General features: G+C 50.1%; 2 protein-coding genes across 5 annotated transcripts; both read left to right on the forward strand.

Moving 5' to 3' along the window:
• The first annotated feature begins 30,556 nt into the window (after nt 1–30,556).
• AEN (apoptosis enhancing nuclease) lies at nt 30,557–41,313 on the forward strand. Of its 4 annotated transcripts, XM_046655182.1 has the most exons (5): nt 30,670–30,808; nt 35,212–35,815; nt 38,472–38,672; nt 38,780–38,863; nt 38,969–39,278. In XM_046655182.1, exons 2-5 carry the CDS (start codon nt 35,276–35,278, stop codon nt 39,110–39,112), a joined length of 969 nt encoding a protein of 322 aa, XP_046511138.1. In that variant the 5' UTR covers nt 30,670–30,808; nt 35,212–35,275; the 3' UTR covers nt 39,113–39,278. The 4 variants fall into 4 exon arrangements, with proteins under 4 accessions (XP_046511137.1, XP_046511138.1, XP_046511136.1 ...); XM_046655181.1 differs by lacking the exons at nt 30,670–30,808; nt 38,780–38,863; nt 38,969–39,278 and adding exons at nt 30,557–30,663; nt 39,289–41,313; XM_046655180.1 differs by lacking the exons at nt 38,780–38,863; nt 38,969–39,278 and adding an exon at nt 39,289–41,313.
• A 3,805-nt stretch (nt 41,314–45,118) lies between these two features.
• ISG20 (interferon stimulated exonuclease gene 20) lies at nt 45,119–59,194 on the forward strand. The gene is made up of 4 exons (XM_046651413.1): nt 45,119–45,539; nt 45,929–46,180; nt 55,252–55,452; nt 58,967–59,194. The coding sequence occupies exons 2-4, from the start codon at nt 45,953–45,955 to the stop codon at nt 59,051–59,053; spliced, it is 516 nt and encodes a 171-aa protein (XP_046507369.1). The 5' UTR covers nt 45,119–45,539; nt 45,929–45,952; the 3' UTR covers nt 59,054–59,194.
• Nucleotides 59,195–70,324: the final 11,130 nt, after the last annotated feature.

Genomic DNA, 70,324 nt, shown 5'->3' on the forward strand with positions numbered 1-70,324 from the left:
AAATGGTACAGCCACTTTGGAAGATGGTTTGGCAGTTTCTTACAAAAATAACCATCTCTTACTATGAGATCAAGCAATCATGCTCTTTGGTATTTACTCAAATGAGCTGAAAACTTACATCCACGCAAAAATCTACACACATATGTTTATAGCAGCTTTATTAATAATTGCCAAAACTTTGAAGCAACCAAGATGTCCTTCACTTTATCCAGTGAATGGATAAAGCAGCTGTGATCCATCCAGACAATTGAACATTATTCAGCACTAAAAAGAAGTGAGTTATCAAGCCATGAAAAAGATAAGGAGGAATCTTAAATGCATATTACTAAGGAAAAGAAGCCAATCTGAAAGTTCTATATACTGTATGATTCCAACTATATGACATTCTGGAAAAGTCAAAGCTATGGAGACAGTGAAAAGATCAGTGGCTGCTAAGGGTTAGGGGGAAGGAAGGGGGGGTGGACCACAGAGGACTTTTCGGGCAGTGAAACTAATCTGTATGATACTGTAATGATGGACCCACATCATTATACATTTGTCAAAACTCATAGAATGTACAACACCAAGGGTGAACCCTAATGTAAATTATGGAGTTTGGGTGATTATAATGTGTCAGTGTATGTTCATCAATTGTAAGAAATGTCCCACTCTGGTGGGGGATGCTGATGGTGGGGAGGCTGTGCATATCCATGGGCAGGGGGGATGTGGGAACTCTCTGTACTTTCTGCTCAAGTTTGCTATGAACCTAAAATTTCTGTAAAATATAAAATCTATTTAAAAATAAAAAAGATTTATATTTAATACTAACCCTGACTGTTTGGGTGGAGGCACTGTCTTGATAGTCACAGCAGGAGTCCTCACTTCATCTTGTAGGCCAACCAAGAGATAAGTGTGTATGCGTGTGTGTGTGTGTGTGTGTGTGTGTGTGTGTGTATTTGACATAAATTGCAAACCTCCAGTTCACCCCTGGGTCTCTTGAAGTGAAAACCTCATGAAGGTCATTGAGCCCCAGAGCCTGCAGCAACAAGACATTTTTTACCAAGAGGAAATGTTATATTAGAATGAAATCCTAGTCAAGGCTGCCAGGGGCTGTGGAACACAAACCCATAAAGTCAAGGTCCTCGGAGCGCTTAACAAGATTTCCACCTGGTGATAGGAAAACAATGATCTTATTGAGATTTCCCCAGGAAACTGGTTTCTCCCAATCTAGGTGAAAGGCTGAGATCATTTTAGTAATAATCGCGAGGATCAGAAGCAGTCGGTCAGCCAGTGCTGCATCTCATGTGCATATTAATTAGCTCATCAATTTCCTTCCCAAAGGTAGGAGAAGATAAGCTGCTCAGAGGCAAGTCTTGCAGCCTTTCTTGTGCCAGGAATGCCAAGAACTCACCTGTATCCTCTCTCAAAAGACTTGCCTCCGTGAAAAAACCATCACTTCTACAAGCTGCCTTTGGTTGCATCTCTGGCATTTTCCACTAAAAGGCCCCTCTGATGGATAGTCCAGCAGATTGCCAAAGGAGTGATTGATGCCCGCAGTTAAGCCCAGGACCTTCTCACCCACCTCCCTGAGCAAGCGGCCTTTATCTGCACTGCTTAGAACACCCTGGGGAAACATGAAGGGAAATTGAGTACCTTCTCTTTATCTGTAACCTAATTCAAAATTAGCATGCACTCTAGTTATAAATCTCAGACTGAGCCACTCTTAGCTCATTATGTTTTTGCCATTTCATTTTATGTGATAACAATAGTATCGGCAATAAGCAGAATTTATAGTTTTCAAAGTGCTCTCTTGTGTGTGAGCGTATCTGATGCTCACCAAAACCCTATCAGAAAAAGGAAGGGTCACCATCCCCATTGAGTAAGGAGAACCTGGGGCACAGAGGTTGAAGGGCTCCCCAAGGTCAAACGTCAATTTCTACCATCAAACAACCTTGTGCAGGGATTGTGTCTACTTCTAAAAATAAATTATTAAGTATTTCAAGGATATGTGAAATACAGAAAATGTAAAAGGTAGCCACATATCTATCTTCCAGTTTTGACAACTATTAACATATTTGCTTCTTGCTTTTTCAACAAGAAATGAAATGATCCAGATACAGTTATTACCACCCCATTTCCTCTCTTCCTTGCCAGAGATGATTGCCAGCCTAAAGTTGATATATGTAGCCTTCTGTTTGTGCTTTTAAACACTTACTACATCTGTATTTACTCATAACAATCTACATTAGTATTGTGTGTACTTTACATTCCGTGTGTGTGTGTATGAGGAAGATTCACCCTGAGCTAACATCCATTGCCAATCTTCTTCTTTTTTTGCTTTGAGGAAGATTACCCCTGAGCTAACATCTGTGCCAATCTTCCTCTACTTTGTACGTGGGATGCCTCCACAGCATGGCTGATGAGCAGAGTATGTCAGCACCAGGGATCCAAACCTGCGAACCTGGGCCACCGAAGCAGAGGGCACAGAACTTTAACCACTCGGCCACAGGGCCGGGCCTGTACTTTACTTTTTATATTCACATTATAGCTTGTGAATCTTTTGGTGACTTGTTTTTCTCATTGAATGTGTTTTCTGGATGTCCAAGTTGATAAATGCAGAGCTACAAGTTAATTGGTCTATGTATTTTTTTCACCAAACCATAGTATTTCATTGCATAAATAGACGAGAGTTTATTCATCCATTCTCCTACCAATGGGTATTTAAGCTGTTTCCATGTCTTACTATTTTCAAACAGTGCTGCAGTGAACATTTTTGCTCATGTTTCCTGGTGACAACGTATGAGAACTTCCGTAGCAGAGGTACCTAGAAGGAAAGTTGCTGGGTTGAAGGATATACACACCTCCAAATTGATTAGATATTGTCAAATTATTCTCCAAAGTGACTACAGCAATTTATACTTCCAACAAAATGTCTAAGAATTCCTGTTTCCCCATATCTTCACCAACACTTAGGATTATTAGCCTTGTTAATTTGTCCATCTTGATGGGTGTGATTGGTTGTTATAATTGTTTTAATTGGTGTTGCCCTCATGACTAGTCAAGTTGGATATCTTTCATAAATTTATTGGCCATTTGAGTGCCCTTTTCTGTGAATTGCCAGGTCATATCCTTTACTTGATTTTCAATACTTTTTATCTTTTTCTTATTGATTTATATACATTATTTAGGTATTCTACATACTAATTCCTTATTGATGATATGCTTTGCAAATATCTTTTCCCAATTTTAAGCTTGATTTTAACTTATGTATTTTGCTTCCACTAAAATTTTTAAGTATAATATTGTTGAGTCTATCTTTTTATTTGTGTTTTTTGTGGCTTGTTTAAGAAATCACTCACCCATCTCGAGGTCATAAAGACATTCTCCTATATATTTTCCTGTCTAGTTTTTCTAAAAGTTTTTCACATTTTTGTTTTTAATCCTGCGTGTAAACTATTTTTGGATATTGTATGAGGTTAGAAACTAATTTTATTTTATTTTCCTTATAAATGTTTTCATATAAATGTTCCAGTTACCAAACACCCATAGACCAGTTTCACGAATATCCATGGGTGTGTGTCTGGACTCTCTATTCTATCCTGTTGGCCTATTTTAACATCTCTACAGCTGTTCCACACAGTACTAACTACTCCAGCTTAATGATAAATCTTGCTATTTCATAGGGAAGTCTCCCTCCTTAATTCTCATAATTTTCTTGGCTATTCTTGGCTTTTTGTCTTCAAATAAAGTTTAAGATCAGTTTGTGAAGTTCACAAAGAAAGTCTCCTGGCTTTTTATTAGAATTGCAGTAAAATTTATAAATTAACTTAGGAAAATTAACATTGTAACATCACTGACATAATCCACAAATATGCCATGTCTCTCCATTTATCTAGGTCTTCTTTTGTGACCCTCAATAAAATTTTAAAATCTCCTCAACGTGCAGCATATCATTATTAGATTTGTTCCTAGGTACCTAAGAGTTTTTCTTGTTATTCTGAAAAACTTCATTTATTAAATTATCTTTTTAAACCAGGTATTGCTCAGGAACGCTATTGTTTTTTTTTAAATTGACAAATAATTCACATACCCTAAAGCCCAACCTTAAAAGTATACAATTCTGTGGTTTTTAGTATCTTCACAAAGTTGTTCAACCATCACCACTATCTAGATCCAGAAAATTTTCATCACCCCACAAAGAAAGCCTGTACCCATTGGCAGTTACTCCCTATTTCCCCCTCTCTCTAGTCCCTGACAACCACGAATCTGTTTTGTCTCTACGGATTTGCCTATTCTGGAAATAATTTCATATAAATGGAATCATACATTATGTGGCCTTTTGCATCTGGCTTCTCTCACTTAGCCTAATGTTTTCAAGGTCTATCCATGTCGTAGCATGTGTCAGCACTTTAGTCCCTTTTTATGCCTGAATAATATTCCATTATGTGGATATACCACAGTTGTTTATTCATTTATCAGTTGATGGACATTTGAGTTGTTTCCACTTTTTGGCTCTTATGAATAACACTGATACAAACATTTGTGCACAAGTTTTTGTGTGAACATATGTTTTCAACTATCTTGGGTACACACCTAAGTGTGAATTTGTTGGGTCGTATGGTAACTCTAGTTACCATTTTGAGAAACTGACGAACTTTTCCAAAGCATCTGCACCATTGTACATCCCCATCAGCAGTATAAGAGTGTTCCAATCTCCCTACATCCTCGTCCACGCTTGTTATTGTACACTGTTACAATTATAGCCATCCTAGTGGGTATATCTCATTGTGCCTTTGATTTGCATTTCTGTAATGACTAACGAAGTTGAACAACTTTTCATGTGCTTCTTGGCCATTTGCATATCTTTGGAGAAATGTCTATTCAAATCTTCTGCCCATTTTTTAATTGGGTTATTTGTCTTTGTATTATTGAGTTGTAAAAGTTTTTTAAGGATCCTAGACCCTTATCAGATATATGATTTGCAAGTCCTTTCTCACACGCTGTGAGTTGTCTTTTTATTTTCTTTGTAGTTCCTTTGAAATACAAAAGTTTTTAATTTTGATTAAGTCCAATTTATCTATTTTTTTTCTTTGATTGCTTGTGTTTTAAGTGTCATATTTCAGAAAGCTTTGCCTAACCTAAGTTCACAAAGATTTACCTGAGTTTTCTTCTAAGAGTTTTGTAGTTTTAGGTCTTACATTTAGGTCTTTGATCCATTTTGAGTAAATTTTTGTATATGGTGTAAAGAACAGGTCCAAATTCATATCCAGTTGTCCTAACACCATTTATTAAAGAGACTCTTCTTTCCCAATAGAATTGTCTTGGCACTCTTGTTGAAAATCAATTGACCATAGATACACAGATTTATTTCTAAACCCTCAGTTTTGTTCCATTGACCCATATGTTCATCTGTATGCTAGTACCACATAGTCCTGATTATGGCAGTTTTGCAGTAAGTTTTGAAATTTTGAAGTGTGACTCTTCCAACTTTGTTCTTCTTTTTCAAGAGTGTTTTGGCTATTCTGGAGCCCTTGCATTTCCACGTAAACTTGAGGATCAGCTTGTCAATTTCTGCATAAACAAAAACAAAGGCAGTTGGAATTTTAATAAGGATTGTCTTGCCTCTGTAGATCAATTTGGGTAGTATTGCCGTTTTAACAACATTAAGTATTCTAATATATGAACGTAGGATGACTTTCCATTTATTTAGGTCTGTTAATTTCCTTCAGCAATGATTTGTAGTTTTCAATGCATGTCTTTCATTAAATTTATTCCTAATTTTATTTTGTTTTATTCTTTTTGATGCTATTGCAAGTGGAATTGTTTTCTTAATTTGACTTTTGGATTGTCCATTGTTAGAAGGGATGTTGTATATTAATATCCTGCAAGCTTGCTGAGTTTATTAGCTCTAATAACTTTTTTGTGGATTCCTTAGAATTTTCCATCAAAAGACCACATCATCTGCAAATAGAGAAGTTTTGCTTCTCCCTTTCCAATCCTTTTATTTCTTTGTCTTGCTGACTAGCCCTGGATAGAACCTCCAGCACAAAATTGAACATAAGCAGTGAGAGTGTACACCCTTGTCTTGCTCCTGATTCAAGGAGGAAAACTTTCAGTCCTTCACTATTAAGTGTGATGTTAGTTGTAATTTTTTGCAGATGCCTTTTTTCAGGTTGAGGAAGTTCCTTTCTGTTCCCAGTTTGTTGAGAGTTTTTATCAAGAAAGTGTGTTGAATTTTGTCAAAACTTTTTCTTGTCTATTGAGTTGATCTTGTGGGATTTGTACAGTGTTCTACTAATATGGAGGGTTACATTGATTGATTTCTAGATTTTAAATCAATCTTGCTTTCCTGGAATAAATCCTTTTTGATCATGGTGTGTAATCCTTTTAATATGCTGCTGGATTTGGTTTTCTAGTATTTTGTGGAGGATTTTCGCATCTATATCGATCAGGGCCATTGATCTGTAGTTTGCTTATGAAATCTCTTTCTGGTTTTGATATTAGGGTATTACTGGCCTCAGAGAATGAGGTTGGAAATGTTCCCTCCTCTTCTATTTTTTTTTTTTTTGGAAGAGTTTGTGAAGGATTGGTGGTGTTAATCCTTCTGGAAACATTTGATAGAATTCACCAGTGAACCCATCCGGTCTTGGGCTTTTCTTTGTGAGAAGTTTTTTGATTACTGAGTTGATCTCTTAACTCATTACAGTCTGTTCAGATTTTCTGTTTGAGTCAGTTTTAGTCATTTGTATGTTTCTAGGAATTTGTCCATTTTATCTAGTTTATCTAACTTGTCAGCATACAATTGTTCACAGTATTCTCTTACAACATCTTTTATTTCTGTAAAGTTAATAGTAGTGTTCCTCTTTCACTTCTGATTTTAGTAATTTGAAATTGTCTCTCTTTTCTTTGGTCAGCCTAGCTAGAGAGTTGTTAATTTTGATGATCTTTTCAAAAAACCAACTTTTAGTTTCATTGATTTTTTCCCCAATTGTTCTATTGATTTTCAAACAATGATGTTACATCAAACAACCTTATTGGTTTACAGCATTTGTCTGTAGATTCTCTGACATAGTCTGCATAGATGATCCCATATTCTGAAATGAGGACAATTTGGTATCTTCATGGTCCAACCCAACAACATGTTGATTACAAGCAGTCACATTCCTGACTTCAGAGAGAATGTTTCTCATATTTCAATGCTAAGTGTGATGCTGGCTGTGAGTAGACCCTTTATTAAACAGTGGAGATTTCCTTTCATTGCAGGTTAGCTAAAAGGCTTTATCTTAAATCAATATTAAACTTTATAAAATGCCTCTAGATTTATTCTGTTGCTCATAAGATTTTTTCCTTTAATCTATTAAAGTTGAATGAATTTACATAAATAGATTTTCCAGATGTTAAACATTCTTACATTCCTAGAATAAATTTTACTTGCTTACTACATGAATTTGGTTTACTAAAAATTTATTTAGATTTTTTTTGCATCTATGTTTATAAATTAAATTGGCCTATACATTTTCCCCCATGTTTCTTGTGATCTGTTATTATTGTTTCTTTTCTTTTCTTTTCTTTTCTGGTCAGAGTGGTTCCGTAATATAGCAATAGTCTATTCCTTAAAGTTATGGCAGAATTTGCATGTAAAACCATCTGAACCTGATGGTGTGTTTTGGGGCAGAACATGGTAGATTTTTGTTAAAGATTCACTTACGTCTTCCTGGCCAATTACTCTGTTTATCGTTAAAATCATTGTCATACCCCATTTAATGGTTTTTTTTCTTTAAATTCTACAGTAGTTGTTATACCAGGTTTGTTTTGGTTAGTATTTCCTATTGTACTTTTTCTCAACTCTTGATGTTTAAAGTTTCTATATCCATAAGATTACATATGTATTTTATAATTGAGTAATAGCCAGATTTTTTTAAACTATCTGAAAATCTCCGTCTTTTAACTGGAAGATGTAGTACACAAATTTATTGTGATTAGTAATATTAAAATTATTTATACCATCTTATTTATTGTTTTCTATTTACCTTGGTTTTCTTTATTTTTTCCAGTCTTCCACTTGATGGAGCTAGTTTTCTTCATTCCTCCTTTTCCCTCTACTGGTTCAGAAGTTAAACCGATACTTTATCATTTTAGCCATTTTCTTAATATATTAACATATTCACCTAATTTAGCACAATATAAGGTTAATAATTGCAAAAAGCACTGGAATAAAATGAGAAATTTAGAACTCTTAAACTCTATAACCACTGTCTCATTTTTTTGTGTGGTCTGTATGATATTCATTCTTCAGAATTCGTTGAGTTATTCTCATATTTTGGCTCCACCTTCCAAATTAGCCATTATTATTCTTGCACTTTATAATCAGCACCCTTTAAATTTATGAATGTATTTTCTTTTTTGTTTTTATTTTTATTATTTTTTTTTCAATTTGTGTACAATAAAAGTCCCCTTTTGGTGTACAGTTCTATGGGTTTTAATTCATGTGTAGGGTCATGTGACCATCACCACACTCAAGGTACAGAATAGTCCCGTCATCTCAAATAGTTCCCAAATGTTGCCCCTTTGTCGTGAAACCCTTTCTCCACACCTAACCCCTGGCAAGAGCTGATCTATCCCTATAACTTTGTCTTTTCCAGAATACTATATAAATGCAAGTATACAGTGTGTAATCTTTTGAGGATAACTTTTTATTTTTTTTAAAGATTTTATTTTTCCTTTTTCTTCCCAAAGCCCCCAGTACATAGTTGTATATATTTTAGTTGTGGTTCCTTCTAGTTGTGGCATGTGGGACGCCGCCTCAGTGTGGCTTGATGAGTGGTGCCATGTCTGCACCCAGGATTCTAACCAGTGAAACCCTGGGCTGTCAAAGAGGAGCACGTGAACTTAACCACTCGGCCACGGGGCCGGCCCCTGAGGACAACTTTTTAAACGCAGTATAAGGCCTTTGAGATCCATCCAATTTGTTGTATCAGTAGTTCATACATTTTTATTGCTGAAATAGTATTCCATTGTATCGATGCAAATATTTTCTCCCAGTCTGTAGCTTATCTTTTCATCTTTAAAGTGTCTTTCACAGTATCAACATATTTTCTAATTTGTATTGTCATTATTGCTTTTTTAATCTCATTCCTTCCCTTTGAGTTCTATTTTTTTAATTATCACAGCCCATTTGTTTGTGGCTCTTGCAATGAAAAAGACTGGTAAACTCTCTGTGGTCTTAGGTTCTTTAAAATGGTCCTCATTTCAAATTTACTCTTAAATAATAGTTTAATTGGGTATAGAATTCTGGGTTGATTTTTTCTCCCTGAAGCACTTTGAAAATGTCATTTTGACCTTAATTGTAGCCAGTTAAAAATAATAACAATTCATCTATTGTTTATTATTAATGTGTCCTTTATCTTTAGTTATGCTTATAATTTTCATTTTGCGTTTGATGTTCTACAGGTTCACTATTAAGTGTCTAGGTGTGAATTTACTTTTATTTATCCTTTTCAGAACTTATGGATTTCTCTAACCTGAAGAGTCATTTTTTTGTTTTTGTTTTTTAATCAATTCTAGAACATTCTTCGTCGTTGTCTTTTCTAATATTGCCTCTCCCCAATCTCTCTATTTTCTCCGTCTGGAATAACTAATAGAAATCCCTTAGGCCTTCTCATTTAGTCATTATTGCCTCTTAATTTATATTTCCTATTTTCTATCAATTTATCTCTCTGCTAAGTTCAGGATAACTTCTCAGTGCTTTCAACTAGTTCACTAACTCTCTCTTCAGCTGGGAGTAATCTGCTGTTTAACCTATCCATTAAGTTTCATTTCTTTAAGTTCTTTGTTTCTTCCTAATCTACCTGTTCTTTTAAAAAGTGATCACCTACTCTTTCATTGTGGTTTCTATTCCTGCTTTTTGAGACCTTAAAAAGTCTTAGGTAGGGGCTGGCCTGGTGGCACAGCAGTTAAGTTTTCACGTTCTGCTTCGGTGGCCTGGGGTTCGCTGGTTGGGATCCTGGGTGTGGACATGGCACCGCTTGGCAAGCCATGCTGTGGTAGGCATCCCACATAGAAAGTAGAAGAAGATGGGCATGGATGTTAGCTCAGGGCCAGTCTTCCTCAGCAAAAAGAGGAGGATTGGCAGTAGTTAGCTCAGGGCTAATCTTCCTCAAAAAACAAAAATCTTAAGTACATTTATTTTTAGAGTTTACTGATTGTCCCACTATCTTGAGTTCTTTGGGAATCCTTTATACAGTGTCTGCTGATTCTCTTTCATGACTAATCATTCCTTTTTTTAAAAAAAAAAAATTGTGAGCACATCTTCAGTCGAGATTTTCATTTCCCTCTGCTAGGATCCAGGGGTTTCCTGTCCTCACTGTAGACCTAGGCTAATATCTTAGTTGGGGATTTCAGTACCATGACATGGTACAAATTCAGATCCCCAACAGAGCTCAGGCTTGAAGTTTAATTTCTCATGGGGAGACTTTTTAAATAATTTACATACAGAGCCTGAGTACTCAGTGGGCTTCCTTGCTGTTTCTGTGGGTCCTAGATGGAGCTATTCTTGCTTCATTTTCACTAAGGGAGCAGCTATTCCAATATCCCAGCTTGATACTGGCACCTTAGTTCTATCTTTTTACCTTCTTTGAGCCTTGACCACCTACCCTGTCCCAAAGCTAGAATTTTAAGGCCCTAGTTCCCATAGCTTATCTCCAGGTTTATTATCCCTCTGAACTACCATGACATCAACTCCTGTGCTCGCCATTTCAACCAGGGGTTCCTTCTTTATTTCTACCTCTTAGCGATTTCCTGTATTTCTCGTGAGCTTAACTAAACATTTTTGTTTATTTTCACATTTTATCCACTATTTGTAATCCATGTTTGTTGCAGGAAAAAGGGGTCTGAACCAGCTTACTTTACTATGATGCCTGAAGTTGACCTTCTCCTTGTCAAATTCATCTTTGCCTTGAGGTCCCAGTGCAGTGTCTGGCACGTACCATGCACTCAACAAATATTTGTTGAACAAATTATTGAAAAGAAATAATGATTGACACCTGCCCTTCTGAGTCCTCATTATGTTTGCCTCCAAACAGAACAACTCAAAGTTGGCTGGACGTTATAATTATAACCACCTCCTTTAAATTTTTTTAATTGTGATGAAATACGTATAACATAAAATTTACTATCTTAACCACTTTTAAGTGTACAGTTCAGCGACCTGAAGTATATTCACATCGTTGTGCTACCATCACCATCATTCATCCACAGAACACTTGTCATCTTGCAAAACTCAAAGTCTGTACCCATTAAACAATAACTTTCCATTCTCTCCTCCCCTCAGCCCTTGGCAACCACCATTCTACTTTCTGTCTCTGTAAATTTGACCACTCTAGGTACCTCATATAAGTAGAAGCGTACAGTATTTGTCTTTTTGTGACTCGCTTATTTCACTTAGTATAATGTCCTCAAGTTTTATCCGTGTTGTAGCATGTGTCAGCATTTTCTTCCTTTTTAAGGCTGAATAATAGTCCATTGTATGTATACATCACATCATCTTTATCCATTCATCCACTGATGGGCACTTAGGTTGCTTCCACCTCTTGGCTATTGTGAATAATGCTGCTATGAACATGGGTGTAAAAATATAAAATCGCCTCCTTTTTAACTTTAAAAGATCTCCCGATCACGCAGTTTTCCACATTTGGGAAAAATGATGAATTTTCCATTCCTGACAATGATTATATTATCTAAAAGGGTGTCACATTTAGAATTGCCCAGATTAGGTGAACCATCAAAATTACCTCAGAAACCAAGGAAACAAATATATTTATAACTCTCCATGACTGAATTTTAACTTTCCAAAGATAAGTATAGTCCAAATTTTAGAAGAACTGATTTCCAAAGAACTAGTGTTCATGGCCAATATTATATTTTCTTTTCAAAGAACAGTCTTCTGTCATCTTCAGATGTGATGACTTCCCACCAGGCATTGGGTTAATCCTTGAAATTAGATTTTAAAACTCTTTTGGTAATCTGGCAAGGGTTGAGAAATACTTGCTACTCAGTTGTGGTGAAAGCCGAGAGATGGTTAGTTCCCTGTGATGCCCGCCATGTATGTGAAGTGGGTGAGGTGACTGCATGTGCTGTGCTTGTTCTCTGATCCCACATTTGGGATGAGTGGTTGTTCTCATGGGACCGGTGCCTTCTTAGTCACCCACAGCAAGCGAGTCTCTCAGCACCTGTGATCTAATCTCCATTCCAGTGAAGCTTCATCCTGAAACATCAACCCCCCTGGAAACTCAGTAACACCTTCAGAATGCCTGACCCTCACATCTCTTTTGACATCTGGTCCAAGGTTTGCAAATTCCAAGAAATAAATGGATGAGAATATTGAGGAAACTGGCAGTGCCCAGGGTCATCTCTATTTGGCTAATGGTGATGGAAGTCAGGTCAGCTGAGCTGCCAATGTGGCCAACAATTAAATTCTAATCTGAAAAAGAACTGAAATCCATAATGAAGATGTCTATTTCCTGTGAAGAGGGAGGGTCTAGAAGTCAAACTACAGATGGAACTATCGCTTTTCAGCTGTGTGGTTTCTGTGGTTTAACAGAGGTTAAACAAAACTAGAAAAAATAGCACTCAACCTCACAGGGTTGTCGTGATAATTAAATGATGCAACATTTAAGTGTTTGGTTTTTCGTGAGTAGCTGTTATAAAGTTATGTAAAACATTACATGTGAGAGCACTGAAAAATGCGAATACTGTTAAAAATGTAAGGGAAGTGTAATCATCATCATTCCTTCAGGTTTGGGAGGAAGCATGGTCAGGAAGTAGACACCAGGAGCAGAGGGCAGCTTATTGGAGAAGAGGACAAGGCGAGCTGGGCTGATGACGTATCTGAGTCTACTAATGACCAGATGTCCCTCATCAGCCCTCTGCTGATAAAGTCAAGCCATCTCGTGGTCACTGAACACCCCAGGCAAGATCTGAAGTAACCCACATAGGGCCTGAGACCCAGTATCTACACCTGTCCCAATTCCACCCATCTGGAACAGTGCTAGACAAGTAATAGACGCCTAATAAATACCACCTCCTCCCATATTTGTATCATATTACATTTTACTCATAGGAACTACACAACCACATTTCAGAAAATTTGGAAAACATGATAAAAAGAAAAAATTTAAAAGCCACCTGCAGTCTCTTCACTTTAGCAGAAACTTTATCACACTTTCATGTATCTCTGTCTTATTTTTTCTAGATGGATGCTTTTTATTTTTTAATATGCATGCTTTTTAAAGCCATAACTTTCATCGTAACTATAAAGTTAATTCTACCTTCTTCTCGCTTCCCTCCTTAAAATTATATCGCGAGCATTTTTTTTGCTCCTGTGTCAGCATAAACATAGATTTTAGAGTTGGTAGAAAATTTCATCCATTCAGTAGATGATGTAACTTTGCTCTTGTTGGATATCTATGTTGCTTCCATTTTTAAAAAAATTAAGAAATGACACCATGGACTTAAATGCAACTAGATTTTCCTGTAGTTAAGATCATTTTACTAGAATAGATCCCTAGAGAAAGAATTCATCGGCCAAAGGACGTGACTATGTTTATGGCTCTTGAAACAACTTGCAATTTTGCTTTCCAAAGAATTTAACCAACTTACAACCTCCACAAGTTACTGAGTGCCCATTTCATCATACCCTCTCCAGCACTGGGAAGGAGACATTTTTTTTTGGTATAGAGTTAATGATAGGTTACAATCTTGTGAAATTTCAGTTGTACATTAATGTTTGTCATTCGTGTTGTAGGTGCACCACTTCACCCTTTGTGCCCACACCCCACCCCCCCTTTTCCCCTGGTAGCCACTAATCTGTTCTCTTAGTCCACATTTTTAAATTCCTCATATGAGTGGAGTCATACAGAGATTATCCTTCTCTAACTGGCTTATTTCACTTAACATAATTCCCTCAAGGTCCATCCATGTTATTGCAAATGGAATGATTTTGTTCTGTTTTGCAGCTGAGTAGTATTCCATTGTATATATATATACCACATCTTCTTTATCCATTCGTCTGTTGATGGGCACTTAGGTTGCTTCCATGTCTTGGCTATTGTAAATAATGCTGCAATGAACATTGGGGTGCATAGGACTTTTGGAACTGCTGACTTCAAGCTCTTTGGATAGATACCCAGTAGTGGAATGGCTGGATCGTATGGTAGCTCTATTTTTAATTTTTTGAGGAATCTCCATACTGTTTTCCATAGTGGCTGCACCAATTTGCATTCCCACCAGCAGTGTATGAGGGTTCCTTTTTCTCCACAACCTCTCCAACATTTGTTACTATTAGTTTTAGATATTTTTGTCATTCTAATGGGTGTAAGGTGATATCTTAGTGTAGTTTTGATTTGCATTTCCCTGATGATCAGCGATGATGAGCATCTTTTCACGTGCCTATTAGCCATCCATATATCTTCTTTGGAGAAATGTCTGTTCATGTCTCGGGAAGGAGACATTTTTAAGTTTTGTTAATTCCATATGCGGAAAATGGTACTCCATATTGTCATAATTTCTATTTCTATTTTAAATAAAGCAGAAAAAAATTCCAAATGTTGGAATATCAGTTGTTTTTCTACTTTACTTATTTATTTGTTTATTTTTTTGAGGAAGATTGGCCCTGAGCTGGCATCTGCCTCCAATCCTCCTCTTTTTGCTGAGGAAGATTGGCCCTGAGCTAACCTCTGTGCCAATCTTCCTCTATTTTATATGTAGGACACCTGCCACAGCAGGGCTGATGAGTGGTGTGTAGGTCCACACCTGGGATCCAAACCAGTGAACCCCGGGCCTGCCCAAGCAGAGCTCGTGGACTTAACCACTACGCCGCCAGCTGGTACCATGTTTTTCCACTTTTGTAAATTGCCTGTTTAATCCTCTTAACAGTTTAACGAATAATTTTGATGATTCCTGTAAGGGAGACAATTAAGTCTTTCCAGCAGAAAGAGCATTGATACCTCAAGGTGAATTAAACAATGTGAGCACTACTGCTGCTTCTGTAAAGTGGGCAACTGCTAGAATCAAGTGAGATACACCATGTGAAATGGTAAGCACTTGATAAAGGTAATGAATGCAGCCTTAATACTCGTACTCGCATTTCATCTACAGCCCAGAGCTCTGACTCACAATAGAATGGCTCCAAGAAAAATATGCTGGGGGAAGGGGCAAAATCAGCCCACAGGAAGAGACATTGGAGCACTCCACATACTAGAAACCCAACAAGTTCCCACCAACAGATAGATATAGAATCTTCTCCCTGCCCTAATTTTCCTGAATAAGCTAAAGGTGATCCACATCACGCAAGACTTGGAGTTGACCTAGTACAAAGTTGCCTTTGCTTTCAACCACAATTATCCAGACACTTGGCTGGGACAGCTAGTGCATATAAATAAAAACCTCTTCTCCTTACCGTGACCCCTATGCTAAGGGGGAAGCAAGATGACCCCCTCCCCAATGGCTGTATATATTCAAAATGCACCTTGAATGACTGTCACAGAAAGTGTGACTGTGTGAAAGAGAATGTGTGAGAGGCAACTCTATGGCTCTCCTGTTGATAGCGTTTTTTCGTTTTTCATTTGTATGTTGGTTGGTTGGTTGTGTTCACAAGAATATTTTTTACAGCTATATTTAAACAGCCAGTCAGAAAATGTAAAACATTGTTATATTTAGGTGATGAGTGAATAAAATTTTTTTCTTCTCTCTATTTTTCTATATATTCATTAATGAGATATTATTCGATAGATTTAAAAATGTAAAGAATGTTCTCTATGACCAAGCATCTGAGTGATCAATGAAAAATATGATTTTTAAAATGTTTCCAAATACCTACATATTTTGAAATGTGAAAATGGAAGGAAAAAAACCCCAGCTTTACCAGCAGGAACTCTCCGGCTCTCTGTGTCGTCAGGATGCGGGCAACACAGAGGTCTGCCAGTCAGTCCAAGGTCGGACCTTCGGTGCACCTGCCATCCAGTAGAGAAGCAAGAATTTCAGCCTGAGTGAAGCCATTGCCAGTTCCTGCCAGGACACAGGGGGCAGGAAACTCACATGCTTACAGGACCTGACGGGTGACATTAACGAAGTAAGCAGGTGAGGGGGGGACAACAATATTTCACTTTCCTCTCTACTATTAAAAAAAAGATAACGTTGATGATAAATGGCCTTGGTGACTCTGACAAAGAGGAGAGGAGAGACAGGATGGACAAGACCCCAGTCTTTCCTGCAGGGGTGAGTGCTTCTCCACCCCAAGCAGAACGGCAGCCCCATGTCCAAGAGACATAAAAAGCCCAGATTTTTATGTGAACGCTTTCAAATTTGTTGACAAGTACTCCAAATTTTTAAAATACTGTGGGAGACCACTAAACATGTCTGTACCCATTTGGCCCCTTGGCCACACAGTTTGCAAACTCTAGATTCACCCTAGATCCGTGGTTTGCTATTTTCTCTTTCATTTGGCAGTTTTCCAAAGCAACAGGGTAGGTTTGGAGCCTCAGTTTACTTGCGTGTATGTGCCAGGATTCGGGCAGGTGGTTCTGCGTGAGCACCCCCTGGGTGTGCTCGCTCAGGCACGTGAGGTGGTGAAGAGTGGGTGAGAACGGTGAATATTCACCTCCTTGAGTTCAGGGAGAACAAGCACGTGTGTGGTCAGGTAACCAGGGTGGACCAGCCAAGGTGGGGTGTTGGGGGGCAAAGGGAACTATCAGAAATGTCCCTGCATCATCTCCCTCCAGGAGTCTCCCTGGGGTCAGGCAGTCCCTCTCCTGCCCAGCTCAGCCAGGGCTGCAGGACAAGGACAGAGCGGTGGACCCGGGTCTAGCTGTAGTGCCTCGCTGGCACAGGTAAGGCCAGCTTCAGCACCCAACGCCGATTCCCCAGCATTCACCCCAGGGAGGTTCGACATCCCGGAGCCCGAGCAGACCACGCCGCAGGAGAGAGAAAAGCGGCCAGCTGCTGGCCTGCGGATCTCCCAGAGCTGTTGCCATGGCCACAGGGACTTTTGATGTGAAGCGTCGTGACACCGCCCTCCCCCCCCTTCCCGTCTCCACTCTCCTTCTGGATGACGTCATGGACGTCCGCGGCCCTGACAGGCCACCTTGGCTTGGTCTAGGCTTTAAAGCAGCTGGTCGCCCCTGGACCCCGCAGCTGCGGCGACTGTGTCTACACCGGGACGACCGTGCCCGGACTCTGGACCCACCTCCAGCCCTGGCAGCGCGGCCACCGCTCCGGACAGAACAGATTGCCTGAAAGAGGTAAGTTTTCAAGGCGTGCTTCACGAATATCTTCCTCAAACTCCAACCACCCCCCACCCTCCCCCCACCCCACCTCCTCGCTCTACAGCTCTTGGGGGAGAAGCGACGAGCTGGCGGCCGGGTAGTGAGGGGGTTTTCTTCTAGAAAGAAGTGGAAAGCAGCAGTCTTCCTTCCTGGCCGTGGCGACCCATACCAGGTAAAATCCCGACCAGGGTCCCGGTCCGGTCCTCCTCCGCTCAGGTCAAGGGCTCGTGAATAGACCGGCAGCTGACCGGAGCTAAGATTCACGAGCCTGAGCCTGGGGCTGCTTCGGAGGGCAGGAGGAGGGGGCAGTCGGGCTTGGCATCTGCCAAAGGTACCGTGCGCGCCGCCAAATTCACGCAAAGGAGGGAGGGCGGTGGGGGCCCTGGGAAGAGGGAGGCGGCTCCTCAGCCCGGCAGCCGGGCGTTCCTACGGGGTGCTCCGCCAGCTCGAGTTGTGGGGGCGTCTAATCCTCGTACCCACCTGCGGGGCGATGCCAAAACCCGGCTTGCCGTTTGCCTGGCTCGGTCCGGCGCCCCCTCGGAGATGCGCGCTCTCCAGACCCAGACCCCCAAGGCCACTACTGCCGCTCGCTCGTCTCCCGCGCTGCTCGCCCTTCCGATTCCAGACGCAGCAGACCTGTTGCATGCCGAAAAGCGGCGGGGTTTAGTGTTCCAAGGCCTCTCCTCCCTGCCTTGCCCGACGCGACCCGCCACAAGATTTGAGCGCCAGGAGTCCCAGGACTCTGCCTGCAGATGCCCACAGAGCCCGGTGCCGAAGGAGAAAATGTGGGAAGTGCCAGGAGGAAACTGGGTAATCACCCTAGTGCAAAGGGGTCTTCCTATGGATTGTGGCAAATAATTCCACTAATCCGGGGAGGGAAAGGAGCGGCGCGGGCGATTGCGCCCCGGAGGGAGCCAAGTCTGCTGAAAAAGCGCATCTGGTGCCGACACGTCCTTGTCGCCCCTTTTCCCCCAGCGGACAGAGCGGCTGCCCTTCGGGTCCCTAGCTCGGCGGTCAGATCGGGCTTTGGGAGATCCCCAGAGCCCCTCCACCGCGAATCCGAGCTCCTGCTTCAGCACCAGAGGCCGGACAGCGCCACGGCCCGCGAGCGCCGGGGGTGGGTTCCGGCGGCTGGGCTCCCAGCCCCACTCCGCGCGCTCGTGGTCCTCAGTCGCCACGCCGAGGAGGCCAGGAGGCGAGGTAGGGCTTGCCGAGGAAGAGGGGATTCATCTTCCTCATTTCTCCGGGGGTTTAGGTGTCGGATTCTAGGAGGGCAGTCCATCATCTCTTGGCTAAGACCGGGTGGAATAACTTGGTGCCAAGCGCCGGTAGGGTACAGAAGAGCAAAAAGGCGCGCGTGTAAGTGGTCAGCGTAGGGGCAAGCGGGACAGTGATCCAGGGGGAGCCCCATTCGCTGGTGTGCTGTGAAAGACCGCCGCATCCAAGTCCTGTACTCTCTCAACCCCTCTCCCGCCCCCCACTTCCTCCTTCTCTCCCTCTCTCTCTCTCCCCACAATCTCCATACGCCTGAACCGTGGGCGAATGAAGGGAAAAGCGTGGGATGGAGAAGATACTGAGAAATTTGAGGCTGAGGTAAGAAGTATATTTTATCTGGGTCGCAATATCTGGGTGAAGATGAAATCTGTCCAAAAGGGACATCAAGGTTGGCATTTTTAGCGAAAGGAGCCCAAAGTGCCCTTTGTATAAGAAGCAGAGATGACTGTTTTGCCAGCGAGGGAAAAAAGCCTCGGAAGGGCTTTCACAAAAGGGCAAGCGGAGATGGGGGAGGAGGGAGGGGACAGGACCCGGGCACTAGAGGTGGTTACCAGGCAACCAGTCGCAGCCCCTGCCTCCTGTTGCCTTGGTTACAGTGCATGGAGGGCCTTTGACCACTGATTATCCGTGGGCACCTTGATTCTTTAAAATATCTGCCTTCCCCGGGCTGGGCGGGGGTCACAACCGCTCCCCCCAAATCCCCGCGAGTTAAAAGGAAATCCTAGAAGGTGAATTTTTCCTTTTAAGTCAAGGTGCATAGCGAAGCAGCTACCTTTCCACCCTGGCAATCCTTCCCACTGCCCCCTCCCCCCCTTCAGAGAAGTCATCCTATCCTACCTGCCGTTTCTCTCTCTGAGATTTACAATTAGGGCTTTTTTTTTTTTTTTTCATTTAGTCCTTCAGACGGAGAGGTTGATCCGCCTCCCCCTTTAAATGAGAAAAACACATTTACTCTTCGTGGATGCACAGAAGGGACTTGGGGAAACCGTCCAAAGGGGTCTCTGGCAGAGAGAAGCTTTCTCCTTGGTTCACAGTGGTTCCCCCACCCCCAAACACTGCCTTCATGGGGGGCAGGGCTGGATTCTAGATCACCCCCTTCTCACTCTCCCCACAAACCACACAAGAGAACACAGGCAGGTAGAAACAGGGCTCCCTTAGCAAATAGCCACTGGCATCACCCACATCTAATTCCTCAAGATTCTCTTCTATTTTCTTCCTCTCCAGCACTGCCTTCATATTTAGCAAAGTCAGCACTTAAAGCTTCCAACCCTCTCATCTTTTCCGTTTCCCTTGATTGGCAAATATTGCCTCCATTTTTCACCTGTCAGCCGTGTCCGTCTGTGCTCATTCGTAATATCTGGGTGGGGAATAATTTTAATTTTCCAAAGGCAGCTGTAACATTCTCAGAATGATTTAAGGGGAAATTGCTAGTAAGTTAATAAAGCAACCTGTGTTCTGTGCATTATTTCACCTAGAATACTTCTTAAGAGCCATGAACTTTTTCTTTCCAAAACAATACCTTGTTTTAAACCTGGCTATCACTTGACAACACAAGAATGCGGGAAATCTATTTCAGGCGGTAACAATCATATCTTCATCTACGAGGCCCTGCATCGTTAAACACATATGTAGTTCCCTTTCTCTTCTGCATCTTTTCCTTCACTCATTGTTAATATAAAAAGATTTAAATCGTTACAATTTAATCCAAGAAGAAGGCCAAAATTACCCTCTGTGGACCGGCTAGATATAGTTTTGGGGACATTTACATCAAAATGCTTTTCCCTCATACGTTTCTATAGAAACTTCTTTTTAGTCCAGACCAGCAGCTGGTCTGCTTTTTGTACTTTTCTCCCCAAAGAAGTGCCTTCCTTTATGAATTCTCTGGGGCTGCTATCACTGATCACATCAATAATGTCCCATAGCAACAGTGGTGTGTGTTTTTTAAAAATTATTATTCCTTTTCTGCTCATTTTGTTTACGGACAAAGAGTCTACTTTCCTTTCAAGAAGAGAACTGAGATCTTATTGGCCAGAAAGGGAGAAGCATTCTTTCATTGGTTGGTGAGTATTGCCTCGTCAGCCAATCAGAGGATGCCATTTATCCTTTTCTGACTAGCTGAGTGAGGAGAGTACCCAGAATGGTTGAATCTGCCTTAGTGCCATTAAGTAGCAAAGGATGGAACACAGAGTTCTGGGACCCAGGATCTGGGATTTGCTTTGGCTAATGCAGATTGCATTCGGTTTGCAAGGATGAACTTCGCTACTTAGTTGTTTGTAGTTTTCTTGAACACACCTGCATAATACACTGTTCTATGGACTTTTTCTTTTTCATTTTAAAATATATCATGATAATCTTTCCAGGTCAGTGCAGGTTATCGGCATCAACACACCAAGGGGCCAGGGCCCACTTCCCCTAGAAGTACAAAATTGGTTCCCACCCTTGGGGATTTGGTGAAAACTTTTGGGGATGAGGATGGGAAGCTAGAAGAGGAGAGAGTTGTGTTACCTATGATGAATCGACATATCAGCTTTTGGATTCATTCTGTCCAACTTTGGTGTCCCCGGTAGTTTTGTTTGCTTGGTTTTCCACTTTAATTCTTCACAGATGCCCTTCTGGCCTGCATTTTCAGTGACAAGTAGAAAAGCTGGATGGATGATGGAGATGATGGCCTCCTATTTGGTGTAAGAGCAGACCCCTCACTTTCAAGGAAGGTTTGTGGCGCGGAGGTGGCGGTGACCCATGGGAACTGGAGATTGTCCGAGTCCCTCGTGGCCCTGGACTTGGGTAGGTCTTTTAATTTTTCTTTCTCCCTGCACCAAATACTGCTATTTAGGGATGCTGGCATTAGTCTCCACTTCTTTAAAAGGCAGAGCTGTCAAGTTCCCTCCCTTCCAAGACGGAAGCTCTCTGACAACACCCTGGGAGAACCTTTAACCTGACAAAGCCTTAACATGAGTACAGACCCCTGTGGTCAGTCTTGTCTTGGTTCTTGGCTGGAGAGGATGCTGGGAGTGCAAAGATGCTTGACCATAATGGTGCTCTCAAGAGCCACCTCCTTTAGCGGCCCCATCTGTGCAAGGGTTTCCATGGGACCATGAGCCCCAGTGCTAGACTAGAAGCCCTTCAATATCAGGGGCTATGTATTGCACCCCTTTGACTCCTTGGAGCTTAGTTATGTTTAAGGTAGGGGCTCAACAAATGTTTGAACTGAATCCTACAGGCTAGTATTAGGACTCGTCTCTTCACTTCCTCTTTATGACAATGGCGGCTCTAACCCTAGACCCTCCCCCACCAGTCCCTTCCAAAAGCTTCATATTCTCTAGCTCTCTTCACAAAAGATAAATGAAGGCTCAGTTAATTGTTGCCATGGTTACGTTGAGTGGCCACACTGAGGATCCCTATCACCCATTACTGTGAGGAGGAAAAAGAAAGGAGGGGTTCGGGGATCATTGTCAGGGAGGAAACCATGGAAACAGGCATTGCTAAGGGGATGTCTTCAAATTCAGAGGAAAGAAACCAGAAGTGGGGAGAGGGAGTTGGCGGGCTCAAGGGCAGGTCATTTTTTTCCAGGTATGTTTCTCTGAGACTATAGCAGCCTCTTTTGCTACTTACATCTTCCCCGAATCCGGACAGAGCCCAGAGTTACAGAATTTGAGAAAACAGGGGCCACTGTGAGGCTCCAGTCCATCTTCATTGGTCCTGGAAGGAAAAAGCCAATGAAAATGGATCTCTTGTATTCACATCATGATCACACTTTATCCCTGATCTCTGCCTTTTTGCCAACCAGTTTCACATACTATGAGCCAGGCTCGGAGCTAGGCACTGGGCTATAAGGATGAGCAAAGGAGCCCCTGCTCGCACGCTGAGCTTACATCAGGACAGCCACTTGGTGGCTTTGGGGCCAGGGTGGCTCCCATGGGCTGGACTGGACAGTCCCATAAGGTGGTGTCCAGAGGGCTGCCAGGATTCTCTCCAAATTCTCTGTGTAATACCTTTTAGCTTATTTATTACTGCCTGAAGTTTACTGAGAGCTCCCTGAGGACCGCCTGCTTCTCCTGGGAATATCTGGGTTCTGACTCCTCTGGGGAACCCCTGGCATCTCAGTGAGACTTCTTCTCCAACATCAGCACTCAGGTCTTTTTCTCTGAACCAATACACCGAGGAGAATGTCTTGGCCCTCTCTCCACACTGCCAAAGAGACACGATGTTTGTTGTTGTTGCTTTAAAGGGAAATACGAGACAACAAATACTCTCCTCCTTGAGGGGTTTACATGGGGGGGTGGGGGGGGGTGCTCAGCCCCCTGCAGCCTGGAGCAGCATTGCTAGCCCCTCACTGGGACTGGGGAGAGGGAGTCTGGGCCTCCTGGGCGCACCTTCCTTCACATCCTCCACAGCAGATCTCTGCATTTTCCCAGGCCCACCTGCCTAGAGCTGACAGCTGGAAGGGGCTAGGCCCCAGAGCTGGGCCCTGCCAGCTTTCTCCATGGCCTTCACTGCCCCTCAGTTGCTCCTTCTCCAGGCAAGCCGGTCCCCACTCTGGGTGGAGAGAACACAGCGAAGCAAGGAGGGGTGGACGACAGAGGACGAGTACTCAATTAAAAAGGGAAAGAATTAAAAGCAGCACCAATAAGGAAGGGTAATTATCCTCCGGCTGCTGCAGAAATACAATTAGGGCCGTGCCCTCGGAGCCGCCAGGATATTGCGGCTTTTGCTAATTAACAAGCGGATATGCCCTGCCAGTGCAATTAGCGGCTGGCAAGGCAGCGGGTGCCTGGCCTCGCCTGCGTCAGGGGCCAGCGGGGAAATGCACCGGGGAGCCCAGCGCCAGGCCTGGGGGGAAGGCGAGGGGGCCAGGATGCCCCCTCGCCCTCCCCTGCCCCGCTGCCTCTCCTCTCCAGGCTACTCGCCTCAGCACCCATTTGCATCCTGGGCTGGGGCTCAGTAGGCTTTTCGGGGGCTGGGAGAGGACCTGGGAGAGAGGGGTCCCCATTGCCTGGGGCTTTTCCTTTTTTCTCATCTCTGTGATTATGATTACTGAAGAGGGTAGAGAAATGAGCAGCCTGCTCGCCTCCCCTTAAAACTAAGATCCCAATGATAAAGGAAGTGTGTTCATTGTAGAAAATGGAACACTGGAGAAAAGAAAAAGAAAATAGGACCCCCCCCCCCCCCCCCCCCCCCACACACACACACACTTCTGAGCAGAGGTTCGGGAGAATTCCGAGGGGGGAGGGTGGTGGGAGGATGGGCGGGGCGGCAGGGGCGCCGGCCCCGCGGGAGCCTCGAGGGCGGACGGTGGCGGCCCCAGGTCGCCGCAGCCGCGGGCAGCGGCCGGGCCAGCCCCATCTGGAAGACTAGTGATTTTGTTGTTGTCTTGCTGCGCCCAACAACAAGTCCCAGTCTGCCGCATGGTGCGGGCCACCGCGGCGGGGGTGGCGCCGGGCCGCGCACCTCTCGCGCGCTCCTTCTCGGCTTCCCTCTGCACCTTCCGTGTCTCCCGGAAAACACCTGCGAACACCCCTGCGCAGCGCGCCTCAGGCAGACTCTTCCAGAAGCAAGGACACACTATAGAGTGAGAGGGGAAGCCTGGGTGGGGCGTAGGGGGTACAGGGTCTCTCTCCTCGGGGGCCCTGGGCTGCTTCCACGCCGCTGACCAAGCGCAGGGAGAGGAGATGCCCTTCCTAGGCTGATGCACCCAAGCGCCCTTTTCGGTTGGGCACCCGCCGTGGGAGGCGCCATAGGCCTGGGTGACACCCAGGCTCAGCGGTCCGATGTCCTCGGCAGGAGGGAGCCACACGTGTGTGCAGGCGCCAAGCGGCGCGGGCTCAGGACCCAGGTCCCTCGGATGCTTGGTGACCCGGCGGCAACGCGGAGGACACGCCTGACCCGGGCTGCCTGGAGCTTCTCTGGTGCCCACCCCAGGGCTGCGAGTGGACTCGTGTGTGTGAAACTTCTTCTCCGCCCCAGAATCTGCCTCAGTGCTGCTGGGCCCACAGGTGTCACCAAGGGAGAAACTGGGGTGCGGAAGCCCAGTCCCCCAGCTGTGCTAGGGGGCCGCCCCCCAGCAGAGCAGAAGCAGGCATCATAAAAACCATTTGCCAGCCTTTCCCAAGTCTCCGAGTTGGGGGGAGGCACCTTGCCCTAAGATGGTCACCAAGTTCCAACAATGAGATTGTCAGTGGGGATAAATTTTTCCATGCCCCACCTAGTCCTTTCCAAGTCTATTCCCACCCGCCTTCCCCTTCCACATGGCAGGCACAAGGGACCCCTGGGGCCCTTGGGTGGGAGAAGGGGAGGGTTGGTCAGCAGGCACAGGAGGCAGAAAAGGCAGCCTTTCTTTCAGAACACTAAAGCATCTTACCAACTTAAACTGGGTTGGGAGCTGTACTCCTTTAGAGATCGCTAAAAATGCAACCACGAGCTGAGCTTACCCTCCCCCTACCACTGTCTAGCTGTGTGACCTTTGGCAAAGCACTTAACCTCTCTGAATCAAATCAGCCCTTCACTTCCACCCAGAGGCTGCTGCCATCACTGATTCAGCTGGTCCCTCCGCTCCTCCACACGGGCTCTCTTCTCTCTCATTTCCTGCCTGAAACCAGTGCGCAGCCAGTCCTATTAGAAATCTCATTCACACTTGAGAAGGCTGCAAATTGGTGTCACTCAGCAGGTGTCTGCCCTTCACTGGGGGCGGCGGCCAGGATTGCACAGAAGGGGCAGAGAGAGCTGGGAACAAGAGAAGGCAGTCAGACCTCCCCCAGGCAGCCCTCAGCATCCCAGGCTGGTGTGGAGACAGAAGGGGAGAGATCCTACCTCTGGGAAACAAACATGTGGGGAGGGGAGGGGGGTGCCCTCCTGATCTGAGAGATGGATGAGAGAGCCCTTGTCAGTATGTAGCAGGGTGTAAAACGAGCCAGACACACCCCAGTTCCAGTCCTGGCTTCACCTCTTACTGGCTGTGTGACTTGGAGCCAGTCACTCGACATCTCTGAGCCTCAGATCCCTCACTAGTAAAATGGAATTTATCACATCTACCATGCTAGGTTGTTAGGATAATCCAGCAAGAGAAGTGTCATATACATAATGGCACATCTAAATACTCAACAGTCGTCTCTTTGCCTCCTCTGTCATGGTTTTTCTCTTCCCGGACCTGGGGCACCACGGGTGCCCTTCCCAGAGTAGGAACAGTCTCCCCTGTCGTGTAGGAGTTTTATCCCATTTAAATGTTTATCCTTCCTCTCCCCAGATCAGTATCTTGCCCATTTCAGGAGGCTCAATATATACTGAAAGAATGAAAACAGGCCACATTCCCACCGAATCCCATTTTTAAAAAATGCAGAAACCAAGGCTCAGAGAGGTTGTGTGACTTACCTCTAGGTCACTCAGCAAAATCCACAGCTGACTGCTTCTTAAAGTAACTTTCTAGGCGTCTCAGCACACAAGAGGGTTGGTGACCCAAGGGTCAGGGCATTTGGGGTGGGGTGTGTCTGACTTCACAGCCAGGACTCCCTCCCCACCCCCTCGTCCCCCCGGGGAGTGCTCGGCTGCCTGTATTTTACACCCTGCTGCATATCAACAGGGGCTATCTGGGCCTCCTCGCCTTAATTAACTGCGTGGACCGGGGTTATGCAGCCCGCAGGCAGGTTTCCAAGCTAGCATCAGCTTCCCTGGATGAGCAGGGAGGCAGCGCCCTCTGCTGCATTCTCTAGGGAGCTGCGCTTCAGCGGCGATTCTCACCCCAAATCTCCACGTTGGGGCGCCGCCCCGGACCCGTTCAATCAGAATCTTGCCGCGTGACCCAGGCGGCCAGGTTTTGTTCAGCTCCGCAGGCGATGCCAATGTTCAGCCGAGACTGAGGACCAGCGATTTAAGGATTAACGTTATAGGGGAAGAAACTGTAGTCTAGCATGGGACAAGTAACGGTGGGGGATAAAAATTCCTCTGGATCAAATCCTTCCAATTTGGCATGAAAAATCAGTCATGTGAGACTTAACCGGGGCCTAGGAAACCTGGAAATTCTCAGAAGTTGAGGGAAGATATAAAGCTATCATAGGGGTCTTAGTGACAGGCTGTGTCCAGGCGGGTCCAAAGTCACTACTGCATCAAAAGTGCTAATAGAGAGGGAATCTGCTTGAATAAAATGAGTGAATGATTTGCATTTGGCCTCCAGAGTTTTCTCAGCTTCATACCCTCTAAACAAGGAATCTTAAATTTGAGCATGCATCAGATGCTGTTAATCATTTTGTTAAAGCACAGATTGGGGGGGCCCCACCCTCTGAATTTCTTTCTGAGGAGTCCATCAAATTCCCAGGGGATGCCTAGACTGCAGGTCTAGGACCACGCTTAGAGAACCACTGTTGCAAAACATGACCAGACCGGCAGCCCACTTCAAGTCTGTACCTGGTCCAACAGCGTGGGAATCCCATAGCATCTCTATTAGTCCTCAAAACGGGTACACTAGCCAGGCAGAGTGACGCTTTGACTGCGGCAATAATGATTTGTAAGCACAAAATAGATCAAATCCTAGGTCTCAAGGGCTTCCAGACTGACGGGGGGAGGGGGACGGACGCGGGGGGGGGGGGGGGGGGGGGGGGGCTTGGGGTCCATGGGGGCGGGGCTTGGGTTGTGGGCTTTCCTCCCCAAGCCCCAGCTCAAGGTGGTTCTGTTCCAGAGGAGCCTCAGACTTTATGGAAAGAGGAGATATTTTCGCTCCAGGAATGGGAGGGTGAGGTCCCTAAAGGGGGGTTGGGGCACTGCCATGCACAGTCAAGATGCCACTATTGGGCCACCCATACTGTATACCTAGGGACCTTCAACTTTTTTGCTTGATAATATTTTTTTTACCATAAGTCTAAGTAGTCACAAAGGATGTATTGTAAATATTGACATCTTAATAAAACGTGTCCATAAATGAATGCAATGGAGTCTAACTATCAGCATTTGATACCAACATTATCCATTTTTAAAGTACATGATAAAACTCTTAGGGACAATGTTGAATTTTACTTGAGCCCTGTGCTCCTGGAAAACAGCAATGGTTAGGAAATTCTCTCATCCTTTTGTGCTCTGGAAACGGGGTACTGCAGAGAAGCACACAGCCCCATCTGACCGAGCTGAGACTCACGGATTCCCCCATTACGCGCCCAGGACGAGGAGGGAACCCATACCCCAAATTTTGGCTCTTGGCCTCATCAGTGAGTAGCTGAACTGCTGGGCCCACTGATCAACGGGAACAAAGTGCTTGTTAACCAAACTTTGGTTAAGCTTCTCTTCTTCCCCCAGCTCCCGAAACGATGGCCCACCCTCAACCAGAGCCAGTCTACGCCCCTCCTTAAGGACCCCTTCTGAGAACAGGCCGGCTTCAGGGTACTCTGATCTACTGTCCGCATAACAGATCCAGTCATGCTGTGCATCCCCCTCCCTATCTCTGTTCTTTCTAGCCTTGTCGACTCCTCCTTATGAAAGACAACCTTTGTGCCTAACTTTGAGTTGGCACATCTTATGATCAGAGCATCCTCCCTATTGCAGTGGCTCTTCCCTCCCCTCCCTGCTAATCATCCTTTCCAATAAAGTCTCTCCTTACTAAACCCAATTTGTTTTGTATTTACCTTATACGCAACATTTTCTTTTCTCCTTGAACTTGTATTTCCATTCGACATCTGCTGCAGAGTTTTATCCCGGCATAAAGTATTTTCCTGCTTGGCAGTATTTTCTGCAGTATCCACTCACACAAAATTACGTCAATTGATTTGAACTTGTTAACTCGTTAGCTCTAAAAAAATGTGCTGTGGCCCATAAGGTTCTAAGTGTTAATTTTTTTCCTACTGGATTGAGATATCATTGCAAATATTTGTAATGTATGTGATCAAATAAAATATATATACCATTCATTATATGAGTGATAATTTTTAAACATAAAAATTAATTTGGGGGCTGGCCCGGTGTAGTGGTTAAATTCTCATGCTCCACTTTGGTGGTCCAGAGTTCGTGGGTTCAGATCCCAGGCATGGACCTACACACCAGTCATCAAGCCATGCTGTGGCAGCGTCCCACATATAAAATAGAGGAAGATTGGCACAGATGTTACCTCAGGGACAATCTTCCTCACTAAAAAAAAAAAAAAAAGTAAATTTTTATTAGGAATGCCGTTGAAAATATGTCTCTTAAAGAGATAGAGTGAACCAGTTGTTTCTCCATTAAGTTTATAAATCCAGGGATGAATATTGCTTTTCTACAAGAATGAGACAGACTTGGGGCTTCTATTTTGTTTTTATGGATATAAACATCGATAAACATCATTCACATGAAAAGCAGACAGAAGTGGAAGGAGGTTTATTCTAGCAACGTCTCTCAGTTCTTTTAATTCCTGACAATTATCTATCCTCAAGAAGAAATATTTTTAATGGCCTATTAGCTGACAACGTGATTGAATCCTCTCCTTGGATTGCAGTGAAAGCAAAGAATCAGAAAGTGCCTGCCTTGTAGAAGGCTTCCTTGCCCAGACCTCAATAATAACCCAAATATAGAAATGCCTTATTGTTTTTCCTCCCCAGGCACTGCTTTTATGCCCCAGGGTAATGCAGCAGAGTGAGGTTTAGAATGGGGGTGTGTGTGACTTTCCTTTCTAAAGCGGGAGACAGCTGGTTATAAAGGGGCGAGGGAAGCTGAGCCCCAAGGACTCCAGGCACATTCTCAGGTCCATGCCCACAGGAGCTCAGGATCTGGGTGCTGACTCCCTTAAAACCCTCCTGGTCCCCAGAGTTTCGTCTCACAAGATCTCCATGTCTGCAGACAGCTGCTCTCCAGGCCCTTCCTTCCACCCTCTGTCCTATGGATGTTGCCTCCTAGGACGCTCTGGAATCTGACCCAAGCTCTTTATCCTTTCTACCACTCTGGCCCCCGGAATCTTATCTTGCCTAAATGTCCACCATCGCCCCCCACCCCCTCTTTCTCCAGGCCTAATCCACTTCTCTCTATCCTGCGGCCAGAGTGAGCTTCCCCAAATGCAAATCTGCTGATGAACCAGCTCTGGCTTCAGCTCCTCCCAGCTTCCCAAAGCCTTCAGGGGTCTGAGTAGGACTTACCTCTCCAGTGGCCTCGTCCTTTGTCCTGCTTCCCTCAAATCTACACTCTGGTCAGAAATAGCGGATTCCTCCACACGTGCACCCCTGGCTTTCTGGGTACTTTGCAACGCCACCACCGCTTCCAAAATGGAGCTAGGAGGAGTCGGACTGCTTCGCTAAGGGTCTTTGGACCCGAGCGGTTTCTCCTTAATTTCTTTGTGTCAATTCCCTTAACTGTAAAACATAATTATAGTACACATCTCAGAAGGGTTTTTGTGCAGATTAAATGCATGCATGCCCAGGCACAGAATGAGTGCTCACATAACAAATATGAGCTGTTTATTATTGCTCTTGCTGTTATTCACGTTGCACTGAATTATCTGTCAACCATTGTTACCGTGCCAGACGGCGAGCGCGAGTCAGGGCTTGTGTTTTATTCTCAGTATCCCAGGGCCCAGCCCGATAGTAGGAACTTAATACTTATGAGTAAAGTATTGCAAAAGAATAAATGAAAAAATAGCACCAAAGGAGCAAGTCTGACCTTAAAAATCTTTCCTTAGTGCCCATCACGAGTATTATTTCACTGAATCCGCACGACACCCGAAGAGGTAGGGGCTCTTATTCCCATTCTGCAAATGGGTGTACTGTGTTAAGTCCTTCTGCCTTTGGTGACACGACGCTCATAGGGGCCCACATCCCGACCCAGGAGGCGGGGTGGATTGGAGCCGGGGACACAGATGGGACCAGGACAGGGCGAGAGCGGACCACGCTCTCCTCCGGTCTCTTTAAAATTTCCCGCCTGCTGGGCACGCGCGATGCAGAAACCACGCCCCTTTAGAATCCCCGCCCCTTGGGCTGGCGCGCGCCAACCCTCACAGAGCCAGGCTCCCGGCCAATCAGAAGAGGCCGTAGGCGGGAGCTGCCGTTCAGCGGGCCAATAGGCGGGCGGCCGGCGCGGGGCTTGCCCAGGCATGTGGGAACCGCCGGCTGCCGGGGCGCCACGTGCGGGCGGCAGGAGAGGGACCCGGCTTCAGGTGATTTCGGGGACCCTCCCGGGGCCCGCGGGGTCGCGCGGGCTGACGCGGTGTGTCCCCGGCCTCCGGGGTCCGCACGTGTGTCCACCATCGGCCTGAAGCGGGGGGCGCCCGGGCCCAGCCGACCGGCTCTCCGGGCCCGCAGGTGTGCAGGCTGGGCCCAGGCGCCGCCGGTCGCGCGTCCCCGCCGGCTGTGGGCTCTGGGACCCGACGGGGCGGCGCAGGGCGATGGGACTCGGCCTGGCTGGCGGCGGCCAGTGAGTGACCAAGGCCCGAGTCCCTCCGGGGTGAGGTCAGGCCTCCATGCGGCGTCTCTTGCGCACGCCGGGCTGGGAGATGGCGCGGGGCTCTACTCCGACTCTCCCTGGCCGGGAACTTCTTAGTGGGCGGGGGGAGGGGGTATCGAGCCAGGTTTTCTCAAATTCGGGCGAGTTTTACTGTCATGGCTTGGGGGTGGGGCCGCGCGCTCTTTAAAATGCAGATTCTCAGGCCCCGTTCCCCCAAATGGCAGTTAAGGTGTCGGGGCAGGCCTGGAAATGCGCGTTTTACGCAGCCGTCGTAGTGGTTTCTGGTACTGAACTGCTTTGGGGAAGCCTCTGCCCTGGGGACGTTCATCTGGCGCTTTAGCGCCGGAGCAGGGTCTAGAACTGCCCACTGCCTCCCGCATCAGCCGGCAGGTGGGTGGCCCTGCTGCCACTGGTGCCTCTGACCGCGCGGTCCCTTCGGGGCCTGTCCCCAAAGGCCTGCTCGCTGCTGATCCCCACAGTGCTGGTTCGGGGCTGGAGAGGATCTGTGTGTGTCCTTCCCGAAACGGTTGTGTCATTGGGGTGAAACTTCTCCCCAGCCTCAGGGAGCTCCATCTGGGGGCCCAGGGTTGGGGCAAGCCCTTGATAACTAACTGTCCGTTCTGACGGGCGTGTAGAAGGGGACTGCTTTCATCTCTTGAAACACAAGGCCAGAGACCTTTTCTCCGGGAACCTAATTTCCGGCTGCTTTGAAATCTTGCCAGCAGGTCAGGGAGGTCAGCGACCCTAGTCCTGGCTTTAGCTCCTGAGCTGCAGGGCCCTCCTCCCTGGCAGGAGTCAGTTATTAGCAGGCCTGGTCTCCCGGTTGCTGGGCTGAGGCCAACCGAGGTTCTCTATTAGTCAGCTCTACTCTGTGACTTGTCATTATGAGGAAGTCGATTATAGTTAAGAGCCTTTTTAAAAGGGAGGAGCTTGTTGGGGACCAGATGAGCAAGCAGAGGCAGGATGAGTCAGGATGGGTCACCATGCCTCGCCCTGGCAGGGTCATCACCAGATGGCACTCCTTCCCTCTCCCCCATTTCTCTTCATCGCTGCTGCTCTTGCTCAGCGTCTTGTCGTCTCCAGACCTCTTCCCATGAGGCAGTTGTGCTCCTGTCACCCTCTCCCTAAACCTTGAGGGAGGCCAATGGTTCCCCATCAATCTCGGGATTAAGCCCAGACTTACAGCACCCTCCAGGAGCAGATCTCTCTCACTGTCCCGTCTCCATCAGCCTTTTCGCCCCCCACCTCCTTGCTTTTCAACTGCCGCACCAAACTCCTCGCCTTCCCACGTGGGTGTGCTTTGCCTCCTGGACTTTGTGTCTGCGTTTTCTCTGTCTGGGTGACTTTCCCTTTCTGGGCGGCCTGGCAGACCTTCCTGAAGCCCTTCAGGGTCCCCTCCATGCCAGGTTTCTACCTGTTGGAATGCCTGGCCTGGTGAGTTAGCGCCGGTCCTCAGTCCGTCACTCCCATCCTGAGCGCAGCCTTGTAGGTTTCTGATGGCCTCTCTCCCCACCAAGCCAGGAGTTCCCTGAGGACACAGTCATCTCCGGCTCTGTAGTCCCCACGGTCTGGCAGATAGCAGGTCTGGCATCAGCTCCCTTCACACACTTCCCTACTATGCACTGGGTCCTGTGCTGGCTGTGGGGAAGGGACGGAGACAAACGAGGCTCTATCCTGCCCTAGGAGCGCTCCAGGGCACAGAGGGGTGAACTTCTTCGTCTCCAGCTAGGCTGGTCATGTCTGGGGCAGGGCTGCTGTGCCACTTCAGTGCCCTCCCTGGGTGCCTTTGGGTTACCCTCACTCGACCAGCAGAGACCAGTCTGGAGACACCAGCCTGGGCTGGGGTGGCTTGTGGACGGGCCCCCAGAGTGTGTTGGGCTTCCCAGAGAGGGGCAGGTCCTCCAGCCGTGGCCCACCTTGTGCCTCACGCCCCAGGGACATCAGGCTTCTTGTGGGCCCGTCTTCCTCAACCCTGGGTTACCTTTGCCCCTAACATGGCCACTGATCCCTCTCCTTTCCGCCTGGAGGGTTGCTCTTCCCCCTTCATGTGGACTTAACCGCTTCCAGCCGGTTCTGCTTCCCTGGCACTGCTTCCCTGGCACTGCTGAGGCAGCCCTTCCCATGCTTTCTGCTTTGTTGCTGCCTCTGTGGTGAAACTGAACTCCTTGAGTCCAGGATCCACCTTTTAACTGCCCCGCGCCTGGCCCAGCTGGACCCCGGAGAGCCTCAGTGCAGCACTGGCCTCTGAACCCAGTGGGATAAAGGGTGGTTCTAGAGGGCTTCCTGGGGAATGTGTGAGTAGGGGGGATGGGAGTGGGAAGGGAGGCAGGAGGAAGGCCTGTGGGTTGGGAGGGGACAGTGAGTCCTGGCCGAGGCAGCTCTAGCCTGGGAGAGCTGGTCACCAACCACGAGCAAGAGTCTTCACCTCTGGGAGAAAGGGAGCAAGTGGCTCTTGCGCCCCTACTGTACGTAATACATGCAGATCCCAGCACTCGGATATTGTGTCATTTCCTCTTTACACAAGAAGTGGGGAGGGGCCGGCCCGGTGGTGCAGTGGTTAAGTTCACACGTTCCGCTTCTCAGCGGCCCGGAGTTCACTGGTTCGGATCCCGGGTGTGGACATGGCACCGCTTGGCACACCATGCTGTGGTAGGCGTCCCACATATAAAGTAGAGGAGGATGGGCACGGATGTTAGCTCAGGGCCAGTCTTCCTCAGCAAAAAGAGGAGGACTGGCAGTAGTTAACTCAGGGCTAATCTTCCTCAAAAAAAAGAAGTGGGGGGTCTGGCCGTTTTACACACCAGGACCCTGAAGGCCAGCAGTTTAGGTAACTTAGAAAGAGCTAAATTGGACCCTGCTCTGCCCTCTTCAAAGCCTTGGTTTCCTGGTCTCTTAAAAATGTCCTGGCCGACTGAGCACAGCAAATGTGAGGAGGCTTTCCAGGCCGGGGCCTTCACTGCTGGGAGGAGGCTGGCCTCACTGCACGGGATTTGCAAATGCACGGGAACACCAGACCTTTCCTGGAGCAGTGGGCTGCTGCAGCATCTCTTCTCGGCCCGCAGTCAGTGATGGAGTGCTTGAAATTGGCCAGGGTTGGGGGTGCCCCAGAAATCTGCGAGGGCTACAGGTCAGGGCTTTTTCTGGTTCTCCTTTTTTTAAGTGGAGCTGGTTTACCAGCACACCACTGCCTATAGCTTATGGTGACTAAACAACACGCCCCACTATTTAAAAATGTTTGTAGATGCTGTTGTGATTGAGTTAGAAAATAAGTAAATAAATTACCTCTTTTTGGTTAATATATACCAAAATAACTATGGTGGGCTTCCTGGGAAATTTTTTCTCCAGGTGCTACTATAGGTCTTTGCCTTCACATTTCATAAAGGTTTTGTTTTTCTAATGGGATTATATAGTATATATTGCTTCTGTGACCTTTATTTTCCCATAACTGCACCTCTAAAAATTTTTGATGCTAACAGCATTGGAGGTGGGCTGTAGCTGGGAGGCTGAGAGTGGATTCTGGGCTCAGATCAGCCTTTCTCTCTTAGTAATTGGCCAAGTTCCTTAACCTCTATGCCTCAGTTTTCTTACCTGTAGTGTGAGGATAATAATGCTTTGGCTTGTTGGGAAGATTGAGTGATTCCATGAAAAGTACTTAGAACAGCACTTTGCGTGTGGTAGTGACTGTCTCGCCAGCCCTGGTGCTCTAGCGGTTAAGATTTGGTGCTTTCACCGCCATGGGCTGGACTGGTTTCCCCGTCAGGGAACCACATCACCTGTCTGTTGGTTGTCATACTGTGGCGGCTGCGTGTTGCTGTGACACTGAAAGCTATGCCACCAATATTTCAAATACCAGCAGGGTCACCCATGGTGGACAGGTTTCCGCACAGCTTCCAGACTAGACAGACTAGGATGAAGGACCTGGCCACCCACTTCCAAAAAAGCCAACCATGAAAACCCTATAAATAGCAGCAGAGCATTGTCTGATACAGTGCCGGAAGGAGAGGATGGAGACCGGGCAAGAAGACCGGGCAGGGTTCCACTCTGCTGTACACAGGGTCCCTAGGAGGGTTAACGGACTCGACAGCACTGACAACAAATGGATTGTATTATCGCAACTATTATTAAAATAGGTCCTCGATTCATTCTGGGAGGCTGAGACCAAGTGGAGCACTGCAGGAGGGAGAGAGGGAGGGAGGGACAGCATTGGCTGGCTGGGCACACTCCTCACCTGACCCCTCTGCCCTGTGTGTTTTCTCTCTAGCGTGCTGCCCTGCTGCCAGGTTACCTCCCAGGCCTCCCTTGGCCCGAGCAGTGAGCTGGTTGGAATGGTGACCCGGCAAGCCCCTGAGCCTGCCCAGTGTCTGTGCCCCTCCCTGGCCAGCCCGACTGTCAAGGATGTGCTTCGGAGAAAGCACAAGAGGAAGAGCCGACAGCACCAGCGCTTCATGGCCCGGAAGGCCTTGCTGCAGGAGCAGGGGCTGCTGAGCACGCCCCCAGAGCCAGGATCCTCCCCAACGCCCGTGCCGGCGGACACACCCCTGGGCACTGAAGCTGCCAGTAGGGAGAACCAGCGCCCAAGGACCGAATCTGGAGGGGTCCCATGCAGCAGAAAGCCCGCCCCCTGGGAATCTGCTGGGCCCTTGCCCAGCAAGTGTGTGGCTATAGACTGTGAGATGGTGGGCACAGGACCCCACGGGCGGGTGAGTGAGCTGGCCCGCTGCTCCGTGGTGAGTTACCACGGTGACGTCCTCTACGACAAATACGTCCGGCCTGAGATGCCCATCGTGGACTACCGCACTCGCTGGAGCGGTATCACTCGGCAGCACATGCGGAAGGCCATCCCCTTCCAGGTGGCCCAGAAAGAGGTGAGGGCAGGGCTGGGGGCTTGTTGGGTCACTGTGATGGGCAGGGAAGAGCACCCCTGGGTTTGAGTCACCACTCGGCCCCTGGCAGTGAGTGATCTTGGGAAATAGAACAGGGTTCGTGAAGTCCTGACCTACCTGCACGGAAGGGTCGTGGAGTGTTCTGTGTGATCACGTTTCTGGGAAGCCTGTGCCAACTGTAAGGTGTAGAGCAGCTTATACTGGACGTTTCCTTTTCTGTTGTAAAAGTATTACCTGTCCGGAGAAAATGGTAAGTCCCACTGTGCTGTCACGATCACCTTCAGGTGTTAAATGTCTTGGTATATTTCCTGATGTTAATTTTTTAAGGTTTTGAAAAAAAATAAATTAGTGTGTGCCAAGAATTCCCAAATGTGCTTGAGAATAGGAAACACCTAAAGCCTTATTAACAGTCTGGGATCCTTGTGCCCGCATCTTCCATGGAGATTCTGATCCTCAGCCTGGAGAGGGCTCTGATGGGTGCATCCCTAACAATCATGCTGTACAAACTTGCGCCATAAAAGCCTCAGAGCTAGGGGCCGGCCCGGTGGCGCAGCGGTTAAGTTCGCACATTCCCCTTCTCAGTGGCCTGGGGTTCGCCGGTTCGGATCCTGGGTGCGGATATGGCACTGTTTGGCACACCATGCTGTGGTAGGCGTCCCACGCATAAAGTAGAGGAAGATGGGCATGATGTTAGCTCAGGGCCAGCCTTCCTCAGCAGAAAGAGGAGGACTGGCAGTAGTTAGCTCAGGGCTAATCTTCCTCAAAAAAAAAAAAACCTCAGAGCTTATGGGGGAAAGGGGTTAGGGACACAACATTCAAAAAACGTCATCAGCGACACCCCAAAAATGAAAACGTAGAAACCTAGTGAGAGTGGGAGCACAGGTTTGCACATGCTAAGTGGTTCAGAAATGCATAAATGCACCAGTGCACGGCACGTTGAAGAAGATCTGAGGTTTCCTTCTGAAGTGGGTGTCGGGAGGGCTGCAGCTTGCGTTGTGGTCGAGTGGTCAGAGTTCTCTGCAATTAGGCGGAAAGAGGGAGTGCCAGTGTGGATGGCGGCTCATCACAGCTGAACTAGGGCGCTGGGAGAGCCTGTGGTGGCTGTGTTCTGTGCATCCCCGCGGGGCCCAGCTCAGCTGGGTGCGGTCTTCTGCATTCACAGTGTTTGTCAACGGCAAATTCGTGCGTAAGCCAAGGCGAAATTTGCATTGTTCTCAAATTGCGTCCTAATCTATCAATCACGTTGGAACCTTCTGCATTTTCAAAACAGGCGTTATAGCAGAAGCACCTGACGTTTCTGGGTTATTCTTGGGATTAGGGAAATTTGGGAAATACTGCTCTGTCATCTTGTGTGGTCCTTTTTCACATAAGGTATGGCCTAAGCATTTCTTTCACACGATTTGGAGGTGGTTTATCCAGCAGGCCTGTCAGGACCAGAAGCAACAGGAAGGGAGGCCTGTGGCAGACCCTCCAGCTCCCCTACGCGTCCCTCATCTGGGTTGCAGGTGCTCCCAGGGGTAGGACCACTTCCTGTCTGCCTGGACTCTGAGCCAGTGTGGAGTGTGCTTGATCCCTTCCACCCCATGGCTCGTGGGGGGTGTGACTAGAGTGTGCTGGCATGTCCCTACGGCTAATCTGAATGCACCGTGTCCATCTGCTGTGAAGGCTGAGTTTAGCGATAAACCACATGATGCCAGCAGAGGCAGGCTGGAAGGGCAGCAGCTAGTGCTGAGGAGAGCCAAGCCCAGCAGAGAGGGCCGGAGGGGGCTGCCGGCCCGTGGTTATGGACGTGGCCTCCCTGGGGCCTGAGGAGGGCAGAAGGCAGGGAGGAGAGAAGTGCATTGTGTGGATGGTCAGGGCTGAGCAAGAGAGGTTCCGAGGGTGAGAAGTAGGAGTCCTGTGCAGCACCGTGGCGGAGGGCCAGAATCCTGAGGACAGCGTCTGTTAATACAACAGCTGCTGTGGATGCTGTGTCTCCAGTGCTAGGCACAGTGCTGTGGACTTCCCCAGCGGGTCTTCATCAGTCATCTGTGTGCTGAGCTTTCGCTGAGCATCACCAGTCGAGTCAGACATGGTTCCTGCATGTTTCCAGTGAGCTTACACGGGGGGGCAGTGGAGAGACCAGGCCAGAGCTAAATGTATACTTGAAGGAGAGAACAGCGGGTCCTGATGTTGATGGGGAGTCCTGGGGAGCCATGACCGTGAGATGGTCAGCTCATGCCACCACCAGCCCTGGGAGGAGTGGGGAGAGTTGGGTGGGGCAGGGGGGCTGGGTAAGTCTTCCAGGCCGAGAGAAGAACGTGTGCCAGCAGGAAAGAGCTGCTTTTTTTGAGTAACTAGAAGACCTGGCCCATCTGTGATCTCCTTTGATGCTCATAAGCACCCCACGGAATGCTCTCAGCAGCGTCCCCACTTTACAGGGCACAGCCTTAAGTGTGCCCCTGGTCGCAGTATGTAGTAAGGAGAAGGGCCTGCATTCAGACTTCGGGAGGGCCGCTTGGTGCACTGTGAGCTCCTGGTCTTCCCTCTCCGGGCTGCCTCCCTCCGGACGGGTCCGTGTACCCATTGGTTAGGGCCTCAGGATGTGTCTCCTGCCAGCCTGAGACGGGGGCCGTCCTGACTCTTCTCTCTCCCACAGATCCTCAAGCTCCTGAAGGGCAAGGTGGTGGTGGGGCACGCGCTGCACAATGACTTCCAGGCCCTCAAGTATGTTCACCCTCGGAGCCAGACCCGGGATACTACTTATGTCCCCAACCTCCTCAACCAGCCCGGCCTCCACACCCGGACCCGGGTCTCTCTTAAGGACCTGGCCCTGCAGCTGTTGCACAAGAAGATCCAGGTGCGTGGTGCAGGAGCGGTTGGGGGGAGCAAGAAGGCCTGCTTAGGCCACGGACAGGGCTGTGAGGCTGCCTCCAGCCTCCTCCTCATCTTCCTTCCCCTGCCCAGGTCCTGGAGTCCTTGATAAAGCGCAGGTCGCCCGCATCTACAAGCAGCTCTGGATGTTTTCTCCATCCTTCCTCCCAGTGCATTGTGAGAGCCAGCCACATTCTTCCAGGCCGATCTCTTCCCCGTCTGTGCCCCCCACCCCAATTGCAGGCTCTGTCTGCATTGCATGTAAACCTCTGTCTCCTGCAGGCAGAGCTGGAGCCTTGGGTCCGGCGGAAGCCTCTCTTGCTCCCACTGGACTTCACATTCACTGTTCCGTCTGCTCATCAAGCCTTTGAAGGCAGAGATTTTTACCATGTTTCCTGTTTGAGAAGATGGGCTTGGCGAAGCTAGATGGCTTGGTCCAGCTGAGATTCCAGTGCTTTGCTGACTGATAGAAGCCATGCCTTCCCATGTAGCGAGCTCTACACCCTGTTCTGAGAGTGCACATTCTTGGGCCTGCACCCAGAGCCGGCAGTGACGGGCCCCTCACCAGGACCTCGGGTAGTGATGTGGGCTCTCGTCCGCAGGTGGGCCAGTACGGGCACTCGTCGGTGGAAGATGCCGTGACGGCCATGGAGCTCTACCAGCTGGTGCAGGTGCAGTGGGAGCAGCAGGAGGCCAGCCGCCTCTGCACCCACCCGGAGGACAGGGAGCCCGACAGCAGCACGGACACAGAGCAGTATATGGAGGACCAGTACTGGCCAGAGGACCTGGCCACCAGCGGAGGAAGTGGGGAGGCCCAGGACAGAAGAGAATGAGGGAGGAGAGGTTCCTGGCCAGCTTCCGAGGGTGGGGAGAGGGGCCAAGAGAGCACTGGGTGCCTCCTGAAGGTGGCCGGATGCAGCCAGCACCCCCAGGGCCCGGAGAGCTGGGGCCCTCTGTCCTCCACTCCCTCTGCCCACAGCACAGCCCCCTCTCTCCAGGGCTGTTGTACCCCTTCTCTCCACTCCTGTGGTTTTACTAACAGCACTTTATAGACACCGTGAAAATGTCAGGTGGACAAGCTGCTAGGCCCCAGCAGGAGTAGGAATGTGCCAACACACTGTCTCAGGCTGGCACTTCCCCACGCCCACGCCGTGCTGTCTAAAGGGATAATGTCTCCCTCCCGGGGTGGGGCTGTCAATATCCAGGAGCTCCCTTATCTCAAGTCAGTGACTTGGGGTGAAGTTCTCTTCCTGTTGTGGCAATCTACCTCTTCCTCCAGAGTCCTCTTCCGGTTCAGAGTAAACACGCCCTGCAGCTGTAGCCAAGGCCCCTCCAGGAGATGGTTCTTCTGTCTGAACTGGCGCTCTGGCTCAGCCATCATGGGAGCTCAATGTAGGCTGGGATGGAGTCAGAGCCCGCTGGGGAGCTGCTCCTCACGTGCTTGGCACCAGCAGTCACCAGGCGCTATTCTGGGAAGAGGGACAGCGGATCAGCTTTGGGTGGAGACTGGATATTTATTTTGACCCAAATCAGGCATTCCTCGTGCCCACTCAACACTAGACTCTCTTAAGCAAAGTCTGAGAAAGAAGACAGTGGCTTGAATTCTGGGACCTCTGCAGAATTGCACTGAAGGGGCCTGCCTGCCTTTATTAAGAGCAAGGCCACCAGTCTGTAGAGGAGCAGAGTCCTCGTGTCCACTGGGGCTGGGGCCCCATTAGGCACTTTGATTGACAATCTCTTTGGTGCTTGGGTTTCCTCCAAATTTCTAAAAATGTTCTCTGTCAGGATTTCATCCCCCATTCCTCTTTCTGTGTTTCCTAAAGGCAAATTTGGGGTGTGGGGGTAGCTAAGAGCTCAGGTCACACAGACCTTTGAGCCCCATCTTTCTTGCCACTTAGAGCTTGGACACCTTAGGCAAGTCTGTGGCTTCCCCCTCGAGCCTGCTCCCTCCTCTGTAAAATGGGGGTAATGAGATGACCTACCTCAGGTGGTGGTCATGAGGATGGAGTGCCGAGTGCTCAGCATGGGGCCCGGTGAGGGGTGGGCCCTGGTCAAGGGGACCTGCTGGGTTTTCTCGAAGGATTAGTTTCAGCCTCTGCAGGGTAACACACCTGAACACACCCCTAGGGCTGAGCGGCTTTGGCCCAGACAGAACTGCGGTGGCTGTTCCAGCAGGTGGGGCTGGGCCTGGGGTGAGGACACAACGTGGGGGCCAGGGTTCTCAGTGCTCCCCACGGCTGCGTGACCTGCATGGACTCTGGCCCTCTGCTGTGTGCAGAAAAACAAGGGCTTTTCGTGTCAGTCTGAGCAAAGCAGCAGGACCAGGAAGGGTGAGGCACCCCTGAACTCTAGGCCACAGATTGTCCTGTCACCCACTCCCTCCCCACCTGCAGAACAGGGAGCGTCTGAGTCATGGCCCACTCCTGGCCCGCCTCCAGGACTTTGTTCTGGATTCCTTAAAAGTCTGTAGCTGACGCCCCACTCACTCACAGCTGAGCAGCAGTTTCGGTTCTTCGCCTGTGGTTTGAAAGAAGCTGGAGCTGTTAGCAGTGGGGAGGTGTGCTGGGCTTACAATCAGCTGTGTTGTAAAACCGTTTCTTCTGGAATAAAATTCAGTTGGAAAAGTGGGTGAAGCGGCCTCTTCTGGGCAGTCTGCAGCCAGGGTCAGGGCCTGGGGTGCTGGCGCTGAGTCGTGCAGGGTGCTTTGGCCTCGGAGGCGGGTGGCTTTCAGGATGGCGCTTGGGATGTGGCAAGAAAGTATCAGACCTCCAGAGTTTGTGTTGTTCATTTTTTAAAATTTTATAACTATATTACAGAGCACAAATTTATTTAACTTGTTTCTTCCTGAAGCTGCATACTCATTTTTTTATCTTAAAAATTTTTAGTTTTAATTGTAAAATATACAACATAAAATTTATCGTCTTAACCATTTTTAAGTGTGGAGTTCAGTAGTGTTAAATATGTTCACATTGGGCAGCCCATCTTTTAGCTTGTGAAACACTATACCGTAGTCCCCCCTTATCTGCAAGGGATGCATTCCAGGACTGCCAGCGGATGCCGAAACCTAGACAGTACCAGCCCCTATATGTATACTGTGTTTTCCTACACATACCTGGCTGTAATAAAGTCTAATTTGCAAATTAGGCACAGTAACAAACAACAACTGTTCTCTCTGGCCTGTCCAAATCGCCAGCATCACGACTTGGGCTTTGGGGCCGTTACTAAGCACAGTGAGGGGGACTTGAATGCAAGCACTGGGAGACCATGGCAGTTGATCTGATAGCTGAGAGGGCTACTAAGTGACTCATGGGCGAGCGGGTAGCATATATGCTGGACAAAGGGACAATTTATGTCCCAGGTGGGACGGAGAGGGACATTGCGAGATTTCATCACATTGCTCAGATGGTGAGCGGTTTTAAACTTACAAATGGTTTATTTCTGGAATTTTCCATTTAACATTTTTGGATTGTGATTGACCACGGGTAACAGACCATGGAAAGGAAAACGGGATAAGGGAGGACTACTGTACTCATTAAACCGTCGCTCCCCATTCCCTCCCTCCAGCTCCTGGCAGCCCCCATTCTACTTTCTGTTTCTGTGAATTTGTCTAGATAGCTCATATAAGTGGAGTCCTACAATATTTGTCTTTTTGTGATTGGCTTATTTCACTTAGCATAATGCCCTCAAAGTTCATCCGTGTTGTATGTGTGTCAGAATTTCCTTCCTTTTTAAGGCTGAATGATACTCATTTGGAGGTATATGCCACATTTTGCTTATCCATCCATCCATCCATCAATAGACACGAGTTACTTCCCCCTCCTTGGTTATTGTGAACAGCGCTGCTGTGAACATGGGGCTGTGATATCTCTTTGGGATCCTGCTTTCAATTCTTTTAGGTCTACACCCCAAAGTGGAATTGCTGGATCGTGGTAATTCTTTTTGAATTTTTGAGGAACTTCTATACTGTTTTCCATAGTGGCTGTACCATTTTACATTCCTACCAACAGTCCACAAGTCTTCCCCTTTCTCCACATCCTCCCCAGCACTTATCTTCTGTTCCTTTTTGGCAGCCATTCTAACAGGTGTCAGGTAATATCTCATTGTGTTTTTGATTGACATTTCCCTAATGACCGGTGATGTTGAGCATCTTTTCACATGCCTATTGGTAAATAGTTTATTTTTAACTTTCTTTTTATGTCTGTTTTTAAAACATATTCCATTAGCACAGTTTTACATCTGTTAGATTGAACCACACGAAACAGCTGATATTTATGATTCCATCTGGAGTATATAATTTAGAAATGCATACACCCATTCTCAGAGTACGTGCCCAGCTAAGGCTGGAGATGGTGAGCTGGGATTCAGAGAGCAGCTTGCCTATAGGGAGCGGCATCTGACCCAGCATTACGAATTGTTAGCTCAGCCTGGGCACCGTGCCCAGTACCGGGGGTCCAGGGAAGCCCACACAGTGGCAGCCTTGGTACCTGCTACGGTCACAGGAGGTAGGCCAACTGTGACAGGATGCGCGTCTGTAAGGCTGGGAGGTTTGCCCTGAGTGATTCACTTTTTTGCTGTCACCTGACCCAACAAGATTTGTGGGCTTGGTCTGGCCGATGGGTGACTCCAGTTAAACCCAGGACATTACTATTGGGAACCCCTCGGGCCCATCCCCGTGGCTGGGATCACGATTCTTGCCCTAGGCTCTGTTACTCACCGGTGCCTGTGTCCAACACATTTGAAAAACGTTCAACCTGACCCAGGCAGGTTCTAGGTGCTGGAGGTCGCCAGCAAACCAAGCAAGTGGGAAGGGGAGAAGAAAACGACCCGTAAAACACAAGGTATTTCAGATGGTGCTGATTCCTGTAGAAGAAATCCAGGAAGGGGGTAGGAAGTGCAGCTCTCAATAGAGGCCAGGGAAGGCCTCAGTGGGAGACCTGAGGAGAGGGAGCAAACCGGATTGCTAACGACGAAGAGCTTTCCAGACCGTCCAGCAAATGCTCAAGCCCCAGGGCACAAAAGCAGCCAGCGCGGTGGACGGAGGTGAGCAGCGGGAATGGTGGCCGCCTGTCTCTTCACATGCAGGCAGAGACCCGACCTGCCCTCTGGCCCCAGGGCCCAGCACTGGGTGAGTGGGTGAATGCGAGTGTAGGACTGGCCGACGGGGACTGAAGGAGTCAGGGAGGACCTGCTGAAGGTTTGGGAGGGGTCACCACGGGAACACAATGGCCCTGAATTCCGGTAGAGACCTAAAAGAGAGAGTGGTGCAGGTTAAATTGGAAAGCCTGGTGGGAGAGAGGAAAAAGGGCCTTGGGAACTGCACGGGAGCTGAGGTTTGATTTTTCTTTGGGACAACGGGAAATCACTGTCAGTTCTTGAGCAAAGTGCTGTGAGCATGCAAGAGATTAGATTTGGGACAATTAAATCTGTTAGGATTCGGAGGACACTTTGGCGCAGAGCGTGAAGGTGGAGGCGGGGAGGCCAGGAGCTGACGGGCAGGTGAGGGCCCGGATAGGCATGCGGAGAGATGGGGAAATGCAGCAAAGACTGGGGGATGTGGGTCTGGACCGACCGCGGAAGAGGCTCAGGACCCGTGGGGGAAAGAACAGGAAGGGGTGAGCATAGGTTCTGTCTGAATTCCAGCGAAAGTTGCTCATTTAGGATGGGAACCAAAAACAACCTCTTATACCCAAATTTGAACCAATCGAACGCCAAACAGGAGCAGCGTCTTAGCATTTAGACATATTTTAGCATTTGGTTTGATTTTTGAAGTCTAAGTTGAACGTCACTTGGTGAAAACACCAGGGATCCGGGGAAATTCCTTTCCAAGCACAAATCTTTGTGACAGTTGGGGGCAGTCAGATGGGGCTGCTCAGTGCTTATTCAAAGTGGACCTGGGGTTGGAGGCAAGATGGGAGACGGGGGAGCTCTCAACTCATCACTGAGTCTCAGCACAGTATTGATGGACGACTTCCTCAGTGAAAGCCGAGTCTGTTTCTCCCCAGTTATAACGAACTCGTTCATTTATTCAGTAAATACTGAGTGTTCCCTACATACCAGGCACTGTTCTAAGAGGTCAAAGTTCTAGGCTGGGAGAGTGTAGCCCCCAGGACATAAGGCTGGGTGGTGGGGGCTATCCCTGGGACTGCTTCTCCTTGCCTTTAAACAGTGTCAGCCGAGCTGGAGGCTGAGCCCCCGGAGGGCAGACAGATAGCTGTTTCCGAGGTCCCCCTGCACCCCCTGAGCCTGGAGGGCTCCCTCACTGCCCCCAGCCTTTTGCCCTTCCCAGTTAATAGCGTCAGTGTCCCCAGAACCAGCTCCCCCTGGCCGCTAAAAGACCTCGCGGAGTGTCAGATTGGTAGTGGCCCCGGAAGTCGTGGGACATTCCCTGGGCTCCAGTCCTGGGATGTTTATTCTACAGACGGGGCGGAGGGTGAGAAAGGAAAGGAAGATGTTGCAATCCACTCCATCCACGGCAGCTGCGTCATCTGAGGAGGGGAGGCAGGGGCAAAGGCGGGACACCAAGACGTGGAGCCTGCCAGGTCTGTCAGCCCTGACTGAGGCCGCCCAGCTCTCCACCTGCCGGCAGCCCGAGGAGATGAAGCAACCCGGCCCACGTGCCCGGCCTCCCGCCCCTGACTTTACTTGATGACAAACTAGAAACTGAAACAGGTCGGGATTCCCCGCTTGAAGTCGGAGATGAGTCACTGCTGAGAGCAGCTGCAGTAGCAGAGAAGTGGCGCCAGAGAGGCAGGCGTGAGCAAGGCTCTGAGGTGGGCAGGTGAGCCGGGGACCGAGGCAGGCGTGAGCCCAGGGCACTGAGGAGGGTGTGAGCCCAGGGCTCTGAGGCAAGCAGGTGAGAGCGGGGCCGAGGCAACTGTGAGCCCAGGGCTCTGAGGCAGGCAGGTGACTGGGGGACCAAGGCAGGCGTGAGCCAGGGCACCCAGGCAGGCAGGTGAGTGGAGGACTGGACAGTGGGTTCAAGGAGCTTCTTGGGGGTAGTGGCCAGGGGAGGTGATGAGAGGGGGCCTCCTGGTCCTGAGGCTGCCGGACAGGACCAGAGGCCCTGGCACCTCGGGGCTGAGGAAACTGGGTGGGGTAGCAAGAGACCAACTTCCCCTTTTGTCAGGGGGTATTTGGGACAAAGGGCAGGGCAGAGGGTGCAGGCCGGCCGGGCGGTGGCTGAGGACACCTGGGGCCTCAGTTGGCCCTTGAATGATGCCCCTCCTGCTGCCCCCTCTCCAGAACGTCTGAGGGTCCCAGCGGAACATGGCAGGTGACCGCGAGGTGGTGGCCATGGACTGCGAGATGGTGGGCCTGAGGCCCTTCGGGGAGAGCGGCTTGGCCCGCTGCAGCCTCGTGGACCTCCATGGCACCGTGCTCTATGACAAGTTCATCCAGCCGGACGGGGAGATCGTTGACTACAGGACGCGGGTCAGCGGGGTGACACCTCGGCACATGGAGAAAGCCACACCATTCACCGAGGCCAGGCAGGAGGTGAGTGATCAGATCTGTGACCTGTGCCCCCAGCCATGTAAGATTCCCCGCCTCGCCTGCATGGGGAGCACCAGGGTGTGGAGAAGCCTGTTGGCGTCTCCATCACATCCCTGAGACGGCTGCCTGCCGTCAGACATCTTTAGACTCACGTCTGGGAGCAGCCTACGGGGCAGCTGGTCTACCTTGCTGATCTTGTGATGGGGAAACTGCGTCTCGTCTGATGTTCCACACACACTATTTTTGGCTAGCGTCCCCGTTCTCTCCTCTCCCCTGGGCTGCCACTGGTGAGCCCTGCGGGGAAGTGAGGGACTCTGGCTGGGCCCTTGGCAGTGGCCCTCCTGGTCCTGGAGGACAGGCCAGAGCCCCTTGGGCCAAGAGGAGATATCGCTCCCAGACGCATGTGAGGCCACCCCGCAGTTTGAGGTCAGCCTATGGCCCCCGGTTTCCCACCCTCTGTGCTTTACCTTGTTGTGGTGTCTTCTCCAGGTCTAACTTTCGGTTTCTCTGAACCAGTAAACAGAAAGCAAACTCAACTGCTCTCAAAGTGCCACCAGGGTTAGTCACTTCTGGGAAGGTGTAGAAGGGCATGTGAACTCCTCGGTTCCTGGGCTGGTGGGGCTTGGGGAAGTTCAAGAACACAGAGAATTGCATTTCAAGGCCACACACCGCGCACAGGTGCTGGCCCTGAAACACTGGCTCCTATTTTCGGCATGCTGGCCCCTCGCCGGATGCTCTCCCAAGTGCCTGCCACCCACCAGCTAGGAGCCTGCCAGGAAGCTGCTCAGGGGCCTAAGTCAAGGTTAAGAGGCCGGCTCTGGGTCCCGGCTGCTTGCTTCCCAGCCAGGTTACCTTGGGCAAGGTTTCCCAGTGTCCCCAGCTGTCCAAGAAAACGGGGATAACAATCAAGCAGCTTCTCAGGGTTATTCTGAGTGTCGAGAGAGCGCGTCAGTCCTCAGAGCAGGTTCACCGTGACGATCGCTTCCCGTCGTCCCCTGTGGCAGGCGAGGGCACAGGCTGACTAGGGCTGCCGGCACAAGGGGCCACAGGCGGGGCTGGAGCACAGACGACTACCGGCCCACGGTTGTGAGGCTGCACGTCCCAGATGAGGGTGTTGGCAGGCTGGGTTCCTCCGAGGCCATGAGGAGCCTGCTCTCTGTCTCTCTCCTGGCTTCTGGCAGCTTCCTGGCAGTCTCTGATGTTCCCTGGCTTGTGGGCGCTTAACCCGTCCCTGGCTTCACGTTCACACGGCATTGCCGCGTGTGCCTGTCTCTGACATCAGTCCTGCTGGGTTAGGGTCCACCCTGATGACCTCCACCTTGACCCTATTTCCAAATAAGTCACATTGTGAGGTGCGGGGCGTTAAGATTTCAACCCGTGAATTTGGAGGGACACAATTCAACCCGTAACAGTAAGCAACTCACACGAGCTCGGATAAACAGAACGTGGGCAAGCTGATCAGGATTCAAAACTCAGGCCCCCAGCTCCTGAGCTGAGTGTCTGGGAGGCGCCAGCAGCCATGTGCAGGAGCCAGCCCTGAGAAGTGGCCGTGCTGAACGGCCACGTGCTGTGCCTGTAAAGCGCACGCTGGGCTTCCAAGATTTGGGTAAACATCTCATAAAGCACCTCAACAGTTCTTTATATCAATTACATGTTGAAATGATCACATTTTAGATATATTAGGTTAAGTAAAACATTAAGACCAAGTTCCCCTATTTCTTTTTACCTTTTTAAATATGGCTATTAGATGACTTAAAATTACACTTGTGGCTCATGTTATGTTCTGTTGGACAGCACTGTTCTTGGGGTACTACGAGAATACTGGGAGCCCTGAGGAGGGGGCACAGTACATCAGGGCGGTGCTTGAAAGACTCTAAGAGGCTGATGGTATTTGTGAGGGTGGGGAGGAGTCTGTGTATGCAACTCAGTAGGCCATAGGGAGCCATTGAAGACTCTTGAGCAAGAGCATGGGAGGATCAAAACTAATTTCAGAAAAACTAGAATGGGGGGAGCTGCGGGGGAGAGATGGGAGTGAGGAAAGAGATGACAGCAGGGAGAAGAGTGAGAGCCCCTGGGGAGCAGTTGGGAGGCCCTGAGTCATCAGGAGCAGACAGAGGATTGGAAAGAAGGAAATGTTAGGATGGAGGAGACCAAAGGAGAGTCACCAAGAAGGGGGGCAACATGAAGAAGAGGGGGGTCTGTTCAGGTGCTCATGAGGGACCAGGGACACTGCACAGAGCTCCCCACACTCAGCTCCCCACAGGTCAGGTAGACAGCCCATCCCCATCCTTCCTCCTCGTCCCCAGCCCCCTCCCCATCAGTGTGACAGAGAGCAGAAGGGCCCAGGGGACGGGGAGGGGCAGCAGAGAAATGCCTCTCACACCTCCAGTCTGGAGAGGCAGCCAGTCCTCTGGATGCCTTTGAGCACTGGCCTGGGAGTCAGGACGCCTGGGTCCTCGCCCAGACATACAGAAGCACTCTTGTTTCCCAGTTGGAGACTCTGCCAGGCCCAGTGCCTCCGGTGTGCTACACGGAGCCTGCCCTCGGAGGCACTCCACGGCCGTCCCAGGAGTGGGGTGGGGACCCAGAGGCCAGGCAATCTTGGGAACCACAGCCGGGGGGACCATTTCCTGCTTACTTACTTACTTACTCACTTACTGGTTTGTGTGACCTCTCGGAGCCTCAGTTTCCTCCTCCGTGAAAGGGGAGTACTAATGCCGCCCCCCTGGCCTCGCGCAGGCTGGATGCAGCGACACCGCCTACACCCCTGAGCACAGTGCCCAGCTCCCGGCTGATGCCGCTGCACGTGCCTGTGGCGAGGGAAGGGCCGCAGCCCAGACTGTGCCTGAGTCCCCTTTCCGACTCCCTCGGGAACCGCGGCCTCAGATGCTGGCCCTCATTTGCTGCCAGCTGCACCAGCTACACCGGCTGCCAGAGGAAGCACCCCGGGCCTGCCTCAGATCTCAGCCTCCCCACCCTGCTGTTGATTCTGCCTGTGGTGCAGGGGTCCAGCATCGGGGCCCTCCAAACCCCTCCCTCCCTACCTTTCCATGCTTCTCATGGCTCAGCCATTGTCCACCCTGGGCCTCAGCCAAGCTCCTACCCTCCCCGCCCCTCACCCCGGCCCCTAGGAATACCACTGTCCCAGCAGGCCCAGGCCAGAGGAGACCTTTATGATGCCCTGCCCCACCCCTGCCCCGCTGGACCCACCGTGAGGGTCCCCCACCCTCCTTGCTGTGGCCCATGCGCTTTCAAGGTCGCCCGTCTACACATGCGGTCTGCCCAGCCCACAGCCCCTGCTCTACGCGTTGTCTGCCCCAGACTGGATGCTGTGCTTGGCCTCAAGGTGCCCTGAGGATGCTTGTGGGATTGGAGTTGAGTTGATTTTCACAAAATACAGGAGTTCTGGCTGCTGTGTGGAACAAAATTGCCTCTGCCCTTGTGCCGGCCTTTGCTGTCGAGATGCAGTCACACACACAGCCCGGGGGGCGGGGAGCAAGCCCACTGTCTTTAGACTTGGCTGGATGTCTGCCACCTGATTGCTCTGTGTCCCCGGCTTGTTGCTAAACCTCTCTGTGCCCCTCAGTAGAATCCTCTGTAACACAGGGGTGAAGAAATAGCACAGGTGTATCCAGCACCATATCCAGGGACTGTGCTAAGCCCCTTTCACACACCGCTGCCTCCACTCCCCGCCACAGTGTGGGAGTAGTTAACTGGTCTCATCGCTCCATTTTGTGGATGAGTAAGCTGAGGCACAAGGCCGAGCCAGCTGTCCAAGGAAGGGTGGAGCAGAGACTCAATTCTGGCTCCAGAGCTGGCCCTGTGGTGTTCAGATCCCACGATCAACGTGTGCGAGGTCGCTCCATGCACACTGAGTGTCCCGTACACGTGAGGGAAGTGGCTGGCGTGGAACTGAGGGAAGCTGTGGAACAAGGCCACGGCTGTCATTTGTCTTCATGGAGGAGGACTCTGAGGCAGCTTGATCCCACTCATCATCCCTAATGTTTTAACCCCAAAGACAGAGGCCAGGGTCACAGGCCCCAGGATGTGCTGGGGGCCCCAAAGGGCAGAAGCCTGTGAGCCACCTATCAGACCGCTGAGGCAGGGGGACCCCTCTCAGGTGAGCCTGGGGCCCTCCAGGCCTTGGTCTCTCGCAGGCATCTTTCAGGGGTCGCTTGCCAGCCTGACTCCTCCTCCCACAGGAGCAGTGAGCCACAGGGCAGCCCGCAGCAGCCAGGAGGGCTCTGGGCAGCCGCTGACCCCCGAGCCCCCCAGGCGTGCGCTGCCACAGGGCAAGGACCGTGGGTGGGCTCCTGCCATCCCCTCTCTCTTTTGTTTTTTGTGTGTGGCTACATTACTTTGCAATGGGAAGCATTTGCCTGTCCCCTGACATCGCTAGGTCTGACCGTCCTCAAGAGCAGCGGTCCTCCATGCAGGGTGATTTTGCTCCCCGGCGGACATTTAGCAAGATCTGGAGACATTTCTGGTTGTCAAAAGTAGGGTGGGGGGGGCCTGCTACTGACATCCAGTGGGTAGAGGCCAGGGATGGTGTGAAACATCATACAGCACATGGGACAGCCACTCCCCCACCACATGCACACCAAAGAAGGATCGACAGTGCCGAGGCAGAGAAAGTCTGGTCTATAGAGGGCCCCGCAGGGCAGACTGTCAGTGCAGGAGGGAACCTATGAGACTGAAGTCCAGAGAGGGGCAGTGATTTGCCTAAGGACACACAGCAAGCTGTGCTAGAACTCAGTGCTCAGATCCAGGACTCTCACCTGGCAAGTTCATGATCCTTTTCTCTTTTTTTTCTTCTCTTTTTACTAACAGCAATTTTTAATAGCTTGTAGCTCTCTTTCGTAAGTGAATGAACGCTCTTTCAGTTTCATCCCAGGATGACAAGTAGCACTTCCCCAGGATCATTCCATTTTTAGTCTGCAAACAGGGAAACTGAATCCCGGGAGGCCTCGTGGCTTAGGAGGGAGACAGACAGGAGGCAGGCCGTGGGAGCTGGTGAACAGGGAGTTAACGGGGCTGTAGCCAGCTCAGCAGCCCTTGCCTGGGTCAGGGTGCCCTGTTGGGGCCCTGCCACTGGGCAGGTTTCTCTGGGGCTGGGCCAGAGGGAAGAGGACGATTTCACCATCCAGGTTTCCCCCAGGGTACAGCCCTGTGGGAAGCAGGCACAAGCTGGGGGCAGGGGCCGGGAGGAAAGGGGACTGGGGCCACTCCTGAGGATGACAGCAAGGGATCTGGGCCTCTGTAGGGACGACATTCTTCAAAGTCCCTCACAGCCACCTCTTCTGGAAGCGCGAGTGTGTGATAGAAGCGGCAGGCTGAGCTGTTCTTTGACAGGCTCAGGGCAGAGATGTGCAAACTGACGATGCGGAGAATCCCCCGGAACATTTGCTAACACCCCCCAGTGATTTGCATGCAGGAGGCCTGGAGCAGGGCCCGCCCTCTGGATTTTTAACAAGGGCCCCGGGTGATTTTTTTGATGAGGCCCTTATGGGAAATGCCCCGCCATGTGACGTGGGGACACACCACTCTGTGCCCCACTGGCCCTGTTGGTCAGATGGAATGATCACCCCGCCTTCTAGGGGCTGTATCCCCAATTCAGGCAATGCTCACTGGGTGCCAGTGGGCCCAGCACTGCTCTCCGCTCTGGGTTAATCATGCAGAGACCGTCCCCAGTTCTCTAAAGGCATCATAACAACAACTGGGACACTAGTGACAGACTCAGGCGGATCCCGACACCTCTCAGCTCGCAGCTCACTGGCTGTGTGACCCGGGCAAGCCTCTGAACCTCTCTGATGCCCAGCACCCTCCTCTGTAAAGGAAAGTGAGTGTGTTCCTGTTAAGAAACCTCAGGAGGTGAGGAAAGCACTTGACACAGAGCCAGGCCAACAAGAGCCGGTCGATGAACGTCCCCACTTCAGTTCTTTCCAGGAATTCCAGAGCCTCTGCCCCTGCTTCTGACACACCTGCCTTGTGACGCTGACTCAGGGCGGTCCCACAGCCAGCAGGTCACACAGCCCCGAGGTCCTGCCAGCTGGCGCCTCAGCACCCCTCCCTGGGCTCTAGCAGGTCCCCCAGCCCTGCCTCAGCAAGTCGGTGGAGCTCACCTCTCCAGGCCCTCACCTTACACATGGCGAAACTGAAGCCCAGAGACGAACTTTGACATCCCTGAGGCCACACAGCAAGTCCTGGCAGTCTTTTCCTGCCGAATGCCCAGCATCTTTGTCCTGAGGAGTTGTTGGCGTCTCTCTGCCAAAGAGACTGTTCTCTTTTCCCTGCTTCTTCTTCCTTCCTTCTGCCTGTCCATCCACCCCTTTATTTTTATTTTGTGTGTGTGTGAGGAAGTTTGGCCCTGAGCTAACATCAATTGCCAATCCTCTTTTTTGCTAGAGGAAGATCAGCTCTGAGCTAACATCTGTGCCAGTCTTCCTCTACTTTGTATGTGGGACGCCGGCACAGCATGGCTGATGAGTGGAGTAGGTCCACACCCAGGATCCGAACCCGAGAACTCAGGCTGCCAAAGCGGTACCCAGGGACTTTAACCACTCGGCTGTGGGGCCAGCCCCCCTCTCCCCTCTTATTTGTTTCATGATGAGTCCTGTGTATGGCACGTAGCCCCACCCAGGAACACTCAGACTGGGGAAGTGATGCATTTTCCAGGAATCCACAGCACAATGATTTGGCCCTCTCGTGCCTGGGACTGGCCTCGGCTGTCTCTGGGATGGCAGACGGTTCCCTCGGGGCTGTGTATGAACTGGGCCTGAGCCAGCTCCCAGCAGGGAAAACAGGCCACATTGTTTGGAAACAGAAAGGACGTCAGTAAGAGGAGGCGCATAACCCACAGCCAGCCACACAGCCTCACTCCCTTGCCCCTCCGCCTGGGCCGGTCCTTTCCTCCACGCACGGGAGCCCCCTTAAGCTGCTGCTCTGAGGTCGGGAGCCCTCACCACTCAGGGTGAGCCCCGGACCAGCAGCAGCAGCACCACCCGTTAGAAACACAGAATCCAGAATCTGAATCCAGATTTCAGGGGGCTTCACCCGCTGACTCTGAGGCCCAGTGTGAGAGAACCGGCGTCCCTCAGGAGCGGCACAGCAAGCTTCCCCCAGTCCCACGTCTAGCGGGGCTCCATCCAGAGGAGGCCCCCAACAAAGCCACGTGAACGGCGGGGCAGGCTGGTGACACTGCCAGTTGACGGTGGACGGGGAGACCCCTCTTCCAGCACCGTGACCGTGGGCAGGTCACTTCCCCTCTCTGAGCCTCAGCTTCCTCTTCTGTACAGTGGCCACAATGACCTGTGGTCATCAAAGGGATCGCGTACCACAGGCCCCACATGGGGTCCCGGGAGGCCACTAGAGGCATAAGCAGGACGTGGGAGGGTGTTGGCCATCCAGAAGGCCCCTTCCCCGGGCACAGACTACAGTCCTCGACGACGCACAGAGGCAGAGACGGAGGCTGCTGAGAGATGTCCAAACGGGCCAGAGAGTCACGAGCTGCCCCTTCCCCTGGGCCGCGTACGGCTCGCCCCATGGTCCCCCAGCCCATCCTCACAACGGCAGCCAAATAAAGTGGCCAGAGGCAGGAGGTTGTCCGTGGGGCCGCCGTGGGAGAGGAGGCGAGAACGGAGGCAAGAGGGGAGCTTGGGCACGTGCGCAGGGCGCCAGGCCGGGGCCCTCAGGGCTGCTGCTCGGAGCTCGGCCACTGGGGTGGCGGAGGCCTGGAGCAGGCCTGCTCTTTCTGGAAAGTGTCCTGGTGACAAGCAGGTGCTGGCAGCAGCCCGCTGGCTTCTAAGGCTGGCTCTGCCACTAACAGTCATCTAATGGTCCTTAGCAGATCGCCCCAAAATAGTGGTTCAGACGATGTCAATATTTCACTCATGCACCCGCAGTCTGGGCGGGACTTGGCAGCCGGGGCCATGGGGCAGCGGGGGCATCCGTCCTGCATGCTGGGGTCTGGAATCATCAGGAGGTTTGCTCACCCACCCACCTGTGGCTGGGGTTCCTCAGGTGCGTCCCTGTCCCCACGTGGTCTCTGCAGCGTGTGGCTCTGGGGGGCTCATGGCTCCTGGGCTCCCGGCCCCACAGAGAAGGCAGAAGTGCCATATTCAGGGCGAGGGGAACGAGACAATCTTTTGTGAGAGGGCGTCAGGGAGTCTGCAGACTTGCCTTAAAACCTTGGGCTAATTATTTCACTTTCTCTGTGCCTCCGTTTTCTCAGTTGCAAACTTCCGTTAAATACGGCCCTCCCTCTCTGCTGTTTTAGTTTTCAGCGGTAGCGAAACCATAGTCTTAGTGGTTTACAACACCAGGTTACCATCTCCAGTTGTGTAGTTTGGCGGTCCCGCCCGGGTCTTACCCTGCGAAGGCCAGGCGTCAGCCGTCTGGAGCCTCTGCGAGGAAATCCGATTCTTCTTTGCCTTTCTCGCTTAAGGAGGCCGCCCGCGTCCTGGGCCCACGGCCCTTCCTCCCTCTTCAGAGCCAGCAGCATGTTGAGTTGCCCCATTAATCACTGACCTCCACACCTGAGGACCCTTGGGATTATGTTGGGCCCACCTGGATAATCCAGAAAATCTCCCTGTTGTGAGGTCGTCTGATAAGTACCCTGAACTCCGTCTGCAGCTTTCATTTCCCGTTGCCGTGTAACCTGCCCACATGTCCTGAGCATTAGGGCGTGGGCACCTGTGGGAGGTCAGTACTCAGCCTGCCGCAGTGGACTGTTGAAAGGACTAAAGGACATAATATATGTGACATCCTTAGGTGAGCGCCTGGCATATGGGACATACTCAGTAGGTGCTAGCCATTGCTATTACACATGGAAACCACTCAAGGAGTCGGGGGGCCCTTTAGCACAGACCTCAACTATTCAGTGGGAGGAGGGACCTGGTCCAGTCTCCTCGTTTTATGAACGATATGTTTAAAACCCAGAGAGGGACAGAGATTTGTTCAAAGTCACACAGCAAGTCGAGGAGGGGCTGCTCCTTGTCTGCCCCATGAAGGCACCAAGTTGCCCCAGACCCACCCAGAGGACCCTGGGTGATGCGTGGGTGTGTCTTCCTGGCCAGATCCTGCAGCTCCTGAGAGGCAAGCTGGTGGTGGGTCACGACCTGAAGCACGACTTCAAGGCCCTGAAAGAGAGCATGGACGGCTATGCCATCTACGACACGTCCACCGACAGGCTGCTGTGGCGCAAGGCCAAACTGCAGAACTGCAAGCGGGTCTCCCTGCGGGTGCTCAGCGAGCGGCTGCTCGGGTGGCACATCCAGGTGAGCAGCCCCTTCCCTCCCAGGCTGGGGGCTGGAGAGCTGCTTCTGGGGGCCGGGCCTTCCCTCCAGGACTCTCAAAGCCCTCAGTGGCTGCAGAACAAATGTTTGTGTTATTATTAGTATCTCCTTTTAGGTCTGTTAACAATTGCTTTATGTACTTTGGTGCTCCTGTGCTGGGTGCATGGATATTTATGTGTTATGTCTTTGTGGTGGAGTGTCCCTTTGATCATTATATCCTGCCCCTCTTTGTCTCTCTTTACCTGTCTTATCTTGAAGTCTACTTTGTCTGATATAAGTATTGCAAAACCTGCTTTCTTCTGTTTGCCATTAGCTTGGAGTATCGTCTTCCATCCCTTCACTCTGAGCCTGTGGTTGTCATTGGAGCTGAGGTGTGTTTCCTGGAGGCAGCAAATTGTTGGATCTTGTTCTTTAATCCATCTCGCCACTCTTTTTTTTTTTTTTTTTTTGAGAAAGCTTAGCCCTGAGCTAACTGCTGCCAATTCTCCTCTTTTTGCTGAGGAAGACTGGCTCTGAGCTAACATCTGTGCCCATCTTCCTCCACTTTATATGTGGGACGCCTACCACAGCATGGTGTGCCAAGCAGTGCCACATCTGCACCCAGGATCTGAACCAACGAACCCCGGGCTGCTGAAGCAGAATGTGCGCACTTAACCGCTGTGCCACCGGGCCAGCCCCTCTGTGTCTTTTTATTGGAGAATTCAATCCATTTACGTTTGGGGTGATTATTGATGCATGAGGGCTTAACTAATGCTGTCATTTTATCACTCAGTTTCTAGTTCTCCTGCATTTCCTTTGTTTCTCATCCGGTGTGTTTCGGTCTACCCATTGAATTATGTAGTTTTTTATGTTATGTTTCTTTATTTTCTCCTTATTTATTTTTGTGTCTCTGTTCTGCTCTTTTGTTTAGTGGTTGCCCTGAGGTTTGTATTCAGAATCTCGTGTATAAGATAGTCCCTTTTCTGATGGCCTCTTATTTCCTTAGTCTAAACTGATTCAGTCCCTTTCCTCCTCCCCTCCTAAGTTGTTTTTCTCACATCTTATTCCATCTTGTGTTGTGAGTTTGTGGTTAAAATGACAAGATTATTTTTGTTTTTGGTGTTTTCCTTCCCTTTATCTTTGATGCTACACTTGAGTATTTGCTATCCTGCTCCGATTCTGTCTACCTATTTATCTCCTTATTCTGGGCTTTGTGACCCCTTTCTCCCTTTTTTATTTTTCAGGTATGAAGGCCTTCTTGATGATTTCTTGTAGGGGGGTCTTGTGGCTACGAACTCCCTTAGCTTATGTTTGTCTGGGAAAGTTTTTATTTCTCCATCATATCTGAAGGATATTTTTGCTGGATAGAGTATTCTTGGCTGAAAATTTTTGTGTTTCAAAGATTTGATTATATCATTACATTCTCTTCTAGCTTGTAAGGTTTCTGCAGAGAAATCTGCTGAAAGCCTGATGGGGGTTCCTGTGTAGGTTGTTTTCCTCTGCCTTGCTGCCCTTACTGTTCTTTCCTTGTCATTCATTTTTGCCAGTTTTACTACTATAGGCCTTGCAATAGGTCTTTTTACATTGACATATCTAGGAGATGTGGAAGCCTCTTCCTCACAGATTTCCCTCTCTTTCCCTCGGTTTGGGAAATTCTCTGCTATTATTTCTTTGAACACACTTTCTGCTCCATTCTCCTTCTCTTCTCCTTCCTGAATACCTATAATTCTTATGTTGCATTTCCTCAGTGAGTTGGCTATTTCTTGGAGACTTTCTTCATTTCTTTTTAGTCTTAGTTCTCTCTCCTCCTCTGTGTGAAGCATTTCAACACATCTATCCTCAATTATGCTGATTCGCTCCTCTATGATGTCCACTTGAGTGTTCAGGGAATCCATATTTTGTTTTATCTCTTCCATTGTGTCTTTCATCTCTATTTCTGATTGATTCCTCTTTATAGTTTCAATCTCTTTTGTGAAGTATCTCCTGATCTCATTGAATTGTTTCTCTACATTTTCTTTTACCTGTTGAGTTTTTTGATGATAGCTATTTTGAATTCTTTGTCATTTAGCTTACATATTTCTGTGTCCTCAGGACTGAATTCTGGGTACTTGTCGTTTTCTCTCCGATCTGGAGATTTGATATAATATTTGATGTTGCTAGAGGGGGTGGGTCTAGTCTTACGCATCCTCAAATTATTTGGTTGCAGTTACTGCCTATTGCCACTGGGTAGGGGTCGAGAGCTGTGTATTATGAGCCCTCCACCATCAGCAGAAAGAGGCCCCATACAAGGATTGGGCTGCAGGAAGCTTATATGAGAGGGAACCCCAGCAGGTGCTGGCAGAGTGACGGGAGGTGGGAAGGGAAGGCACCTAATAAAGGTTTGTTTGTTTGTTTCTATAATCAAGCCAGTTACCCTGTGGATAACTTAATCCCACTGTGGAACTCTGGGAGACGGTGTAAAACACGGACCTCAGATTTACCCAGGGAGCTAGGATATTTACACACAGCTCCCCTTGGGCATTGGCCGGTGCTGCTCCTGGGGCTCTAACACCCCAGCCCTAGTCTCGGCAAGCCCCAGGCGAAGGCATGTGGCTGGGGCTGGGAGCTCAGCAAGGCAGAAGGGCCCAGGGAGGTGGGCAGATACTAGGAGCCACCGCTACATGCAGGGCCCTCCAGGGCAACACATTTGTTAAACACCTACTCTGGGCCAGGCCAGACCAGATGCTGGGGACACAGGTGAGCAAGGCCTGGCCCTGTCCTTGAGCAACTCTTGGTTGAATAGAGGGTGGCCCACAACCGGATCGCCAGCACCCGCTGTGGGGAGAGCCCGATGGAGGGAAGGGCAGGTGTCCTGGCATCAGGGAGGGAGGATAGGTGGCAGGACGGGGGCCAGATCTGAATGGTGTGTGAAGGTAAGTCTTGGTGGAGGTGGGCAGGGCAGGGGATGCGGGGCATGGGGAGTGAGGGGCTGCTTGGCTGGACGAACAGGCATCATGGAGGAAGCAGGGCATGGGCCTGAGTCTGGCCACTAGGCTAGCCTTGCAGCACACAGGACCGAGGACAGCATGGCCAGCCCCTCGATTCAGTGGATCACACTGTTTCAACCTGCTGAGCACGTAGCACTTTAGAACCAGGGTTTTGACGTATACCTTTTTAACAAAGGCCCCGGGGCCCTGGGATCCCCTGTAGAGCTGCCTCAGCCCCTCTGTGTCAGGGAGCAAGTCTGTAGTGCTGGCCACATCCCCCGCCTCCCCCTACCCCGGATTCTAAGCCCCTTGAGAGCACAGCCTGGCTCTCAGGATGCTGGGGGTGGTGCCTGGCCACGCCTGGGGGCTGACGGGTGAGGCCAGGCCTGATCCAGCCACCTGCTGAGTCCAGGGCATCAGAGGCCTGGGGACTCTCACCCACCGGCCCACAGCGGGGCCCTGGAATTGGGGTGTGAGCAGGGAAGGCCCAGGTCACCCAGAGCATCTGGATTCAGCCCCGCCCCAAGTCCCCACTCTACCTGTGTCTGCAGAACAGCAGGTCAGGACACAGCTCGGTGGAAGACGCCAGAGCAACCATGGAGCTCTACAAAATCTCCCGGCAACTTCGAGAGGACTGAGGGCTGCTTGCCAGGCGGTGTGGGACCGAAGCTCCGTTCGGTCCTTTCCCCAGGGACTGGAGGCCTGGGTCTCTTCGGGACAGGAACCCGCTTGCTTTTGGAAAATGCATCTTTAGCAATAAAATGACTATATTTTGTTTACTCCATCGTCAGATCTCCTCTTTTCCATTCTTCTCTCTGAGTCTGGTAACGGGGGACAGGACCCAGTCTGTGTGATGCTGAGAAGGGCGTGAAGACTTGAGCTGGGGTGGGGGCAAGTGTCAATGTCCTTAATACCTCTAATCCTGTGCATCCATGAAGAAGCTCTAGGAACCCAGGCGGCATGTGACTTAATTAACAACCCCGGCTTCTGCCTCCCTTTTCCAGTTGCATTTATGCCCAGAGGGGTGGCATTACTTCCTGGGGGTGGCACCCAGCTCAGAGGTCCCGGTCCCATTCATCCCATCTTGAAATTGGTGTCATGGCACTGGTGAACTTCGAAGCAAAGGTACAGGAGGTGTGATGGGTGCCACCCCTGGTGACCCTCAGCAAGTCATCCCTCCTTTTATTTGTAAAACGAGGAAGTAAAAGTCGTGGACTCTGGAGTCAGAGGGAACTAGGTTGGAATCCTGGTTCTGCCATTCAGCAGCTGTGTGACCTAACATGAGTTACTTAACCTCTCTGTGCCTCAGTTTCTCCATCTGTAAAATGGGGAATTCTAACCGTTCATAGGGTTCTTGTGAGTTGTTGCATACAAAGTCCCTAGCACCGTGCCTGTCACAGCTTAAGCACCCACCAGATGTCAATAACTGGTGACTATTCTCTGCACCACCTGCCCATCTAGGGGACCCCAGGGGGAGCAGTGCATCCTGCTGCGGGCCCCGCCCTCTGAAGGAAGGGCGTGCATAGTGTGTGGGGAGAGGGGTCCAAACCAGAGCACCGACTGCTCAGTAGTATCCGCTGCAGGGTTGTTATTTGAATCTAAGCCCGGGTCCCACTTCAGCCCCACTAAACCAGAATTGTGGGGCAGGGGCTGGGAGAGCAGGGTGGGCACCTGCTGTTTTTTTGACCCCCATGGGTGATTCTGATGCCGAGGATACCTGAGGCGTTTGTAAGCAACCCCAGCAGGACCTAAGGACAGCTTTCTCACCTTTGACCCCATGGGCATTACCTAAAGGGCCCTGGGCCCCACCCCCGAGTTTCTGATTCAGCAGAACAGGGGTGGAGCCCAAGAATCTGCGTTCCTAACAAGGTCACTGCTGATGCTGCTGCCGCTGGTCCCGGGTCCATCCTTCGAGAAGCGCGGCCTAAGCATCAGGTGAATGTAACAAGCAGCCCCAGTTGAGAGGCTAAGGGCTGAGTGCCCCCGGGGTGGATGCCCATTGCTGGTCCAGCCTCATCCCCTGCCATCCCCTTGGCTGCCTGCTCATGCAGAGAGAGGCCCACAGCCCTGCAAGATGTGTCGTAAATGGCCCACTGCATAGATGAGGGACTTACCATAAAGTTAAGTACCCAAGGATTCAAATCCAGGACCGACAGCCCCCAAATTCCAGTGCTTTTCACTCAGACCACTTCACAGTGGCGGTGCCTCCTGTCTGCACCCCTACCTCTGGGAACCTGGCGGGCTCCCTCCCATGTCTGCGAGGTGGGGAAGAGAACGCCCCGAGTTTCAGGGCAGTGATCAGGCCCTCTGTGGTGAGGATTTGGATGGACCGTCAAAGCAGTGGGTACGATGGCCTTGTGCGGCCGTGACTGGCCACCAGGTGGTGCCCCTGGGCCGCTGTTGGCCAAGCCGCCTTGCAGGCCGAGCCTGCTTGAGGGGCGCCAGGGCATGAGGTGCAAGGGGCTGCCTCTCCAGAAATGGCTAGAGGGCTGCTTGGGGGCCCTCAAGGCTGCCCTCACCCAGCCGCTGAGCTGAGGCTCAGAGAGGGCCCGGGACAGGAGGCAGCCTGGCCTGGAAGGTGACCCTGGGCTCTCCGACTCCCGGCCCAAGCTTCCTTCCATGGCTTCCAGCTTCCCTGGAAGGAGAGACAAATGGATTCCCAAAGGGAAAGTGTTCCCAAAGGAACCCTCTTATGCGTCTTCATGCTCCTGGCTGCCGTGCTTGGATGTCCCCAGGAGAGAAAAGCTGGGGAGGCGCCCACCCCTCCCAGGCGGGGGCCATGTGCCGGTCAGGACCCCAGGGGCCGCGTGGGGGCTGCACTCACGGGCTCCCCGGCTCCGCATGGCCGGGTTTCCAGTGGAGAGAAACACAGTCGCGTACAGAACACAGCCATGGAGCGCTAGGGAGAGCACCAGCTACAGGGTCGGGCAGCTGGCTGGAGAGTCTCCTCTGTGAGGCTCAGGGTCCCCGTCCACCAAATGGGCTGAGGAGAGCACTGAGGTCTCCTAGCAGGGTGCCCAGCACCAGGCTGGGGGGTGGCAGTGACCGTGGACATAATAAAAATAAAGGGCTGCCTCTGGGCTGCCCGTCTGGACTCCTGACCCACCCCGGGCCCAATGCAATCAGAGCGGAGGCCTGAAATGTTGGGTTCTAAAGGATGGAGGAAGGGAGATGATGTTTGTTAAGTGGTTCCTTTGTGACTGTCCCGTCATCCCCAGCAGGCCCACTCCCACGGGCCTGGAGCAGCAACTCAGAAAGCGGACCCGGTAAACACGCAGATGCCCACTGTCACCTGGTGGCTTGACTCATCCCTGGGCAACTTCTGCCTCAGTCTCCTCATCTGTACAATGGGAACATTAGTCCCAACTCCCACAGCTACCGTGGAAACAAATGGGACCAGGGGATGCGAAACCGCTCTGAAATCTGCCGCAGCCTTCAGGTGTCGGGTGGAATCTCGTTCCCCATGGAGGCTGCTCCCTCCTGGTCTTCCGCCCTCAGTTCTGAGAAGTGCAAGTCAGGGTCCAGCCCAGGCTCAGAGGGAGAAGGCAGAGCTGGCCTCACCTTCTGGCCTCTTCTTCCCAAGCCCTTTAGCTGCCCCACCTGGCTTCCACAGGTCTGTTTCCAATCCTTCCCGCATCCTACCCATCCTCCCTCCGACCCACTGCTGCTGTGGTCTCACCTGAGCGCATGGGAGGGTGCTGCCACCTCCACCTCCCGACCCAGGGGAGCCTGCCGGGGGAACCCGAAGAGGGAGAAGGGGGAATGTGGCCCGGGCCTCTGCTTCAAGGTTCAGAGACGTGATGCCCCAGGGGCCAGGCCAGGACAGCAATGAGCGGCCCAGGCCTGATGCGCCATGTGGAACTGGGGTGCATGCCCAGCCAGAACAGGCAGTCGCCGCTCAGCCCCAGCTGACTGTGGCCGTGCAGAAATGCTGGCCAGTGGGAACATCTTCAGGGCTGTGTCTGGCCCACGGGCCACCAGTTGGAGACCTAAGCTCTAGTCCACCTCCTGCCTGACCCCTGACCTCTTTCAGCTGGGGGCCATCCACCCTAGGCCTGGATACGTCCAGTGACAGAATTCACTGTCTGGAAAGCACTGCTCGGAGGATTGGGGTCCCTGATTTGTACACACAGGGCTGGCCCTACTGGAGCTCCTGCCCAGGATAAATTGAATCCCACCTGTATATGGTGACCGGTCACCCATCTTCAGATCATTTTCGTGACTCCCATCTCTACCCTGAGTCTTCGACTTTCCAGGCTAAATGTCCCCAATTTCTTCAACGTTTTCCCCTTATGTGGAGCACCCCCCCCCCATTTCCCCTTTGCCTCACGACTCATCCCAATGCCCTAGCCACCTTGTCCCTTCTCTGCCCACTGCCCCCAAGCCCCATTCTCAGTGGATTCTTAACAAAAGGGGAAAATGTGGGAAGAGAAGCAGGACTCAGTGGAGCCAAGGAAATGAGCAGCATCCTCCAGCCCAGGACCGGCTTTGGAAAGACCTGTACCTTCCTGTGGCTCTGGGGGAATAAACTAAGGCCCCAGGGATGGGATGGGACGGGATCACCTCCTGCCACCAAACCCCAAAGGCCTCCAGGAGAATTTGGGGGTGGGTGGGAGTGACAGTCTAAAAATGGCCCTGCCTCGATGAGCACACCTGAGTCACCCCTGACTCAGACCTGTTTGCTGCCGGAGTGAGGGGACTGGAAAGGTCGCCTGCCACCACAACCCCCTGAGCCCTCCCTCCCTCCCTCCCTCCCTCCCTCCTCCTCCCCTGGCCTGGCCTAGCCAGCTCGAAGGGAGAAAAGGACTTCATTCAGGGGAAGAATTCTCTGCCCCGACCTGCTCAGCGTCGTCAGGCCCTGCCCACCCAGCTGCCCACTGCCCGGCCCCATCCATTCGAAGGCCCACTGTCTCCGAGGATGAGAAGCCAGCCCAGTCGGGCTCCAGGAGCGGTAGCGAGCGCTGCCCGCTTCCGGCTGGCGGGCTGCAGGCTGGGCCAGCTCCGTGGCCAAGAGGCTTACTCACTCGTGGAACAATTTCTCCTCTATATGGAAAGAGCATATGCTTTTCCTGCTGGGGGAAGACAGGGTTTCGAGCAGCTTTGGCTGAGACGTGGAGGAAAAGGCAGAGGCTGGCCCGGCCCCAGCAGCCTGATTTCAAGCAATGTGCTGTGTGTTTCAGGGCAGAACCCACTGGCATCTGTTCCCAAGCGCAAGGGGAGGCCCAGGGAATGCTGGTCGGGACCTCGGTTTTAGGACACTGAGCTGGTCCCTCGCTCAGGGCTGGACGTCCTCATCTCTTCACTTTCCTGTTCCATCCCCCAGGGTCTAGAGCTCGGACAGAGGGAAGGGGATACAGGCTCAGCTCTGCCAGCCAGTCCCAGCTCAGCCCCCAGCCGTGTCTTCCCGTGGGGGCTGGAGCAGCTCTGCCTGACTGACCCCAGCCCAAGACCCTCCATCTGGAGAAAGAGCTCAGGCCAAAGTGAGAGCTGGTGGGGCCTGGCTGTTCAGATCTAACTGCACGCGGGACTGACTGGAGTCTAGAGAAGGGAGGGGCAGGTTAAAAATAAAAATTCTTTCTCTGTGAGCTAGCATCTTTCCTCCACAGAACGGGAAAAGGCTGGAAGACAGTGACCAGGGCTGGTGCTCTTCGGCAATGAGGCAACCCCGGGAGCCTGGACCGTGGTGCAGCCGAGGGAAGGGCAGGACCGGGCAGGTGGCAGGCTGGAGGCCAGCCCGGCTCAGGGGCTTCTGGACTGGGTGGTCCTGAGTGGTAAGCCCTCCGAGGTTCTGGTCCCTGATTTGTAGATTGGGGATGGTAATATCCTCCACCAGGGTTGGTGCGAGGGTCAGAGATCCATTCAGTCAACAAATATTTACTGTGTTCCTACTATGTGCCAGATGCTGTTCGAGGTACTAGAGAGAGAGCAGAGAACAAGACCTACAGTGCCTGCCCTCATGGAGCTTACATCCTAGTCCGGAAGACAGATAATATGCAAATAAATATATAATATCATGTCGGTTGGTGATAAAAGCTATGACAAAGTAAAGCAGATGAAGAGAGAGTAACTGGAGTGTGGGGGTGGGCAAGGCTGCCGTTTTAGACGGGTAGACAAGGGCGGTCTCTCTAACGATGTGACATCCAAGAAGTTACTGAGTGAAGTGAGCATTGGCCTTATGACGACAACTCCCAAAGTCCTATCTCCAGAGCCGACCTCTCCACTGAGATCCAAAGTCACGCCCCACTGCCTGCCCTACGTCTCCGTCCGGCTATCTCCCAGACACCTCACACTCAGCGTGTCCAGTCCCATCTCTTGGATCCCCCAGCCCCAACCTTGATCCTTCCTCATTTCCACCATCTCAGTCAATGGCGCCACCTTCACAGATACTCTTCCTAAAATACTTGTGAATACTTGTGAATCCACCCACTCTTCTCCATCTCAGAGCCACCACCTTGGTCCAGATCCATCATCGCTCTCACCTGGACTCCTGCCATAAGCTTCCAGCTGATTCCTCTATTTCTGTTCCTTCCCTCAAGGTCTGCTGCGGAGTGAACTTAACTAAGATACCTTTGAAGGCTTCTCTGTGCTCCTTCAGGAGACAACGCAAACTCCAAAACGTTGCCTACAGGGCCCTGCCAGCTCAGACCCCTCGCTTCCCCTCCAGCCCCATCACCTCCGTCTCTGCAGCCACTGAGAACGTCTTCCAGTTCCTCTTTGTCATCTCAGGGCTTTTGCAAATGCAGCTGTCTCTGATCGGCACGTTCTTCCCCAAACCTTCCCCTGCCTCGGTCGTCCTTCAGGTGACTTGCTCAGAGAAGCCTTCCAGGACCACAGGTTGTAATTATATATTTATCTGGTTAAGTGACAATAGGGACCAAGTGTGTTTTGTTCGCCCCTTCATCTTTTAGCATGTAAAACAGTGAATAATATCTGGCCCATGGCAGACTCGATAAATACACGTCAAAGGAGTGAAAGGATGAGGGGTGCAAATGACCCTGTGGGGCAACGGGAGTCACTGGCCTGGGAGACAAAGGGCCTAGTCCTGAGTGGTGACCTTCCTGGGGCTTTGTTCTATTCGTTTTTCATGTCCCTGCATTTTCGGCCTCTCCCCTCATCACTGCCTTGGTCTATAAACATGAGCAAGTCTGTCCCACCTTAAAAAATAACCCTCCTGTCTTGCATAAGTTGTTAAAAGGATGAGGAAGGGTCAGATTAATAACATGGGGGGTTTCAGACAAGATGGCGGCCCCCTATGACCTGAGAGAGGACTCCCATGCATCAGGGGTAGACCATGGTTCAGTCCATCATGGTTAGAGGGCAGGGAAACAACAAGCCAGAGGAACCATCAGAACCCCAATCGGGGAGGGGCTTTCTGCAGAAGAGGATGGCTGCAGCCCACTGGGTAAAAACTTCACCGGGGCTCAGGGGCTGCTGGAGGGAGGTGGTGGGCGTGAGGGGGAAGGGAATAATCGCGCCCGGCAGAGCTAAAGACTCCATTCTGGGATGGGCCCCCTCCCAGCTCACCCAAAGGTAGACGTGCTCTCTCCCTGGAAAGATGGACCCAGCCAAGGCAGCCGATGGTTCCTAAAAAGGTCAAAGATGAGTTTGCAGGGGAAAACGCTGAGACACCTGAGGAATTTAACTACTCTGCCAAAAGGCTGCAAAAAACATATGCTTTATCAGAAAAAACAGAACTAACGGGAAAAGACTAAACAGAAACTTTAAATAATCATAACAAACACCTACTAGGGGCAGACAAAGAATAACAACACATATATCAGACTAAGGACTTGTATCTAGAGTGGATAAAGAACATTTACAACTCAGTAATAAGAATTTTGGATTCTGGGAAGATGGCGGCAGACAAGGACTTGGAACTCCTCTATTCCCATGGACATAACAAATCTACAGCTACTTGTGGGAAATTTCCTTTGAGAGAGATCTGGAAACTGGATAAAAAGAAGCCCCACAACAAGGGACAGTGCTGACGGGGTGGAAGAGGCAGAAATACACCTCTGCTGAGGCAAAAAACCCACATCCTAGCCGTGGCGCTTCACGGCCAGGAGCAATTTCAAAGGCACGAAGCTTTCCCGGGAGGTGGGAGGGCTCTGAGTGGGGGATCTATACCACAACAGGCACCCCAGCCTTTAGATTCAGCACAACCGAGAGGAGATCCCCCCAAAAACCAATTTAAAAATGGGCAAAAGACTTGAATGGATGCTTCACAAAAGAAGATCTATAAATGGTCAATGCAACGTCATTAGTCAGCAGGGAAACGCAAATTAAAAACATGATACCACTACACACCCATTGAAATGCCTCAGATGGAACCGTCTGCCCATACCAAGTGTGGGAGGGGATGCAGAACAACTGGAACTCTCGTGCCGTACTGGTGGAAAATAAAATGGGACGCCCGCTTGAGGAAAACAGTTTGACGATCTCTGGAAGAATTACACATCCACCACATGACCCAGCCACTCCACTCCCAGGTGTTTACGCAGGAGAAATGAAGGCAGATGTCCATATAAAGACTTGCACACAAACATTCGTAGCAGCTTTCTTTGTAAGAGCCAAAATCTGGAAACCAACCAAATGTCCATCAACGTGTGATGGATAAACAATTTGTGGTATATAGACACTGTAAAAATGAACGAACTATTAATACACGTAATATAAATAAATCTCAAAATACTTATGTTATAAAAGAAATCAGACAAAGAAAGAGTATATGCTGTATGATTCTGACTATACAAAATTCTGAAAATACAAACTGGTCTATAGTAACAGAGAGCAGATCAGAATCACCCAACGTTCGGGGAAGGGAGGATGGAAGAAGGGACATGATGGAGGAATGAAAAGGGACATGGGGAAACTTCTGGAGGTGAGGGATACGCTCATTATCTGGATTGTGGTGGCATTTCACTGATACATACATTTCTTAGTCTATAGACTGAGTGGCTTATAAACAAAGGAAATTCACTCCTCACGGTTCTGAAGGCGAAAGGCCTGCAGATTTGGTGTCTGCTGAGAGCCGGCTCTCTGGTTCATAGACAGCTATCTTCTCACTGTGTCCTCACCTGGCAGAAGGGGTGAGCTCGCTCTCTGTGGCCTCCTTTATAAGGGCACTAATCCCATTCATGAGGGCTCCCCCCTCATGACCCATCCACCTCCCAAAGGCTCGATCTCCAGATACCATTGCTCTGGGGGGAAGGTTTCCACGTACAAATATTAGGGGGGCAGAAACATTCAGTCCAAGCCAGTGCATATGCCCAAATGTATCAAGTTGTACACTTTATGCAGAGTTTGTCGTATGCCACAATACACCTCGTGGGAAAAAAGGAGAGTAAGAGTGGAGACGCAATAGGCTGGAGGGAGGGGTAGGCTGCAAACTGGAGGGTTGGTTGGAAATTTGAATATGGAGCAGTTAACACCCCTAGAACCCTGTCAAGTCTGGGCAGGCTGGCGACTGCTGCCCCTCCCCCATGCACCCTAGTGGAGAGCTGGGGGCTTGGGCTGCAGGGGGGGTTCATCCAGAGAGGCTCTGAACTGGGAGACGCCTCAGTGAGAATGCTTACATCCACACGCTTTTCCATACGCTGCCCCCAAAACGCTTTGTCAGTCTCTCACCTCCTGGCTTGAGAATAAAGGATTTCTCTCTAAGGAAACCAACCAAGCCGATGGCAAAGACCTACAGATACTGCCATCTGGGGCTCCCAGTGGACCAGCTGGACCCCCAGCCCAGCACCCTACAGCGAGGCCCACAGTGGGCGAGTCCTTCCCGCACAAGGAAAGCTCCCCAGTCAGACCTGAGTGCCCCGCTCTTCAATGTGAGTGGACAGCTGAGGATCACTTAGGCCTCTGAGGAAAGTCTGCGCTTGAAAGTTACCCGAATAAACAGAAGGTGAGAAGCAGGAAGGAAGGGACTTAAGGCAGGGAGAAAACTTTTTAAAAGCGTAATTGATATTCCCAGAAAACTAAGAGAAGATACCACATCCAAAAAGTAAGGAACAATATTTCATGTAATTTTTTCCCCAGCTTTTTTTGTTGTGACTGCTGTCGAACTGATTCCGACTCCTAGCGACCCTGTGGACAGCAGACTGCAACCCTGCCTGGGTTTTTGGTGCCATCTCTCCCCTTCCGGCGCTATATCTGACAATGAATGCTCGACTGCTATTTGTGGGGTCTTTTGGAAGTGGGTGACCAGGCCCTTTGTCCCAGTCTGTCTGAGTCTGGAAATCCTGCTGAAGCCTGTCTACCACACCACAGTGTGACAACTGACAGACAGGTGGTGTGGCTCTCTGACTGGAAACAAACCCGGGCGATGGCAATGAGAGTGCCAGATCTTAACCCCTGGACCATCTTTCCACCTTTACCGAAGACATAACTGGCATACAACATTGTGTAAGTTTAAAGTGTACAATATTATGATTTGATCCATGTATATATTGCAAAGTGATTACCACAATAAGGTTGGTCAGCACGCCCACCGCCTCACATAAGTACCTCTGTTTTTCCTGTGGTGAGAATAAAGATTTACTCTCTTAGCAACTTTCAAGTCTATCACACAGTATCATTACCAATAGTCGCCATGCTGTGCGTTAGATCCTCAGGACTTATTCATCTTGTACTGGAAGTTTGTACCCCTTGCCCAACATCTCCCCGTTTCCCCCAGCCCCCGACAACCACCAGTCTGCTCTCTGTTTCTACGATTTCAGCTTTTTTAGATTCCACATATAAGTGAGATCATATAATATTTGTCTTTCTCTGTCTGACTTATTTCACTTAGCATAATGCCTTCAAAGTCCATCCATGTTGTTGCAAATGGCAGGATTTTATTCTTTTTAATGGCTGAATAATATTCCAGTATATGTATATCGTATATACATATCACATTTTCTTTCTCCATTCATCCATTGATGGACACTTAGGTTGTTTCCATGTCTTGGCTATTGTGAATAAGAATACTACTTTAAAAGGAATATTTAAAGAACAAAAAGGGTTCTTCACAATTAAAAATACCACAGCATCAATTTTAAATTCAGTAAAAATACTGGAAGGTGAAGGTGTGTAAATCTTTTGGAAAATCAACCAAAAAGTGAAGAGAGAGGAAATAGGACAGAACAGGGAAGAAAATTAAAGGGTCCATCTCAGAATTTAATATCTAACAAATGGGAGTTCTAGAAAGATAGAAGAAAGAAAACAGACAGGAGGAAAATTGCTCAGAGTTGCAGGATGTGAATTACCTTGGATGACGGGCTCACAGGATGCTTGGCAAGATGACTGAAGGAAGACCCACATGAAGGCACGTCGCTGTGGAAATAAGATCCCTGGGCATAAAGAGAAGACCCTCGAAGGCTCCAGAGAGGAATAACAAGGCACATCCCAAGGACCGGGAGTCAGAAAGACATGCGACTTCGTAAGGCTAAAAGCTTGAAGATGATGGTGTAATGCCTCAAAACTCTGAGGGAGAATGATTTCCACCCTAAAACGCTATACCTAAGCAAACTACGGGTCAAATACGAAGACAGGATAAAGATAGCTTAAGAAATCTACACTTTCAAACATTTATCTTCCACATCCCTTTTTAAAGAAGTTATTGGAGGATGCGCTCCACCCAAATGCAGGAGGAAACCAAAAAAAGAGGAGATCCAGTACGAAAGAGAGGCAAAGGGTATCTGCGGAGGATGGGGAACAGATGTCTTCAGATGAAAATGTGTATTGAGCCCAGGGAAGAAGCAACCCAGGACTGTGCAGAGTCCCGGATTCCTCGTAACCAAGGGAAGCAGACCAAAAGGAGATCTGCAGTTCTATTGGTTAGTTTGAGATGAATTAATAACAGGCACACAGAAAACTAAGCAAAAGAAAACACAAGATGATTATTAATGCCAAGAAACAGAAAAACATACAGC

This window comes from Equus quagga, chromosome 2 (genome assembly GCF_021613505.1).
Source record: "Equus quagga isolate Etosha38 chromosome 2, UCLA_HA_Equagga_1.0, whole genome shotgun sequence".
Taxonomy (NCBI): Eukaryota; Metazoa; Chordata; class Mammalia; order Perissodactyla; family Equidae; genus Equus; species Equus quagga.

Excerpts from the sequence above, each read along its gene's own strand:
- AEN (XM_046655181.1), top strand. The coding sequence starts at position 35,276 with ATGGTGACCCGGCAAGCCCCTGAGCCTGCCCAGTGTCTGTGCCCCTCC. Across the intron at positions 35,816-38,471 it reads TCCAGGTGGCCCAGAAAGAG|ATCCTCAAGCTCCTGAAGGG; the intron begins GTGAGGGCAGGG and ends TCTCTCCCACAG. Across the intron at positions 38,673-39,288 it reads TGTTGCACAAGAAGATCCAG|GTGGGCCAGTACGGGCACTC; the intron begins GTGCGTGGTGCA and ends TCTCGTCCGCAG.
- ISG20 (XM_046651413.1), top strand. The coding sequence starts at position 45,953 with ATGGCAGGTGACCGCGAGGTGGTGGCCATGGACTGCGAGATGGTGGGC. Across the intron at positions 46,181-55,251 it reads TCACCGAGGCCAGGCAGGAG|ATCCTGCAGCTCCTGAGAGG; the intron begins GTGAGTGATCAG and ends CTTCCTGGCCAG. Across the intron at positions 55,453-58,966 it reads TGCTCGGGTGGCACATCCAG|AACAGCAGGTCAGGACACAG; the intron begins GTGAGCAGCCCC and ends CTGTGTCTGCAG.